This window comes from Callithrix jacchus, chromosome 12 (genome assembly GCF_049354715.1).
Source record: "Callithrix jacchus isolate 240 chromosome 12, calJac240_pri, whole genome shotgun sequence".
NCBI lineage: Eukaryota > Metazoa > Chordata > Mammalia > Primates > Cebidae > Callithrix > Callithrix jacchus.
The window spans coordinates 62,576,175-62,648,263 of record NC_133513.1 but is presented as its reverse complement, the minus strand read 5'-3'; the positions used below and the strand labels follow the sequence as shown (position 1 = coordinate 62,648,263).

General features: G+C 41.0%; 1 protein-coding gene, 1 non-coding gene and 1 pseudogene across 5 annotated transcripts; 2 read left to right on the top strand and 1 right to left on the bottom strand.

Moving 5' to 3' along the window:
- Positions 1 to 26,786: 26,786 nt before the first annotated feature.
- Positions 26,787 to 69,475, bottom strand: DNAJC12 (DnaJ heat shock protein family (Hsp40) member C12). Of its 4 annotated transcripts, XM_078345824.1 has the most exons (8): positions 69,273 to 69,475; positions 65,836 to 65,913; positions 63,687 to 63,752; positions 56,457 to 56,575; positions 55,726 to 55,804; positions 46,539 to 46,678; positions 37,489 to 37,693; positions 26,787 to 27,323 (listed from the first exon to the last, which is right to left on the bottom strand). In XM_078345824.1, the coding sequence occupies exons 4-8, from the start codon at positions 56,466 to 56,468 to the stop codon at positions 27,238 to 27,240; spliced, it is 522 nt and encodes a 173-aa protein (XP_078201950.1). In that variant the 5' UTR covers positions 56,469 to 56,575; positions 63,687 to 63,752; positions 65,836 to 65,913; positions 69,273 to 69,475; the 3' UTR covers positions 26,787 to 27,237. The 4 variants fall into 4 exon arrangements, with proteins under 4 accessions (XP_078201950.1, XP_054098977.1, XP_035124146.1 ...); XM_054243002.2 differs by lacking the exons at positions 63,687 to 63,752; positions 65,836 to 65,913; XM_035268255.3 differs by lacking the exons at positions 46,539 to 46,678; positions 56,457 to 56,575; positions 65,836 to 65,913 and having other exon boundaries at positions 63,687 to 63,800.
- Positions 40,407 to 40,510, top strand: LOC118146528 (U6 spliceosomal RNA). The gene has a single exon (XR_004732389.1). It is a non-coding gene; the product is annotated as a U6 spliceosomal RNA (small nuclear RNA).
- Positions 64,672 to 64,996, top strand: LOC118146323 (mitochondrial import inner membrane translocase subunit TIM14 pseudogene; annotated as a pseudogene).
- Positions 69,476 to 72,089: the final 2,614 nt, after the last annotated feature.

Below are 72,089 nucleotides of genomic sequence, written 5' to 3'. Positions count from 1 at the left end.
AGCTTTCATTAATGGAGGCATTGTTGTGCAGTGAGGCAGCAGGAAAAGGAAGTGAGAGATAGGGCTGGCCTAGGACCTGGTAATGCTTGTATTTCACGTCTCCTCTGGAGGGAATGCCCATGCCTAGAGTCTTGTTCCCCAGTGTGCCCATGTCCCCAAAAACATATGGTCTCAGCTTCTTTCTACATACCAGAATGCAAACAACTAATAATAATACCTAAGTCTTAGCTCCTGCAGGGGTGAGAGAGAGGCTCTGACACTGGAATTTTCAGGTAAAACAGATATCCCATTCTATCTGAAGTACTGATGGAGAAAACATAGAGCTTTCAGCTCTTGTTCCAACAACTAGTTTCTTTCTCAACCTGCATGAAGTTGATCAGTCAAGCTCAACCAAGCTCACAGACTAGAAGCCCCAGGAAATGAGTTATTTCTGTTTCCTTCCCACCATCCCACACACATACTCTTACAATATCTGTTCCCTTCCCTCGGGTCCTAGGTCCCTCACAGCCCAGAGAATGCTTGTGATGGATTTGGGCTTACCTCACCTGCTTTGTCTGGTGCTGGGCTGCCAAGGGAGGCATGCATGAGCAAGGTCAGGTCGCCATTGATATCTCAGACCATTTAGAAGAATCCAGTGACAGAGGGCATGACCCGTGGGCTATCTGCTAGTGATACTTTCTGCTGCTTGAGGTGGGGGAGGAGAAGAGACTAGGGCTGGTAAGCTTCTCACTCCGGGACTGATGTAGGGCACAGCTTCTGTCTGCAGGACTCATAAATCCCCTGGTCCCCACCCCAGGGATCTCAGAGCCCCCTTTGTTCTTTTAAATTTAATTCTAATAAAGCCTCCTACATCACATATGTCTACAAAGACTCTTGGGGAATATATTTCCCTACCAAACATATTCATTTCAGACAAAATTCTCAGAACATGTTCAGGCCGGGTGCTGTGTGTCCCACCTGTAATCTCAGCAGTTTGGGAGGCCGAGGCAGGCAGATCACTTGAGGTGAGGAGTTCAAGACCAGCCTGGTCAACACGGTGAAACCCGTCTCCACTGAAAACACAAAAATTATCTGGGTGTGGTGTTGCATGTCTGTAATCCCAACTACTCAGGGGCTGAAGCAAGAGACTGTCTTTAACCCGGGCCTTGGAGGTTGTAGAGCGCCGAGATTGTGCCACTGCACTCCAGCCTGGGCAACAGAGCAAGACTCGGTCTCAAAAAAAAAATTTGTTCAGCACAGGAACTTTAGACGCATTTTATCTGACACCACAAGTCATTCCAAGAGTTGAATATACAAGTGTCCTTCTGAAAGTTACTTGTCTTTCAGATGTGAAGACACATACATCATTAGAGATAGAATGCTAGCGTTTTGAAATAGCGTGTGCTTTGGATGTTGAAGCACCGAAATGCTGCACTTAACTTTTGGTACACACCTCTGGTGCAGGGGTTAGTTAGCAACTTTCTCTATAGAAGGTCAGCCAGTAAATATTTTAGGTGTTGCAGGCCATATGGTTTCTGTTGCAACTACTCAACTCCGCCCTTTGTATCACAAAAGCAGCCATAGTTAACTTCCAGTTTAATGGAAAGAAAAATGAAAAGCAAAAAGCAGCCACAGATAATCTGTAAACAAATGAGTGTGACTGTGTTCCAATAAAACTTTATTTACAAAAACAGGAGGCTGGATTTGGCCCGTGGCTATAGTTTATTTCTGCTGTAGAGGACTCTTCTCACTATAATAAAAAAGTTACTCGCAAGTTATCACTGTGAAGATACCATTAAGTGGGACACTGATAAGAGGCTGATTAATGTTTCACTACTTCTTCCTGGTTTATACACATCCAAGAAATCTCATGATTTCTATTAATGCAAAGATACCAAGGAAGGACATCAGTAATATATACATGAGGCAAGTGGGAAATAATGTTTTTTAAGATCATTTAATCTCAATACATCAAAATGGCCCAAAGCCTTCCAGAATCCTCTCCTGTACACTGTGGTTGCCTGCTCCACTTGCCAGTAGATGGGGTGCAGGTCCTGGAAATGCTTACCTATTTTCTCATTTCTCTGTAGTTAGTACTGTATCTGCTGTTGTAAACAAAGCCTGTCAGCCCTTGAGCATGTTTGCAAGTTTATTTGTGAAATAATTTGAATCCAGGTTTGCAAGTTTATTTGTGAAATAATTTGAAGGAATAGGAAGAGCAGGGGCTTTGAAGTCGGAGCAACCAGGCATCAAATTTAAACTCCTTCCCTTTCTTGCTGTGTAACTTTGGGCAGTTTGCATAACCTCTCTGAACCTTAATTTCCTTATCCACTAGGTGGTAATAACAATCACTTCCACCTCATGGTATTGTCAGCAGTAACTGCCATTTTCTAAGTTCTAACCACAGGTCAGGCACTGTGATGAGTGTTCATTCATTTAACCTCCAAAACAGACCACAGCTAGTTTACAGAGGAGGAAGTGAAGATGAGATCACATGCTGGTATTCTCTTCCCCTTTTGTCAGAATGGGTCCCCCTCATAGGGGTATCTGCAGCCAACTCAAGGGAACCACTGGACAGGGATAAAAAGGCCATTTGACTCATGTTATTGAAGGAGTGGAATGTTCTTTGCTCTTTTGTCTCTCTGAGCTTGATAAAGTTCCCTGGGAGTTGATGTACAAAGCTGCCCAGAGTTGACTCTAGCCGAGGATGTGTTTGGGACTGCATGAGGCCGTCTCTGAGAGGCTAGCAGCAGCTGCTCTGACATGCTCTCTGATCTAGGCCTTTTTTTTTTTAATGCCTATTACAGCTCATGACTGGTTTTACAAATATAATTCCCCAGCCTGTGTAACATTCATCATTCCAAGTTCAGCCCAGCACACTTTTTAAAAAATATGTATCAACTGCATGATGTGTGTCAATTACCCCTGAATGTGAGATATTCTATCCCTGAGAGGAAAGACTTGGAGGAGGCTTCTTTCCTGGCATCCCTGGACCGGGTAAGGCTGTTTAGTCACCATCACCATTGCCTCTTTCTTTTTTGAAATGAAGTTACACTCTTGTTGCCCAGGCTAGAGTGCAATGGCGCAAACTCTGCCTCCCAGGTTCAAGCAATTCTCCTACCTCAGACTCCCAAGTAGCTGGGATTACAGGCATGTACCACCATGCCTGGCTAATTTTGTATTTTTAGTAGAGATGGGTTTTCACTATGTTGACCAGACTGGTCTCAAACTCCTGACCTCAGGTGATCCGCCTGCCTTGGCCTTCCAAAGTGCTAGGATTACCGGCGTGAGCTACAGTGCCTGGCCACCATGACCTCTTTCTAGACATCCTTCTGACTACCTCTTTCTCCTGCCCACAGACCCCCAATAGATGGCTGGCAGAGTAAAGGCCAAGCTTCCCAGTTTCATTCACAAGGCCCTTCATAATTTGGCCCTAACATCTTTTCAACCTTGTCTCATACTACTGCCCAGCATGACTCCATAAGACTAGTTAGGCTGCCTTACACACTCCCACAGAACAGAATAGCAATTTCTGGTCCTTTCACACATTGACATCCTTGGCTAGAAACTTCTCCTTGTCCTTGTTTCCTGGAATATACACACCCCTCAACATACATGCATACACATACACACACACCTCTCACAGATATGCACACATACAGATTTAAGAACATACACACAAATAAATTTAAATAGGTAGAAGCAATAACTAATTTATATTCTGCCTCATTTTCAAGAAATACTCAAAGGCTGGGCACAGTAGCTCACGCGTGTAATCCCAGCACTTGGGGAGGCAGAGGCAGGTGGATCACTTGAGGTCAGGAGTTCAAGACCAGCCTGGCCCACACAGGGAAAACTCCATCTCTACTAAAAATACAAAAAGTCGCTGGGTGTGGTGGTGGGCACCTGTAGTCCTAGCTACTCACAAGCCTGAGGCAGGATAATCACTTGAACCCGGGGGGCAGTGGTTGCAGTGAGCCAAGATCATGCCACTGTACCCCAGCCTGGTTGATGGAGCAAGGCTCTGTCTCAAGAAAGAAAGAAGGAAAGGAAGAAGGAAAGAAGGAAGGAAGGAAGGGTCTCCAGAAAAGCTAAAAAGAACATTAGGTATACTAGAAAAAGTCAAGAATTAAAACACTAACAATCTTATTTCGTGGCAAGACAAAGCAGTGACTTTTGTTATTAAATAATATTAATTTCCTTATTGAATAGGTAACATACTCTTACGATTCAAAAATCACAGTGGGTTCCTCTCACCCCTGTCCTCCTGCCATCAAGGTCCCCTTCCAAAGGCCACCAGTTATCAGTTTCTCACTTTTTCTTTCAATGTATTCTTTATGCACATACAAGAACATATGTATATTGTACACCAATGTTAGCATATTATTCAAAATGTTCTGAACCCTGCTTTTGTTATTTGAAGGTATACACTGTCTTTCTATATGAAGAATTTGCTCATTAAAAATGGCCTCTGCTAACTCAAATGCCAGCTGCAGGTGGAGCTCACTGCCTCAGAATGAATACATCATTATTTACTTAACCAAATCCCTGTTGGTGACCACTAAAGTTGTTTCTAATCTTTTGATTTCCCAAAAACAAATGCTTCACAGAAAAAAACACTTGAATATGTGACATTTTCTAAAACAGGACTCTTAAAGCAAGTCATCCAGAATTAGACGGGGTCAGCCCTTCGTGCGGCTATCAGGAATTGGGCACAAGAAATCAGTGTAGTCCAACAGTTCTAGAAGGACCGCCTACGCAAATACTCTAGAAAAGAGAAGCGCACTCACTCCCACCTCTGTTTCTGCCATTTCTAGGGAAAAGGAAGAACCAGAAGGAAAACTATCCCTTTCCCTTATGACTTCTCAAACAAGTCAATTCTTAGAAATTGTCCTTTTCCTTACTACTTCTGTTTCCCCCACTTCTCGTTAGCTCCATAAGCTCCTCAGAAATGACTGGACGTCCTGGAATTTGTTATTAATAATTCAAGATGCTCCAGTCATAATTTCTGTGACCACAGCTTCTGCTAACTCAAACACCTTCCGGGTGTAGCGCTCACTGCCTCTGACTCAAGACGGACAGCTAATGACTGCAGTTACAAAGAAGGGAGGTCTGGAGCCTTCTCTGCAGAATGGCAAGGGTCATTTATAAAGCAAGAGAGAGATGGGAGGTCCATGAGACCCACTCTCAGTCACTGCTTCCGCTTGCAGAACCTTTCAGGGGTGAGATGTAGAACTCTATGAATATTTTTTCAGTACCCACATGAATATCATGACACAGTCCCAACTCCTTTGCAAGACTCACTTGAAGGTACATTCATTCTGGAAACTAATTTATTTCTAAAATGCAGGCAAAGAGGCTCAGAATGCTGTTATCTATTGCTTCTCCTATTCCTGCTTTTGTCACAAAAATTAGCCAATATATCGTTCAAATCTACTTGTGACAATTTGAGTTTGGTCTACACTCATCCCGGCGTGAAAAATGACCGGGGCTGAGGCATATTGATGCTTCCTGAGCCATTCATTTCGAGCACGTATTAATACATCAGCACTACCTTCAAGTAGTATGTCTTTCTGAATTATTCTTTGGTTTTTTTTCCCCACTGCCTTTAAAACTTCATTTAAAAAAATAACACTCAAACCATTTTTCTCAAGATTGTCTCTATAAAACATCCAGCATGTTACTGGCTAGGCTATATCTTTACATCTCGGTTTTTCACTTGTTCTTTCTTACTCTCTGTTATTATTACTACAGCATTTGAGGATTTCTCGGTAGGAGCAATGTTTGGCTACTGGGGAAATACAGAGATTTTCACCTTTCCAGCTAAAATTTACCACTAGCTGTAACATTTTCCTGTCATGATGCTTCAGGCTGCAATGACACAGGTTCCAGTGGATGCTGTCCACATTTTTAAAATGATAAAAGTATCAAACTTCTTATGTGAATCAAGATCACAGCAGGAGACAGAAAGCACATTCAATTTAGAACAATTCTATTCAGATTAAATAAAAAAGACTACAAAGGTATGGGGAGAGTATAAAGAAACCACAAGGGACACTGGGCTGCCTTCACCCCTAAGAAGAGAGAGAGCAGCCACCAGATTCCTGAAGGAGAAAGTTCTGAGGAAAGGGCTGCCCCCCAGGAAAAATAAATATTTAGGAATAAATATATACTCCTAAATCACATTGCTAAAGCGCACACAACCAGGGGAAGGTAATCCTTCTGGGAAGGAGCTGGGATAGTAATACACCACCTCACTCATCTCCCTTCTTTTTGCTCCCCCGTTAGGCCTCCCTGTTGCCAATGCAACTGCTCAGCCTCTGTGTCTGAGAACAGGACACGGAGTGGGTCTAGAAGGACAAATAGAAGGGACTCTGACTTACAAAAGACTTGGGAAATAGAGAAAATTAAATCCTATATAATCAAGCACCTTAACACATTGATCTGTCCTATATTTATATTGTCTAACATATGGCTACATTAAAAATTAAATCATCAGGAGTATTGTGGTATGTGCTTTGTCCCAGCTACTCAGAAGGTTAAGGCAGGAGGCTGACATGGGAGGATCACTAGAGCTCAGGAGTTCCAGTACAGCCTAGGCACACAGCAAGACCCTGTCTCAAAAAAAAAAAAAAAAAAAAAAATTGTCAAGGCTAGAGTGCAGTGGCACAGTAACAGCTCACTGCAGACTTGACCTCCTGGACTCAAGCCATCCTCTCACCTCAGCCTCTGGAGTAGCTGGAACTAAAGGTATGCCCTGCCATGCCCAGCTAATGTTTTTGTTTTTTATAGAGATGGGGTCTTGTTATGTTGCCTAGGCTGATCTGTAACTCCTAAACTCAAGTGACCTTCCTGCCTCTGCCTCCCAAAGGACTTGGATTACGGGCGTGAGCCACCCCCCGACCAAGTTAAAAAAAAAAAAATTCTTAACACTATGGCTAATCATTTCAAAAAAATAAAAGTTTTTAAATTACAAATTAAATGATTAAATCATTGACTATTTCAAACATACAGAGATGCACAGAAGATAACAGAATATATTTTGTATTTTACATTAAAATTACCTTATGGGCTTTTTGCTGCTTCTTTCTCTTCATAATCATGATTTTTAAATATTTTTTCTTTTTGGTTCTGTCTCTGGAGACATAATCATTGTTTTTAACAGCTCTATAGTAGACTACACAGTAGCTGCATCAAATTTTAAAAATCAACTGTTTCACACTTAAACTCTTTTGTTCTTTGCATGTAATGTTGTTAGGTGTATCTTTATGATACAAGCTTTCTTCCATAATCTGTGTCATTCCTTTAGGATCTATAGTTCCAAAAATGCAAATGTTAAGGCAGAGGATATGAACATGTTGATGGCTGTAAATATGTATTTTTAAATTGCATCGCTAAAGAATTATACCCATGTTTAGGGCCACCAAGAATGTATAATAAAATTGGAATCATGAAACCCTCATCTACATTGAGTATTATCACTTTCATCTTTTTTCCCCCTTTTTTTATGTTTTGCTAATTTACCAGGCAGACACACTCAGTTTTGTTTAATTTGCTTTTCTTTGCTTTCTAGTAGAGTTTCTATGTTTTACCATATGTTTACTCATTGCTACTAAATTGGATTTGCTATTGAATCTCTGACTTTCTACCAAATCAGTTATTAGGCCCTAAACCTGCAACTAAAATTGACTCTTGGGAGCAGCCTTACTGAAAACAATGGATAGTAATTTCAAAGGAAAAAAGCTAATAAATTTCAAATTGAGAGTATATTGTCAATATCTACTTTTAGGAAGTTTATAACACCATTAGATTTTAAGATTGATCCACCCCTTCCCAATTTTACCCATCTTGCCCCATGTTCCACCATTTAAAATAACTGGTAGAAAGCAAAATGTAGCCTGAAAGATAAGAGGAGTTAATTCACATTACTTTCTGCTCCTCATTGGCAGTGTAATGGTTAGCATCCGCTTTAGGAGATATTAGGGGTAACTTGGTTTCACTGACTGATTCTGAGATACATATGGGTCTATTGTGGTCTAAACTTTCATTTCTCTCTCTTTTCTTACCTCAAAAGCTATTTGAGGAAGTATCTTTCGTGACCCACCAAGGTCCAAGGCTGTAGGAGGTCCTTCTTATATCAGAGATTGTCAAACATTAGAAGAATTACCTAAGAGAGCTTATTAAAAACACAATCTCTGGACCTCACTGTGGAGACTCAGATTCAGCAGATGTGGAGTGAGCCTAAGAATCCACACTTTTTAAAACAATTGAGATGCAGTGCTGTCCTGATCACACTTTGGAAAACCAGTATAGATCCTTGGCATATAAAGCATGTCTATACTGAGAATATTCAAGGTGGCAGGGGAAATGAGGCTGGGAGGAGGGATAAGGAGAATATAGCCCAGCAACAGCTCCCTCTAAGCCCATTCTCCAAAAGTGTCATTGTGGAAGAAGACCATGATTTGGTGGAAAAGGTAATCAGTGTGTAGCAACACTTATTCTTCTTTTTTTTTTTGGAGACAGGGTCTCACTCTGTCACTTATGCTGGAGTGTAGGGTTCCAAGTCTGTAGTACCAGCTACTAGGGAGGCTGAAGGGGGAGGATGGCTTGAACTCAGAAGATTGAGGCTGAGGCTGCTGTGAGCCATGATCACACCACTACACTGTCTCACTCTGTTGCTCAGGCTGAGTGCAGTGGCATGATCATGCCTCACAGCAACCTCAACCTCCAGAACCCGAGTGATCCTCCCACCTCAGCCTCCCAGGTAGTTGGAACTACAGGCATGCAACCATGCCTGGCTGATATTTTAATTATTTTGTAGAGGTGGAAGGTCTCACTATGTTGCCTAGGCTGATCTTGAACTCCTGAGCTCAAGCAATCCTCCCACCTCAGCCACCTGAAGTGCTGGGATTACAGACATGAACCACCACGCCCAGACTGTGACAACATTTTTGTATGCTAAGGATAGGTTGGTCAATAAAACAGACATATCTCTACCTTGTTGAAGGCCACCATCTAGTGACAATTCATTATAACATCATTTAGTGATATTGAATATATTTTCAGTGTTGTATTACCTCCTTACACTTATTTCATAACATCTTCAAATGTTCATCCAAGCTTCCACATCAGTCTTACCTCTGCCCACAATGCTTTCAGACAGCAAAAAGTTTCAGATTCTTGGCACACACATACTCTTTGTGAACAAAAGTATTTGTCTTCCGCACTGACAGCACTGGCCTGAGCAACTGCAGAATTGCTAGATTGTCTAAGATTTCTTCAAGCCCCACTAGGTTTTATTCATGAAATGTCTGCAGTGGACAGCAGTAATAGCAGACCACACCACAGAGGTATAGAAACAACCAGATCTGGAGTCTTTTTGCACCATCACAGCCACTTGCAAATGCGTTCTAGGTGGAGTCTTCTGCTACTATTAGCCCAATGCTGCCATCTTGTGGCCTTTTAAGGAAACGTGACCAGAGTTTACAGACGTGAAGATTTTTTTTCTGGAGACCATCAATATTTTGCTGGGGTTGGGAGGAATTTTACACCTCCTTATCATGCCCTCTAACAATTTTTAATCTAGAACCTACTTGGGAATCTTTGAAAGTGGAATTTAAAAATTCTACTCAGAGAAGCAGAGAAGCTTAGATCTTATAAAACACCTTGTAAAGAGATGGTTGGGCTTTTTTTATTTTTTATTTTATTTTACTTTTCTGAGACAGAGTTTCGCCGTTACCCAGACTGGAGTGGAGTGGCACAATCATTGCTCACTGTAGCCCAGCCTGGACCTCCGAGGATCAAGGGATCCTCCCACCTCAACCTCCTGAGTATCTGGGACTACAGGCACGTGCCACCACCTGGCTAATTTTTGTATGTTTTATAGAGATGAAGTTTCATCATGCTGCCCAAGCTGGTGTTGAACTCCTGGGATCAAGTGACTTTCCTGCCTCGGCCTTTCAAAGACCTGGCCTTTTTGTAAGACAAGTTTGCCCAAATGGTAAAATCTTGATGTACACGCTGCTAAAGTCACTGTGATATCAGATTACACATTTCTTCTAGAGTAACTTTGCATCCTGAAATTCTTTTATTTTCCTGAAATGGAATCACTCCTAAGGAAAAATCTTGTTCCTTGCTCTGCAGAAACCAACATACATTTGTTTGAAGTGCTTTCCCAGGCTCATTTTTCTTCAGGGCTTCAACTGTACATGCATGTCTAGACTGCTCACATCTTCCCTTCAGCAAAGAAAAATTCTTCTTTCAAGTTCTTGTTAAACACCCATAGTACTGTGTCACTTTCTTGTCTCCTCTCTGAAACCAGTTGTAAAGTTTAACCCTCAGCACTAAAAGGCACAAAACTTTCGACACACACGAAGTCTAACCTGGACAAGTACTTTAGTTGTGCTCAGCATTGTTCTGGGCATTGCAGCAAATGTATAACCAATGCCCTGGCACGCTGAGAATGGAAGCCCTGGCGTTGGGAGTCAGGAGGGGATGTCTCTGAGACTGATCCCCAAATAGGAATGCAAAAGGGCAGTCCCTAGTAGAGCCCAGAGTAAAGAATTAAAACAGATACACACAGAGGTATGCCTTCTTCTCCAGTCCTCTGAAAGAGAAGTTTTACCAAGTGTTTGTACAGATTTATTATAAATACAATGTGGTTATGTTGGCTACTTTCATTAAGCATCTGCTACGTTGCAGGCCCAGGTGCTCAGAGAGGAGATCCAGTGGTGAACAAGACAGTTCCTGCCTCGGGGAGCTCCCAGACTTGCCACAGCCACAGATGACAACAGCGGACAAGACGGTGTGATGCACGCTAGTGCAGATGCTGGCTGAAGGAGCCCCCAAGCCAATGTGAGAGAAGTAAGGAAGCCTTCCTTGTGTAACTCAACTCCCTCACTTTCCTACGGAGAAAACAATTCTTCTGTGTGTAACAGCTTGCCCACCATCTCCGACCTAGAAAATTGCAGTGCTAGGACCAAAAACCAGGTCTCATAACCCCCAGAGGAATTAGCAATGGCTCAAAGGATCATGGCTTGTCCGGGATATGCAAGAGCCTGGTGAGGCTGTGTAGAATTGAAGGTTCTTGTTTATACCTTTGTCTAGTTTTCTAGGAATCCCTCTTTCCTTATCTCCCCGTCAACCTCTCACTTTTGGATTTTCAGTTCTGTGTCATCTTCTGGATTCAAAGTAACAGAGCAGGCTGGGTGTGGTGGCTCCTGCCTATAATACCAGCACTTTGGGAGCCCACGTCAGGAGGATTATTGAGCCTAGGAGTTCGAGACCAGCCTGGGTAACATAATGAGACCCTATCTCTACAAAAAAAATACAAAAATTAGCTGGACGTGATGGTGCATGCCTGTGGCCCCTACTACTTGGGAGGCTGAGGCAGGAGGATTAAGTGAGTCTAGGAGGTTAAGGCTGCAGAGAACCATGATTGCACCACTGTACTCCAGCCTGAGCAACGGAGCTATGACCCTGTCAAGAAAAAAAAAAAGTAACAGAATTAGCTGGGCACAGTGGCGCGTGCCTGTAATCCCAGCTACTCAGGAGGCTGAGGCAGGAGAATTGCCTGAACCCAGGGGGCGGAGGTTGCGGTGAGCCAAGATCACGCCATTACACTCCAGCCTGGGTAACAAGAGCGAAACTCCGTCTCAAAAAAAAAAAAAAAAGTAACAGAAAATCATACCCAAAGTGAACACATAATGAAGGTATTTAGATTAAGATGTACCTATGCGTGATAAAGGTATCTAGATTAAGATGTACCTACGCGTGACAAAGGTATCTACATTAAGATGTACCTACGCGTGACAAAGGTATCTACATTAAGATGTACCTACGCGTGACAAAGGTATCTAGATTAAGATGTACCTGTGCATGATAAAGGTATCTAGATTATTTAGAGGAAGCAGAGGGAAAAAAAAGAAGAAAAATTTAAGGGAGGAAAGCAGTTTATCTTTATTCTTTTAATTTTTTATGATAGAGTATATTAGTTTCCTAGAGCTACCGTAACAAAGAACCACAAACTAAGTAACTAAAATCATAAGAAATTTTTTTATTTATTCATTTTTTTTGAGACAGGTTCTTACTCTGTCACCCAGGCTGGAGTGCAGTGGTGCAAACTTGGCTCTCTGCAGCCTCAACCTCCCAAGCTCAAGCAATCCTCCCACCTCAGCCTCTAGTAGCTGGGACTACAGGTGCATGCCACCACATCCAGCTAATATTTGTATTTTTTGTCGAGTTGGGGTTTCACCATGTTGCCCAGGCTTGTCTTGAACTCCTGGGCTCAGTCAATCCACCTGTCTTAGCCTCCCAAAGTTCTGGGATTACAGGCATGAGCCACTGTGCCTGGCCTAAACTAAAAGAAATTTATTGTCTCAGTTCTGGAACCTAGAATTCAAGGTGTTGGCAGGGTCATGCTCCTTCAGAGGGAGAGTCCTTCCTTGCCTCGTCACAGCTTCTGGGTCGCCATCAATCTTTCACATTCCTCGTGTCTCTGTCTTCACATGGAGTTTTCCTCTAAGAATAGCAGTTATACTGGATTCGAGCACACACTAATGACCCCATTTCCAAATCAGGTTACATTCAGAAGGTAGAGGGGACTAGAATTTCAACCTACCTTTTAGAGGAACATAATTCAACCAATAACATAGAACATTTCAAGCATAACACATATGCAAACATACTTAGAAGTAGAGTCTAGTATGATGAACCTTAAGTATCCATCTCCCAGGTTCAACAATCATCAATTTTCCACCAATCTCATTTCACCTATATCCCCATCCATTCCCCCTCCTCTCCTGTATTATTTTGAAGCAAACTTCAGACCTTATATCCTTTCATCTGTAAACATCTGATCCATCTCTAAAGATAAAGACTCTTCGTTTTAACATAAACACAATAACATTATCACACCTTAGAACGTTAGTCAATAAAATCCATTCAGTATTCAGATTTGCATTGTCTCATAAATCATCTTGGTTTTGTAACAGTTTGAATCAGGATTCAAATAAGATCCTCATATTTAAACTGATATTTAAGCCACCTTCCTAGGAGGTGGGCTAACAATCTCAGCATCTTTTTTCTCCCTCTGCTGGAGTTGAACACTAGACGACTTCACCGAAACTGACTGTGGGAGTAGGGGTTTGAGGATTTCTGAACTGGTCTGAGTGACAAGAATTTAAAGTGGATGGAGGGAGATCTTAGCAAGACGGAAGGAATGAAAAAGAGAGACAGCAGTGCAAGGCGAAGGGAGGAGCCAAGAGGAAGATTATGGATTCAGTAGCCACAAGGCCATGATGGAAGGAGCCTGAGGAAAGGCGGTAAGGTGGCTTGAACAGTAGTGTGGAGACGCTAGCTGGCAGGTTTTTAAGAACAAAATAGTCTGGACAGGCACGGTGGCTCATGCCTGTAATCCCAGCACTTTGAGAGGCTGAGGCTGAGTTTGAGACCAGTCTGGCCAACATGGTGAAATCCCATCTCTACTAAAACTGCAAAAAAAAAAAATTCTCTGGGCATGGTGGCAGGCACCTATAATCCCAGTTACTCGTGAGGCTAAGGCAGGGGAATTGCTTGAACCAAGGAAGTGGAGGTTGCAGTGAGCCAAGATTGCACAACTGCACTCCAGCCTGGGCAACAGAGCGAGACTCCGTCTCAAAAAAAAAGAACAAGGAATTCTAATAGGCAACTGTACATGTCCTACACATCAGCCACCTAGAAACCTTCTCTTTCCAAACATACTAAGTGCTGTGAAGCTTACACACTGTTCCTTCTACTAAAATACCCTCTTACCTCTCATCCCAGCTCTTCGTCCTGGAGAACTCCTATGCATTCTTCAAAAGCCAGTGCAGATATCCATACCTCTGTGAAGACCTCTCTGACTCCCCCCTCACTAAGTTGGCTTGCTCCTTTATCTACTTTCTATAAGACTTTGAATATATTTCTACTATAGCGCTTCTCAAATTCCTGTCATTATCTACATGCATGTCCGAGTCCCCGACAAAACTGTGGGCCCTTTGAGGGAAGGGGCAGTGTTGGTTCATCTTTTTATCCTGAGTCTCTACCACAGTGCCTAGCACATTCAATAAATGCTTACTGAATGCAAGAAAATTAGAAGAGGAGAAAGAAAAGAAGAAAAGGGAAGGGAAAGCAAAGACAAGATCAAAACAAGAGGAGAAAGAAGAAAAGGAGGCAGGAAAGGAAAATATACACAAGACAAACAGCTGACCTTGGCAAGTGTTAAAGCAAACATGGCCTGAGAAGGACTCTGTACTTGTATATTTGAGTCCTTGTAGACAAACCGCAACCTAGCTTAACAGGCAGACAACACTGAGAACCTAACTTAGAAGTATGCACCTGGAACAATAGCTGAGTATCGGCCAATCCCAGTGGCCATACTTCAACCACTCACGGACTGCTGAGCGTTCAAACTGCGTTCAAATAAGGCAAACGCCGAGCTGTAACCAATCCAACTGTTCTGTACCTCACTTCCAATTTCTGTACGTCATTTCCCTTTCTTTGTCTATAAATCTTCCACTACGTGGCTGCACTGGAGTCTCTGTGAATCTGCTGTGATCCTGGGGTCTGCCCGATCCATGAATCATTCATTGCTCAATTAAACTCCTTTAAATTTAATTCAGCTGAAGTGATTATCACAAGGCAGAACAGGCCAGTATGATTTCCAGGTTGCAACACGAAGGTGAAATTAGGCCTTCAGGAATGTTTCCTTGGCCAGTACAGCCTATAGCTTTTTTTTTTTTTTCTTGAGACAGAGTCTCCCTCTGTTCCCCAAGCTGGAATACAGTGTTGCAATCACAGCTCACTGCAGCCTCAACCTGGGCTCAAGTGATTCTCCCACCTCAGCTGAGATTACAGTCATGCACCACCATGCCTGGCTAATTTTTTTTTTTATGTTTTATAGAGAGAGAGTCTCGCTATATTGCCCAGGCTGGTCTTGAACTCCTGGGCTCAAGCAATCTTCCCTCCTTAGCCTCCCAAAAGGATTACAAGTGTAAGCCACCACACCTGGCCTCAGTTCAGCATTTTTTAATTTTTAATTTAGTGATCAAAATTTAAGTATCATATAAAAATCCAAATTTCTAACTTCTCAAACAAAAATGTAACTGCCTAACCCAGCCTATCCTGGGCCTAGCCTCCTCCCTGGTAACTATTGGCTGAATCAAAACATGCTTTTTCTAGGTTACCACAGCCCCCACCACTCCGTACTATAGATCCAGCATGTGGGTTGAGTATCATTGGTCACTTACTGTGTCTGTGCTCCTGGTTCTCTCATAATTGGCCTACTTCACTCATTTACTTCACCTGCCTGGGTCTTATAAACATTAGTGTGTCAACTTTGTCTAAGCTGCTCCTCCCAGATTCTCTATGCTTATAAAATATAATGGTAATAATTACTGTAAAGCTGCACTGTCCTATAGAACTTCCTGAGATGATGGGAATGTTCTATAATCTGTACTGTCCAATATGGGAACTACTAGCTCCATGTGACCACTGACTACTCGAAATGTGGCTAATGTGAATAAGGAACTCTATGTTAAATTTTATTTAATTTTAATTTTGATAGCCATGTATGCTTATTGGCTATCATATGAGAGATACATTTCTAGGGCAGTGCTTCTCAAGGTTTATTGAGCATGAAAACACCTGGGGATCTTGTTAAAACTCAGGCTATAGTTTAGCAGATCCAAAGTGGGGCCCAAGATTCTGCAAGTCTACTAAGTTCAAATGCTGATGATGCTGAGCTTTGCACCACATTTTGAGGAGCCAGAATCTACAACAGTTCTGCTCAAACTTTAGCAAGTCAAAGAATCCCCTGGAGAGACTGTTGAAGCAAATTCGTGGGCCTTGGACCTCATAGATTCTGATTCAGTAGGTCTGGGATGAGGTCCAAAAACTTGCATTTGTAACAAGCTTCTGGGTGATGCTGGAGCACCATTCTAGAAAATGGGAAAGTGATGAAAAAAGTAGTTTCAGTGACTCTCTAATTTTCTTTGCCAGTTGCTACTTGTCTTGGTCCATTTGTGCCACTCTAACAAAATACCATAGACTGGGTGGTTTACTAACAAGAGAAATTCATTTCTTACAATTCTGGGGGCTGGGAAGTCCACCACCATAGGTTTGGTGTTTGGTGAGGGCAGGATCTCTGCTTCCAAGATGGTGCCTTGTTGCTGCATCCTTAGGAGGGGAGAAACAGGTGTTCTTGCATGGCCGATGGAAGGGAGGGGCGAGAAGGCAAACTCTGTCTGAAGTCCCTTTTATAGGGGCATTCGTACATACATGAGGGTAGAGCCCTAAGGACTCTTAACTACATAACCAGCCCAATCTGATTCTACCCTATGTGATAAAATGGTGAGTTGTTTTTCAATTGCCATGGACCCCGACCCCCAGGTTGCAAGTTATGTAACCTGATCATGCTCAGATGAACCAAGCATGCAACCACAGGTGGAACCTAAGTGCTCCAATCAAGGATCAAGGAATGAATTAAGAAGCAAGCACATCATGGCATGATCCATAATCCAATCAGATCAAGCCCTGGCATCACCCCATGGCATGATCCAGTCAGATCACACCTCCCAGCATCATCTCATGGCAAGATCTAATCAGATCATGCCTCATTACCCTCTGCCTATAAAATCTACCCCAGCTCCCAGGTTGGGAGACAGATTTTAGCATTGCCTCCTATCTCCCTACTAGTTGACTTAATAAGGCCTTTCTTTTTTAAAAAGCCAGTGCCACGTGTTAGATTCTAGGCCTGTCGGGCAGCAAGCCCATTGCTTGCTCTGTGACAACTCAATCACTTTCCAAAAGGCCCCACCTCTTCATATCACCACAATGAAAATTAAATTTCAACATGAATTTTGGAGGGGACATCACATTCAAACTATGGTACTATTAACTGGGCATGGTGGCTCACACCTGTAATCCTAGCACTTTGGGAGTGGCAGGGTGGATCAGGAGTTCAAGACCAGCCTGGCTAACATGGTGAAACCCGTCTCTACTAAAACTACAAAATTAGCCAGGCATGGTGGTGCATGCCTATAATCCCAGCTACACAGGATGCTGAGGCAGGAGACTCCCTGGAACCTAGGAGATAGAGGTTGCAGTGAGCCAAGATGGTGCCATTGTGCTCCAGCCTGGGCAAAAAGAGCAAAACTCTATCTTAAAAAAAAAAAAAATTAGCTGGGCATGGTGTTGCATACTTGTAATCCCAGTTACTCCAGAGGCTGAGGCCGAAGAATTGCTCAAACCTGGGAGGCAGAGGTTGCAGTGAGCCAAGATGGTGCCACTACACTCCAGCCTGGGTAACAGAGCAAGACTCCGTCTCAGAAAAATAAAAAACTATAGCACTACTATTAACAGTTAATATTTTGTGTCCTACACAAAGGTAGTTGCCATCTCCATTACTGATTTACAGATAAGGAAACTGAGGCACAGGGAGGTTAATGAACTTGCCTGACTGATGTTACTGCCGGTAAGTGCCATCCCCAGAGCTACCCTCTTCACCAACACAGTTTACGCCATGAACAATATGTATTCTGCCAGTAGCGGCCTTGAATTTAGACCTGAAAATAACTTTTTAAATCAGTCAGTCTGATTTTGATTCACAATTTTCCTAGTTTAATTTTATATTTCCTCATTTTACAAGGAGGAAACAGACTCAGAGAAGGGACACGCCTAATGCCACACAGCTATTTCTCTTTAAGTATTTTTTGATGAACAACCTTGACATCAAATGACTGACAGTTTCTATTTCTAAAATTTTCTGTCCCACGTTGTTTGAACACTGATGGAATCTCTAAAACAGCATTTTTAGCTAGCTGCTACTAGTGGAGACACATCACACCACTCTCTAAACTCACACACTGCGGAATCTTTTGTCCTTTATTGGCCCAGGTGTTTCTTTTTTGAAGCTTGGGGAGGAAAGACATCTGCACGGGAACAAGGTGAGAGAGGAGGGAGACGGTCAGAGTAAAGAACAAGGTGAGAGAGGCCGGGCTGGCAGTCAGAATCTGTGGCCGCATGGTTCAAGGATGAGAACCAGACACTGAGAAACTTCAAGAGAAGTCTGGTGAGAAGGAAGCTGCCGGGAGAGGAGACCGTCTTTCTTCACCGGCAGGTATCCAGCAGCAGGGGGGGTGCTGATGGAGGTGAGGATCAGAGAGTTAGTAAGAGACAGTGGCCGCCAGGAATAATAGGCCTGTTTGGGAGCCCAAGGGGAGTGCCCCTCGGGTCATAGCGACTCTTAGAAATAGCGGGTCACATGGAAGAGGGAGAGCCACCAAGACATTAACCATTTCACCTACAGCTTGTATTGTTTAAGCCACCATGATCCTCAACCTCAGCGGCATGTTAGAATTACCTGAGTGTTGTAAAATTCCTGCCCAGAAATATGAAATCAGAATCTCTGGGGTGGGTGGAGAGGGGTGGCATTGAGATATTAGGAAAACCAAAGCGTTTTGTCTACCCTCCTCTACTATGCAGAATGTTTCACTTCTGGTCACTAAAATGTATGGGGATTTCTCCCCACCACCACCAAGTCAATTATCTAATGGTTTCTCCAGCAAGGTGTCCTTGAATTCAGTTTAATTGTGACACTGTCTACCTGGAGATAGCCTGAGATCCCATAGAGCAAGGACTCAGTCCCACAGAATTCTCCCCAACTTTGCATGCCAATTGCAAGCCCCAGCTTGTGTCCTATGATTCTGACTGGCTGCAAATCAGGGATCTCACCATCCACTACTTGGGTTTCATTAATTTGCTAGAGTGGCTCAGAGAAATCCTTTACTTACACTTACCCATTTATTATAAAGGATATTACAAAGGATACAGACTGTCGACCTAAACAAAGACTGAGGCAAAATTAATATAAAGAGTTTCTCTTTTCCTTCCCAAGCTGAACAGCCAGATGGAAGAGATGCATGGATCAAGGTATGTGGGAAGGGGCATGAAGCTTCTGTGTTCTCTGCAGGCACCACCCTCCAAGAACTTCCATGTGTTATCCAGAAGCTATCCAGAAGCCCTACCCCAAGCCCTGTACTTGTGTGTTTTTATGTAGGATTCATTAGGTAGGTATCATTGATTACATCATTGACCATCAGTGATCAACTCAGGCTTCAGCCCTTATCCCTTCTCCTGGAGTAGGGGTAAGACTGAAAGTCCCAACTTTTTAATCATGCCATGGTCTTTCCAGTGGCCAACCTGCATCCTGCCACCAGTCACCTCATTAGCACACAAAAGACACTTATCCTTCCAGAGATTCCAAGGATTTTATGAGCTCTATGACAGGAAACAGAAGCAAAGACCAAATATATATGTCACAGTGTTGCTGGTGAGAACCAGGGTTTTCATGTTCTCCATTGAATCCAAGGTTGAGAACCAGTGGTTTAAGAAAAAAAAAAATAGAATGCCGGGCGCGGTGGCTCACGCCTGTAATCCCAGCACTTTGGGAGGCCGAGGCGGGTGGATCACGAGGTCAAGAGATCGAGACCATCCTGGTCAACATGGTGAAACCCCGTCTCTACTAAAAATACAAAAAATTAGCTGGGCATGGTGGCGCGTGCCTGTAATCCCAGCTACTCAGGAGGCTGAGGGAGGAGAATTGCCTGAACCCAGGAGGCGAGGTTGCGGTGAGCCGAGAACACGCCATTGTACTCCAGCCTGGGTAACAAGAGTGAAACTCCATCTCAAAAGAAAAAAAGAAGAAAAAAAATTAGAATGAAACAAAAATGTTTTCCATTCTATTGTGGTTTTCAGAATGTAACAAAATCGACATTGAATTGAGATTAGTTGTGAGGTTCAAACAGGAAAGTTATATCAGGAAACACTTTGGAAATTATTAATATTCAGGGTGGTAGTGACTGTTGGTATTATTATTATTAGACCTGGTTTAGAGCCTCATTTCTAGCTCTAGTGAGCCGGAAAGCATTTACTGTAGAAATTTCACCCTGTCTTTAGAGGTGAAATGCTGTCTAGAATGGCATCAAACTCAGATGAATGCGAAAAGATAATTGAGATGTTTGGGGCTAGTGTATATAAACGTACCTAATTAAGTATAATCTTTCCCTTTCTGTCTTTGTCCTTTTACGTAAAAGACTAGTAAGAAAGGGGAGTTGATAGAAAGGAATGGCGGAAAAGACACATCCTTTCTCTGCCTTCCATGTCCCATGTCCCTCATAATACTCAACTTCCACTTTTGACCTACACATTACCTGCAAGGTCCCACAATGTCCTGGCTCCCACCCAAGTTCCTAAACTGACCAACTTTGGGCCTACCCCTTGGCCAAGATCCTATGTTCTACAAGGAGAGATCCTTTTATCCAGCCACAGGTAGAAGAAACAGAATCAGGGAGCACAGGTAATTTGCCCTAAGTCCCACAGCAGTTTAGAACCAGCGAAAGATCCACTTCTTCACAAACCTCACTTAAATTCCACAAAAAATATAAGAAATAATCAAGGCAAAAATATTGGAAGAAACAAAAGACGCCAGGTGGGAGGAAAAAGGGTAAAAATGAGCTGCCTGATGCAAAATATTCTCCCACAATGAGGGTGAGTTGCCACAGAGAGCTGAGAAGTAATAACACTGAGGACAAGGCCACACTGATGGATATCACAGAACCTGAAATTGAAGGGAATTGAAGCCTTTCATTGTGAGACATTTCATCATTTTCTCAGTAATTGCCTCAGTTTTATAATTTCTTCCATCACTGACTCCCCAGTAGTCCTGGCAACTCCCGTCTGTGATGTAGAGGTGGTAAGTAATGGTGTTTGCCTCCAGGAAATTAAAGACTCCTCTCAATAACTATATTAGTCATCAACACTTGCTGCTGTGATTGATCTTGTAACCACCATCAGATCTGGGCAGGGAAAGGATATGAAAATTCATAAGCAGGAAAACAACCTTATCTTCTCCTTATTCAGCTCTGTGATACAGAAGGAATATCTGCAAAGTCTTCTGTGCATTTCTAATTTGTTCATCAAGGGGCATATTTTTGTCAGGTTGGAAATATGTCCAGGTACTGAAAACTATTTGGATTCATTGGAAATTATGAATTCTGCCTGGATTTTCCAGTGTTGCTCTGTTGCTTGCCCTTTACTTAAAATGTTTTAGAATTGTATTTCACTTTCAGGATACCCAGAAGGCAAGTAGCCACAGCATTGAAAAAAAAAAAAAAAAAGCCCTGTTCTCCTATCTCTCTGTAGAAGGTGCCAGAAGAAATGTGTGCTCTGCATTTATTATTGCTTTATTTCTTGGGCAGTCCCTGGTATTAGGGGATAGAGAAGGTGCTGGGTAAATTATCCCATAAGCACAGTGCTTCAGACTGAGCCACTCAACAAAGTCCGGTCTAGAATGAAAAAAAAGGCAAAATCTCAGTGAATAAGCATTGTTTCCTGGGTTTTTAATCCAGTGGCCCTAAGATCTCTGAAGCCCGTCAAATTGCATCTATTCATTTCTTGAGAATATGGTAATCAAATTATAAATGCACATACATACTCTTTAATCCAGAAATTCCAGCACTAGGCATTTATCCTACAGGTATACTTTACATATAAAAAAATACTTTATACAAAGCTGTTCATTACAGTGCTATTTGTGATTGCAAAAAAAAAAAAAATTGTAAATAGCTTGAAAAGGCGTTGATAAAGGATAAGTTAAAAAAAAAAAAAGAGTATGGTTCCAAAACTTAGCTGGGTATGGTGGTGTGCACCTGTAATCCCAGCTACTTGGGAGGCTGAGGCAGGAGAATGACTTGAACCCAGGAGGCAGAGGTTACAGTGAGCTGAAATAGCACCATTGCACTTCAGACTGGAAAACAAGAGCAAAACTGTCTCAAACCAAAAAAAAAAAAAAAGAGAGAGAGAGAGAAAAGTATGGTTCATCCACACAATAGAATGCTATGTAGCAGGTAAAAAAAATACAATAGCACTCAAACACTAAAATGAAAACACTTCCAAGTTATATTAACTGAGTAAACGGAAATTATTCAGGAGTGAACATACTATGCTATCATTTGTGTAAGGAACAGAAACACATAAATGTGTGTAAATCCCAGGATACTAAGGAAAGATATGCTAGAAATAGTGCCTCAACACATATAAATGCGTTAAGAACAGTAACTAATACACATAGCACTTACTCTTCATGTCCTAAGCACATTACATATTTAAACTAATTCAATATACTACTTTTAAACTGACAGTTATTCACATGCCTGTCTTACTTCACTAGAATATCAGCTCCTTGAGACATGATATAAGCCTTCTGATATCCTACACAGGCCAGGTGTTGTGGCTCACACCTAAAATCCCAGCACTTTGGGAAGCCAAAGCAGGAGGATCACTTGAGGTCAGGAGTTTGAGACCAGCCTGGGCAATATAGCAAGACTCCATCTCTACAAAATATGTATATTGTGTGTGTATGGTGTGTGTGTGTGTGTGTGTGTGTGTGCACTTAACATGCTAGGTTTTTTGCATTTATTTTCTATTTTTGAAGTAAAATTTGCAGAATGGTAATGCCAAATCATGTTTTACTAAAGTGCTAAAATATTGATATAAATAATTATCTAAACCAGGCACGATGGCTTACACCTGTAATCCTAGCACTTTGAGAGGCTGAGGCAAGCAGATCACAAGGTCAGGAGTTCAAGACCAGCCTGACACAACATGGTGAAACCCCATCTCTACTAAATCCTACACAAATGCTAATATAGTATTTATCACACAATGTTCTCAAGAAATATGTGTCTCATTCAGTCAGTATCAAATATAAGAGAAAATATCTTCACCATTTAGAGCTGCTGATTTTACAGGTTAATAACTGTTAAGTAAAAATGTCTTTTCATAATGAGTTTGCTATGGCATAAAGTTGAGCCACAATGCAAAAATAAGTGGCGTTTAAAGTGTGCTATTCTATATATGCACACCCGATTATGGTTGTGCTGGACACACCAGGAAACTGAATTATTGAAGAAATGTTGTCCTGTTTTCCTGTTACTGTCCATTCAAAAGACTGCATTATCACAGCACAGTCCCCTCCCTTTCTATACTTTGAGTTCAGGGAGTATTTAAGTCTTTAAGTGTAAATGGTCTGCTACTAAGTTAAATGGGATCAAGTATACAAAGTGCTTAGCACAAGCCTGACCCATTATAAACCTCCCTTAAAGTGAATGAATGTCTCATTTTCATGTTGGAGGCTTCAGGCATTATGGGAGAGAAAAGCAAACAAGAGCTGGTGCTCAATCTTGTCAACAATTGGGAAATGAGTCTGTAACAAAAATAGAATGGAAAGTGGGAATGAAGCGTTTTGCCTTTGACAAGTCATTAAAAGTCATCAGTGTTATAAATCAGTCTGGGGGGAAAAGAAAAAATAAATAAAACCCTGATTCTTAGATTCAAAAATTCACTTATTCCATATGGTATTTATTTGGGTGCCTACATGGGCGAGGCAGGCATTTTAACAGGCAATTGTTGCCTTTTGGCGGGAACCGCCATTTTCTAATTACTCACCAAAATGAGGAACACAGAGAAAAAGAGGAGAGGTACCCGGCAGATGTTCTCTAGACCTTTTAGAAAACAACGACTTGTTCCTTTGACCCTGTACATGCGAATCTATAAGAAAGGTGATATTGTAGACATCAAGGGAATGGGTTGTTCAAAAAGGAATGCCCGCAAGTGTTACCACACAAAACCGGAAGAGTCTACAGTGTTACCCCAGCCTGCCGTTGGCATTGTTGTAAACACACGAGTTGAGGGCAAGATTCTTGCCAAGAGAATTCGTGTGCTTATTGAGCACATTAAACACTCTAGGAGCCGAGATAGCTCCCTGAAACACGTGAAGGAAAATGATCAGAAAAAGGAAGAAGCTAAAAAGAAAGGCACCTGGGTTCAACTGAAGCTCCAGCCTGCTCCACCCAGAGAAGCGCAATCGTGGGCACCAATGGGAAGGCGCCTGAGCTGCTGGAATCTATTCCCTTTGAATTCATGGCATAATAGGTGTAAAAAATAACAAAAGACCTCTGAACTGTAAAAATGTTCCTCTTCATTCAGTATAAGCGTGGTGTCCTTCCCCCAAAGAAATATTTAAAGCAAATTTTAATTTTGTCCTGATTCACCGTGTAATGTCTTTACTATTCAAACAACGTATTTCTTGCTGAAAGATGTGAGGTGGCTTATTATGCCACAAATTACTCAATTGGTTGCAAAACAGCCATGTATTATTTATGAAATGTTTGTACTGTTTTGAAGATAGTCCCTCTAAATCACCATAGAAGAAATAAAATAATTTACAAAAATTAAAAAAAAAAAAATAGGCAATTGTTGTCCAAAAGTTCACTTTACTAAATTAACATTCTAGGTTTTTTGCATTTATTTTTTATATTTGAAGTAAAATTTGCAAAATGGTGATGCCAAACCATGTTTTACTAAAGTGCTAAAATATTGATAGATATAATTATCTAAACAGTTGGCCCTAACTTTTAGACTTCACAAAACAATAAAAATTTGAATAAAAATAAGAGAACCAACACAGAGTTGTATTAGTTAAAAAAAAGAGTTTTCATGGACGTTATGGACAGAATGGTGTCCCCTTGAAATTCATAAGTTGAAGTCCCAAACCCCAGTACCTCATAAAGTAAGCTTATTTGCAGATAAGATCTGGAAAAAGGAGATTAAGTTAAAATGAGGTCATTAGGGTGGGCCTTATTCGGATATGACTGGTGTCCTTTGAAGAAAAGGAAGAGACACCACGGATGTGTATGCACAGAGAAAAGGCCATGTGAGGACAAAGCAAGAAGGTGGCCATCTTGCAAGCCAAAAGAGGCCTCAGAGAAAGCAAACCTGCTGACACCTTGATCTTGGACTTCTAGCCTCCAGACCTGTGAGAAACACTGTTTAAGCAACTAGTCTATGGTATTTTGTTGTGGCAGCCCTGGCAAACTAATACAGGCTATTCTGACACCATTTCATTAAAGGAAACACATTTCAAACTACAATGGTTGAAGCACCAGGCACAGTGGTTCAAGCCTGTAATCCGAGCACTTTGGGAGGCCGAGGTTGGTGAATCACCTGAGGTCAGGAGTTTGAAACAAGACTGGTTAATATGGTGAAACCTCATCTCAACAGGCATGGTGGCAGATGTCTGTAATCGCAGCTACTCAGGAGACTGAGGCAGGAGAATCGCTTGAACCCAGGAGGCTGACGTTGCAGTGAGTCGAGATTGCGCCACTGTGCTCCAGCCTGGGCGATGAAGTTAGATCTGTTTCAAGAAAAAAATAAAATTAAAAATAAAAATAAAAATAAACTACAATGGTTGGGAGTACATGGCATCTAAATAACAGACAGCCCTTTATAATGAATACATTTAGTTTTTTAAAAGACACTGTCTGACATCTAAATAAGACAGCCCTTTATACTGAATAAATTTAGCTTTTTAAAAGACACTGTCTGTGGAGGAGGGGAGTGGGAAAAAATGGAAAACAAAATTGCTTAGTCCACTGGACTACTTAACAAAATATCATAAACTGGGTAGCTTATAAACAACAAAATTTTATTTCTCACATTTCTGGAGACTGGGAAGTCCAAGAATAGGGCAGATTTGTTATCTGGTGAGGTCCCACTTTCTGGCTTACAGAGGGTGACTTCCTGCTGTGTCTTCACATGGTGGAAGGAAGGCAAGGGGTCTCTCTCTTTCTCAATCCTCTTTCATAAGAGCACTAATCCCATTCATGAGGGTGAGCCCACATGACATAATTACCTCCCAAAGGCATCACCTCCTAATACCATCACCTTGGGCTCTAGGAATTTCTACTTGTGAAGTTGGGAGGAACATAAATATTCAGACCATAGTACTTTCTATACTCTTTACCTTTCTCATTGTGCTGTAGCCTAGTGAAAACTCTGTCACTAAGAAACCTCCACTCTAAAATCCTTTTTTCTCTTTATTTTTCATTCACTTGTTCACAAGCTAAGAAATAACTATAGACTACATGTTACCATCAATAATTGCAACCCAAAGAAGTTCTATTACCTAACAGGTCCATTTCCATAGTTGTAATACATTTTATAGACTTATCATTTGTGGCCGGGCACAGCGGCTCATGCCTATAATCCTAGCACTTTGGGAGGCCAAGGTGGGCAGATCACTTGAGGTCAGGAGTTTGATACCAGCCTGGCCAACATGGTGAAACCCCATTGCTACTAAACGTACAAAAAAAATCAGCTGGGCATGGTGGTATACTCCTGTAATCCCAGCTACTTGGGAGGCTGAGGCAGGAGGATCACTTGAACTTGGGAGGCGGAGGTTGCAGTGAGCTGAGGTCACAAAACTGCACTCCAGCTTGGGAGACAGAGCAAGACTCATCTCAAAAAAAAAAAAAAATTATCACTTGCTTATATAACACAAGAAATCTTGTGAAAATATAATTTCCTCAAGTAAATAATAACTTTAAATTAAATTAGAAATGTCTATTCAAATTATTTTTAAAATACAGTCAAGTCCAGGCATGGTGGGTCATAGCTGTATTCTGAGCACTCTAGGAGGCCAAGATGGGAGGATCACTTGAGGCCAGGAGTTCAAGACTAGCCTGGGCAGCTAGCAAGATCTCATCTCTACAGAAAATAAAAAATTAGCCAGGCATGGTGGTGTGTGTCTCTAGTCCTAGCTACTAGGGAGGCTGAGGTAGGAGGATCACTTGAGCACAGGAGTTTGAGGTTATGCTGAGCTATCATTATTACACTGTACTCTAGCCTGGGTGACAGAACAAAACCCTAAAAAAAATTGAATTATAAATTCATTTATGAACTTTGGGGAAATTATTTATTTCACTCCATGGGGTTTAGGCAAGTAATTTCACATTTCATTGTAAGTCAAAGACAAGAAAACATTTTTTGTACATCCATCATTAATAGCGATCATAGTATATCAATGAAATAATTAAATACACTGTACAGAGATTGATTTTTAATGGATTTCTACAAATAGCATTAACAGGAAAAAACATAATACAATCTACTCTGTATCTAAGAGCTTTAATTTATTCAAATATTGGAAGAAATTTGTCTTCTGAAATTTTTCTCATTTAAAAAGCACTATGAGATCTGGTTCAAGGATGGAGGAATCAATTAGTACTCAGCAATTCACAGACATGACATATAAACATGACAGGCTGAAAATATAAAGAAAGACTGCATGTTGGCAGCGTAAGGGACAGTCTTGCTCTTCCTCATTTTTGAAGCAGAGATATTTCATATTTCATAGTTTCTGAACTTCCTCAGGAGTTCTGAGGGAGCATCCGTGGACCAGCGGAAACGAAGGTGCCAACCATTCACATCTGAAAAATATTAAAAGGAAAGAAAAGGAATATTTAAAATCATAGTAGGAAAAGAAAAGTCAATCTTGTTATAGTAAAACAGTTTAGGGATAAGATTTCACTGCAACAGGTACAATGTAAAAATAAGACTTTAGTACGAATTATCAACATCTTACAGAAATGGATTAACTTAAGCAGACTGGAATTCTTATGAATAGGAATTATAATTTATATGAATGAGAAGATCTCACATGCTTAAACACTTAGTAAGAGGAAATACATAGATGTCTCTGGTGGTGGGGATTTTGACAATTCACATGCCAAGAAATTTGAAACCAATTTCACAGTTTTCAAAAATCTTTCAAAAGCAAAAAGTCAATGGTAAAAGGATCCCTGGAAATACAAGTACTGGAACTTAATTCCATGGTAATAACATTTTTTTAAATTATAATAAACAACATTGTTGAAAACCAGAGGAAAAAAAGGTAATCTTCCTTCTCTACTAGAAGTATAAATTGGCAAAACTCCTCTGGCTGGCAATTTGGCAATATTTATCAAACTTGTGAATATGTATAAACCTTTGACCCAGTAATTTTACTTCTTGAAATTTATCCTAAGGAAATAATAATGGATGCACCCAATGATTTAATTGTAAGAATGTTTATAATTATATCATTTATACATTTTTTTTTGCAAACCAGGAAACATTCTAAATCTTTAGCAAATGAAAGCTGGTTAAAAGGTTTTGATACAGTCATTAACAATTTTTTAATATTTACTGTCATAGAAAAATGCTCATAGCATATTGCTAAGTGACAGTTAAAAAACTGTTTATGCTGGGCACAGTGGCTCATGCCTGTAATCCTAGCACTTTGGGAGGCCGAGGTGTGTGGATCACCAGGTTAGGAATTTGAGACCAGCCTGGCCAATATGGTAAAACCCTGTCTCTACTAAAAATACAAAAATTATCGGGGCACGGTGGCATGCATTTGTAACCCCAGCCACTCAGGAGGCAGAGGCAGGAGAATCACTTGAACCTGGGATGTGGAGGTTGCAATGAGCCAAAATCACACCATTGCATTCCAGCCTGGGCAACAGAGTGAGACTCCATCTCAAAAAAAAAAAAATGTTTATATAGTACTGTCTCATTCCTAAACTCATTATTTTCATGAGTATTTATGTGAAATGTTTTTAAGTCTAAAAGAAGAAGCCCAGGCATGGTGGCTTACACCCATAATCCTTGCACTTCAGGAGGCTGAGGCAGGTGCATCTCTTGAGCTCAGGAGTTTGAGACCAGCCTGGGTAACATGGCAAAATCCTGTCTCTACCAAAAAAAAAAAAAAAAATACAAAATATTAGCCAGGCATGGTGGCACATGCCCGTGGTACCAGCTACTTAGGAGGCTAAGACAGGAAGATCACTTGAGCCTGGAGGCAGAGGTTGCAGTGAGCTGAGAGTGCGCCACTGCACTCAAGCCTGGGTAATAGAGTAAGACTCTCAAAAAACAAACAGATAAGAAAAAGTACACCAATCTTTAAAAAAAATAATAAAAAAAAATTTTTAAAGGCTGGGCGCTGTGGCTCATGCCTGTAACCCTAGCACTTTGGGAGGCCGAGGTGGGTGGATCACCTGAGGTCAGTTCAAGACCAGCCTGGCCATCATGGTGAAACCCCATCTTTAAAAAAAAAAAAAAGAAAAGGTACACCAAAATTAACAGTATTTATCCCTGGATTATTGCAATAGATGTAATTTTCTTTTTTATACTCTTTTTTGTTGATCTGTACTTTCTAATTTTTCTACAATAAACAAGCATGCTTTTTGTCTTTTTATGTTTATAATATTGCTAATGAAAAAGCAGGTTACAGAATAATATATAAAATATGCTTCCATTGCTATTTTAATATAGTATACAAATATGTAGTTAGAAAAAATCATATACAGAATGGTTAACAGTGGTTATCTCAGAAAAACAGATTACAGACACTTTTTAAAGAATTATTGGAAGCCAAGTGTGGTGACTCATACTTGTAATCCCAGCACTCTAGGAGGCCGAAGCAGCGAGATCACAAGGTCAGGAGTTAGACACCAGCCTGTCCAATATGGTGAAACCCTGTTTCTACTAAAAAATACAAAAATTAGCCAACTGTGGTGGCACACACCTGTAGTCCCAGCTACTAGGGAGGCTGAGGCAAGAGAATTGCTTGAACTGGTAGGCAGAGGTTGCAGTGAGCAGAGATCATGCCACTGCATTCCAGCCTGGGAGACAAAATGAGACTCTGCCTCAAAAAAAAATAATAATAGTTATTGGAGAAAACAAATCTGAAGAATTTCCATTTGGGGAAAAAGCAAAAAAGAAATTTTTTCTGATTGCTATATTTGTTCCTATAATCAAAACTTACTCACAAAATTTTTATACTGTGATCCTTTTAGATATACTAACACAAATGAAAATAAACCAAAATACCGATAATACATATTTCTCTAAATTTTAAGATTATGAGTTATAGCTTCTTCCTTTTCCTTGATCATATTTTCTCAAATTTTATATAGTAAATAAGTGTCATTTTTGTTTAAAAAGATGTAGTTTACAGTTTGGGTTCCTCTAGAAATAGACATGCAGACAAGAACTTGAAACAGATTGGGCACAGTGGCCCACACCTATAATCGCAGCACTTTGGGAGGCTGAGGCCAATGGATCACTTGACCTCAGGAGTTTGAGACCAGCCTGGGCAACATGGTGAAACCCCATCTCTATAAAAACTTAGCCAGATATTGTGGTGCACGCCTGCAGTCCCAGCTATGTGGGGGGCTGGGGTGGGAGAATCATTCGAGCCTAGGAGGTTGAGGCAGCGGTAAGTTGTGATCACACCCCAGCGCTCCAGCCTGGGTAACAGTGTAAGACCCTGTCTCAAAACAAAAAGAATTTGAAACAAAGTGGCTAATTTGGGAGGTGATCCCAAGAGGCACCCTAGCAGAATGAGAACCAAATCTATAAAAGGTACATTATCAAACAAGTTACCACCATGGGTGACTGCAAATGATCCCACTGGGGAATCCTGGGTGACACATAAAACTTCTTAGAGTTATCCCATGTGAGGAGTGAAGGAGCTGGGGAATTTAGCTTCCCACTCCCACTTATTATTGTCATCCAAAGGGCATTTACTCCCTGGCACTTACTGCCTGCTGATTTGCTGCCAAGCAGACTCCATTGCCAGAGCAAGCCCTCTGGCAGAGTCACAGTGTTTGTAGTTGGGGCCACAGGGTTGGCAATGCATAGGAAGGTAGGTGCCCAGGGACATGGCAGCACACCAAAATCACTGGGTACATTTAAATTTTTCTTTCCCTTTTTTACTCCAAGATGTTACATAAAACTATTTGATTCTTGAACTGTATTTATCAGAAGGCATATTTATTGCATATTTAAGCAGAAAGAAAGTAAAAATGAGATTGTCTTTCACAGTGGTTTTCAGTTGTGGTGCTCCATATTTTACTGTTACAATAACGAATTAGAACGTGGTGGGGACTATTTGATGGCTACTCATTACAGAAGAGACATCAAAAAGCAAACTCCAAAGTGAATATCTAGCACTGCTTGAGGAAATCAGCAAACATGCTGAAAAGTAATACATAAGAAGTCACTCAGGGCTTGGTAAAGTTGACGTGAATAATATTTCTTAAATGCTGACATTATGAAAATTTACACTGCAGTAAAATGAAATCATAAATAATCATGCAAAGGCACTTTGATATATCAAACTCCAGCTTTAAGGCACTAGTCAGAAAAGCCAATAATCTTTTAAACAGCATAAAGAAAATACTGGTAAATGCAACCTTTGGCAGAACTTCATAATTCTCCGACAACAGCTTCTTAGAACAATAATTCCCAGCTGGATGCAATGGTTCACACCTGTAATCCCAGCACTTTGGGAGGCCTAGGTAGGCAGATCACCTGAGGTCAGGAGTTCTAGACCAGCCTGGCCAACATGGCGAAACGATGTCTCTACTAAAAATACAAAAATTAGCCAGGCGTGGTGGTAGGCACCTGTAATCCCACATACTTGGGAGGTGGACGCAGGAGAATTGCTTAAACTGGGGAGGTAGAGGTTGCAGTGAGCCGAGACCACACCATTGCACTCCAGCCTGGACAAGAGTGAAACTCTGTTTCAAAAAAAAAAAGAACAATGATTCCCAACCCCTCCACTTCATTCTTTTTTTTTTAGACACAGCGAGACACAGGGTCTTGTTCTTTAACCCAGGCTGGGGTGCAGTGGCAGGATCACAGCTCACTGCAGCTCAAGCAATTCTCCTGCCTCAGCCTCCCAAGTCTCTGGGATTACAGGTACATGCCACCATATCTAGCTAATGTTTTTTTAAATTTCGTAGAGACTGGGCTCTTGCTATGTTGCCCAAGCTAGTCTTGAAGTTCTGGCCTCAAGCAATCCTCCTACCTCAGCATCCCAAAGTTCTAGGATTACAGGCCCAAGCCACCACGGCCGGCTCCACTTCATTCTTAAACAATAGCACACACATCACAATATGAAGACATCAAAACTGACATTCACAATTTGTTCTGAATACATTATATGTGAAAATTATATGAATTGTCATTATCTTTTAGTATGCAAGTAAATAGAGTCGAGAACCAGGAAGAGGAAAAGAAAAGCATTCGGGACACAAATGCCTGCCCAAAGATTCTATCACAAGCCAGCTGCCAAAATGACCTGCCTTGCCTCTAAGGCTAGTTTTACCTATTGCCATCACTCACCACTTAGAGCTTGCTAGTTCCCAAAAACTTTGCTAGTGTCAATGAGTTTTCTTTCAAAACGATATGTAACATTTCTCTTTCCAATAAAACCTCCAACTTTTGTTTGTTCTTCAGGCATACCAAAGACCACCCCATATGTGTGTGCCCTGAATTGCAATGTAGTTTTTATATATTTTCCAAAGTAAAACGTTTTACATAGAGATGAGAATCTATATTTTTGTTTGACTTTGACATAATATATATCTACACTGTGGAATGCTCTCAGCTGTTAAAAAGAAGGAATTCATTCTGAATGTAAGGATTTAAAGAGAAGTCCCTTAATAATAAAAGTTAACACTAGCCAGGTGTGGTGGCTCATGCCTGTAATTCCAGCACTTTGGGAGGCCGAAGCGGGTGGATCATGAGGTCAGCAGATAGAGACCATCCTGGCCAACATCATGATACCCCATCTCTACTAAAAATGCAAAAAAATTAGCTGGGCACGGTGGCACATGCTTGTAGTCTCAGCTACCCAGGAGGCTGAGGCAGTAGAATTGCTTGAATCCAGGAGGCAGAGATTCCAGTGAGCCAAGATTGAGCCACTGCACTACAGCCTGGGCAACAGTCAAAAAAAAAGTTAACACTAAAATAGTGTTTATGATGTGCCTGGTACTGGTCTAAATATTTTATGTATATTAAGTTACTGTGTGTGTGTGCGCTCACGCACTTGTGACAGGCTCTCATTCTGTCACCCAGGCTGGAGTACAGTGGTGCAGTTGTAGCTCACTGCAGACTCAACACCCCCACATACACACACCTGGGCTCAAGTAACTGGAATTACAGGCATGCACGACCACTCCTGGCTAATTTTCATATTCTTTTTTTAGAGATGGGGTTTTGCCATGTTGCCCAGGCTGGTCTCCAATTTCTAGCCTCAAGCAATCCACCCACCTCAGCCTCCCTAATTGCTGGGATTACAGGTGAGCCACTGCACCTTGACAGTTATTTGCTTCTTAAAAAAAAAAATCTTATGAGGTAGACAGTAATATTTTGACCATTGCATAACCAAGAAGACAGAGATGGAGAGGGGTTAACTAGCTTGTCCAAGGTCATACAACTCATCAGTGAAAAGCTGAGCCCACACTCTTACCCACTGTGTAACACAGAGAAATGGTACAGTGTAACCCCATTCTTTACTTGTAAAGCTCTCCTAAGTGCACATATATACACTTGTGTTAGCATAGAGAACAGTGGAAGGGAACGTACCTGAGTGTCTGCCTTGGTTACTTCAAGAAGTAGAAGCAGAAAAGATTGGCAGCCTGGGATAGACACTAAGTTACTGCCTATACATGATTCTTTGAATTTTGTTCCTTTTTTTTTTTTTTTTTTTTTAATTTTTTGAGACGGAGTTTCGCTCTTGTTACCCAGGCTAGCGTGCAATGGCACGATCTCGGCTCACAGCAACCTCCACCTCCTGGGTTCAAGCAATTCTCCTGCCTCAGCCTCCTGAGTAGCTGAATTACAGGCACACACCACCTTGCCCAGCTAATTTTTGTGTTTTTCGTAGAGAGGGGGTTTCACCATGTTAACCAGGATGGTCTCGATCTCTTGACCTCGTGATCCACCCGCCTCAGCCTCCCAAAGTGCTGGGATTACAGGTTTGAGCCACCGCGCCCGGCCCCTGAATTTTGTTCCATTTTTTGAGACGTAGTCTAGCTCTGTTGCCTAGGCTGGAGTGCACTGGCACAATCTGGGCTCACTGCAACCTCTGCCTCCTGAGTTCAAGCGATTCCCTGCTTTAGCCTCCCAAGTAGCTAGGATGACAGGCACATGCCACCACACCCAGTTAATTTTTGTATTTTTAGTAGAAATGGGGTTTTATCCTGTTGGCCAGGATAGTCTTGATCTCCTGACCTCAGGATCTGTCCTCCTCAGCCTCTCAAAGTGCTAGGATTACAGGCATAAGCCACCACACTCAGCCAATTCTTTAACGTTTTTAACAGCAAGTCTATACTACTTTTGCTCTTATTTAGTCTTTAAATGGCTATTTTTTAAAAAGAAGGAAAATTTCATAGAATTCTATGAGAAGGGCTCAAGAGGCCTCAGCGTCATGCCCGAGTCTCTGCAGTATCTCCCACTCCACCCACACTACACCTAATTCTGGTGTGTGCAGACTTGGCCTGAATCTGACAGAAAGACTCGGGGAACCCCCAGGGGTTTAAGACTCACAGAACTGAACATTCATCATGTTTGCATGCAGGGCAGTGATAGTACTCCTGTGTTTGCTTAAAATATTGTTTTTCTACATTTCAGGCTTCTCCTTTGATAAGTTAGTTATATTATAACCATTTCCAGTTACTAGGTGATGCAATCAATGTGCCGATTCCACAGTGATCTCTTGGGTAACCCACAGAGACATCTGAATCAAACTTTATGAATCTTCATTCCCAGCAAGAAGAGAGCATGTAAAAGTTCTCCCCAAAGAGATTTGAAGTGACTATTTCTCAAAAACTATAATCCACCACAAGCCATCTAATTATCTTCTTTTTAATACAGATGTTCGAGGGTATTCAAGAATGTTCTGCTTAAAGGCTAAATTCTAATAGGGTGCTACATCACAAGCCTGAGAATCAACACATAATAATTTGAAGGATAGTTACAATGTGTGTATATACAACAACCTAAACTAGTTGGATGGCTAGATAGATGGCCAGGTAGACAAATAATACAAACAGCTAACGTTTACCTAGGGCTTCCTAGAGGTGAATAGCTGTGCTAAGCATTTTGTAAGTTTCTCCTCATTTAATCCTCATAGTAGCCCTATAAGAAAGTACTATTTTTTTTTTTTTTTTTTTGAGACGGAGTTTCACTCTTGTTACCCAGGCTGGAGTGCAATGGCGTGATCTCGGCTCACCACAACCTCCGCCTCCTGGGATCAGGCAATTCTCCTGCCTCAGCCTCCGGAGTAGGTGGGACTACAGGCACGCGCCACTCTGCCCAGCTAAATTTTTGTATTTTTAGTAAAGACGGGGTTTCACCATGTTGACCAGGATGGTCTTGATCTCTTGACCTCGTGATCCATCCGCCTCAGCCTCCCAAAGTGCTGGGATTACAGGCTTGAGCCACCGCGCCCAGCCTAGAAAGTACTATTTTTGATTTAAGAGACAGTCTCACTACATCACCCAGGACTGAATGCAGCACCTATTCACAAGTGTGATCATTGCACACAGCAGCCTTGAACTCCTGACCTCAAGCCAGCTTCCTGCCTCAGCCTCCTGAGTAGTTAGGACCACAAGTGCATGCCATGGATGAGCAAGTACTATTTTAATCCCTATTTTATAGATGCAGAAACTGAGTCTAGAGAAGTTGAGTAACTTTGCCAAGTAATACAGATAATTAGTCGAACTAAGATGTGAACTCAGGTAGTGTAGCTTGGTAGCCAGGAGATAAACTTCTATAATACTCGGCTTCAGTGGATTTATAAATTATTCAGAATGTCTACAGAGCTACTTACAGATAACATAATATCAGGCCAGGTGTGGTGGCTCATGCCTATAATCTCAGAACTTGGGAGGCCCAGGCAGGCAGATTATTTGAGGTCAGGAGTTCAAGACCAGCCTGGCCAACATGGTGAAACCCCATCTCTACTAAAATGCAAAACTTAGCCAGACATGGTGGCAGGCACCTGTAGTCCCAGCTACTGGGGAGTCTGAGGCACAAGAATCGCTTGAACCCGGGAGTCAAAGGTTGCAGTGAGCTGAGATCATGCCCTACACTCCAGCCTACAAGATAGAAGGAGACTCCATCTCGATAAATGAATGAATGAATGAAGGCCAGGCGTGGTGGCTCACACCTGTAATCCAAGCACTTTGGGAGGCTGAGGCAGGTGGATCGCCTGAGATCAGGAGTTCCAGACCAGCCTGGCCAACATGGTGAAACCCCGTCTCTACTAAAAAATGCAAAAAATTAGCTGAGTGTGGTGGCACATGCCTGTAAACCCAGCTACTCGGGAGGCAGAGGCAAGAGAATCACTTAAATCTGGGAGGTGGAGGTTGCAGTGAGCCAAGATCATACCATTGTACTCCAGCCTGGGCAACAAGAGCGAGACTCCATTTCAAAAAAAAAGTTTTTTTAATTAATGAAATAAAGCATTATCACAGGATAGGGCAATACCTTGGAACACTGACTCTGAAGCCAAACTGCCTTGGTTCCTCAACCTCCTTGGACTTTGGTTTTCTTAACTATAAAATGAGAATAATATTGATAGCCCCCCAACCTTGTAGTGAGGATTAAATAAGTTAATTCATGTAAAATTAACATTTAATGAGATAATAAATGTAAACTAATATATGTAAAGAGTGTTTCTGTACACAGTAAACCTTCAATAAATGTTAGCTAGTGTTATTTCAGGAGACAAAAGACACTGAGAATTGTCTCAAGGTTTCCCTTGAGGAATGTCTTCTAGTTTCAGCATCAATGCTAAGTGTCTTTTAAGGTGCTAAACCAATCTTTAAGCTTGGCACTGCTGTGCAAATTGAAAAAGTTAAGAATAAATGCAATAACAAACATATGAAAAAATGCTCACCATCACTGGTCATTAGAGAAATGCAAATCAAAACCACACTGAGATACCATCTCACCCCAGTTAGAATGGAGATTGTTAAAAAGTCAGGAACAAACAGATGCTGGAGAGGATGTGGAGAAATAGGAACACTTTTACACTGTTGGTGGGAGTGTAAATTAGTTCAACCACTGTGGAAGATAGTGTGATGATTCGTCAAGGATCTAGAACCAGAAATACCATTTGACCCAGCAATCCCATCATTGGGTATATATCCAAAGGATTATAAATCGTTCTACTATAAGGACACATGCACACAAATGTTCACTGCAGCACAGTTTACAATAGCAAAGACCTGGAGCCAACCCAAATGCCCATCGATGATAGACTGGGTAGGGAAAATGTGGCACATATACATCATGGAATATTATGCAGCCATCAAAAACGATGAGTTCATGTCCTTTGTAGGGACATGGATGAACCTGGAAACCATCATTCTCAGCAAACTGACACAAGAGCAGAAAATCAAACACTGCATGTTCTCACTCATAGGCGGGTGTTGAACAATGAGAACACACGGACACAGGGAGGGGAGCACTACACACTGGGGTCTGTTGGGGGGAAATAGGGGAGGGAAAGCAGGGAGTGGGGAGTTGGGGAAAGATAGCATGGGGAGAAATGCCAGATATAGGTGATGGGGAGGAAGGCAGCAAATCACACTACCACGTGTGTACCTATGCAACTATCTTGCATGTTCTTCACATGTCCCCAAAATTTAAAATGCAATTTAAAAAAAAAGAAAAAAAAAGAATAAATGCAATATAAACAAAGCTCTTTAATTTCAGACCTTCTCCATTCTGCAGTTATACAACATGACTCACTTGAAGAATCTGGATTTTGCGGAGAGACTGGCTTCTCCAGGGGCTTAGATTCGTTTTCCTCCACTTTCTCTGTGGTTGAAGCCAGCTCCTCTTTCTTTCTTTCTCTTTGCTCATTCCATTCCTCATATTCAATCTTGTTGGTAAGAGTCTTGTCAGATTCTTCCAGCATCAGGTCCTTTTTACCTCTGACAGCCCAGTGCATTGACTAAATTAATGTAAAGCAGAGACATAAAAATTAAATTGATATTATATGGTTTTCTATATTTAAAGTTTGATATGTAGTAACACCTGACCTACTCCTGTAGTGCTAATTAACAGCATGTTAGACGTGACTATTAATCAGATACTGGTAAATTAATTAAAATATTAATCCAACTATTGATAGTTACTTTTTACCACACACCCTTTTGTACCTTTATCATCTTCTGTTCTGTATATGTATTTTCTATTAGATTTAAAAATTGAACAGATGGATGAATGGAGGGATAGATGGAAGAACTAACAGATGAATACAGCAAAAAAGAGAGCTTTTTGAGTTTGCTATCAAGAATGTTTCAAGTGGAATCATTAGTCCTAGCATCAACCAAAATAATGCATAACTGTTTCTTAAAACCTCATCTGGATACTGTGGGAAGCTATTCCTGAAGTGCTAACGAACAGTGACATACTACCTCTATTAACAAAACTCAAGACTAGAGGGAAACATAGCCTTTTAACACCCTAAAATCATAAATATTCTAGCTCTCTGCCCTACTCAAATCAAAGCAGTCATATATTTCCTCCTCCAACCTATGTCTTCCCAACTACAAAGCATCATCATACTGAACCCACTTCCCCAAATATAACCAGTCCAGAGGATAATCAACTAGGATCTATGAACCACCCCATCAAGCAGCCACTCCCACCAATAAATGTAATCAGCTCTCACCCGAGCAAGAAAAAGAAACGGGCTGGGTGCAGTGGCTCATGCCTGCAATCCTAGCACTTTGGGAAGCCACGGTGGGTGGATCACTTGAGGCCAGGAGTTTGAGATCAGCCTGGCCAACGTGATGAAACCCTGTCTCTACTAAAAATACAAAAATTAGCTGGGCATGGTGGCACACACCTGTAATCCCAGCTACTCAGGAGGCTGAGGTGGGAGAATTGCTTGATTGAACCCAGGAGGTGGAGGTTGCAGTGAACTGAGATCGTACCACTGCACTCCAGCCTGGGCAACAAAGCAAGACTCTGTCTCAAAAAAGAAAAAGAAATAGGAAGGAAAGGCACCAAAATGTAACTGTAGTTATGCCTGTGTAATAGAATTATATATTTAGTTTTTGTATTTCCCAAATTTTCTATGAGAAGAATATATATATGTACAATTAGAAAACATTCTATTTTAGGCCAGGCTCAGGCACTCACACCTGTAATCCCAGCACTTTGGGAGGCCAAGGAGGGTGGATCACAAGGTCAGGAATTCCAAACCAGCCTGGCCAACATGGTGAAACCCCATTTCTACTAAAAAAACAAAAATTAGTTGGGTAAGATAGTGAGCGCCTATAATCCCAGCTACCCGGAAGTCTGAGGCACGAGACTCACTTGAACCCAGAGGTTGTAGTGAGCTGGTATTGCACCACTGCACTCCAGCCTGGGTGACAGAGTGAGACTCTGTCTCACAAAAAAAAAAAAAAGAAAGAAAAGAAAACATTCTATTTTAAAAATTAAATGTAGTTTTGTAGTTATGAAGCAAAAACATACAAGGAGGAAGATTCCTGGTGCCAACAATATGTGTGGGAAGGGAATAGTTACAGAGTAAACACTTCAAAACCATTTCCTAAATTGTAAATGCAAGTATTACCCATTTCTCTGTAGATTTTATTTCAAAATAAAAATGTTAATTTTTAAAAGAGGAAATACCTCAGCTGGTATTTAAAAAAATTGGCTTTTGTTTGGCTGATTTAGGTTTGTTGTTTTGGTTTGGTTTTTGCATATGCACAGAATAAAAGAGGCTGCCAGTGACTTCCTTACAGAGGGAAAAGGATATTAGGAAGGTTAGTGAAAAACCAGGAATAAGACATTCAAGAATTCAGGGCCCAGAGAGCTGAAAATGTAGACTGAGAGCTTCACAAACCAGCAAGGTGGCCTGTATCTGATGTACTCATCTCTGCGCCTCAGTTCTTCTCTCCTGAAACCAAATACCTATGGTCTGCCTTAGATAAGTGGTTAGGATTAATGCCTAATCCACAGTAAATGCTTTAAAGGCCCTCAGTGAAAAGATATTCTGAAATAGTAGTCTTATTCATCTCCTTTGTGAGCAAATTAGAATAAAATATGTTATTATCAGACTCCCACATCTGCTGATCCTAATTAAAGAAATATACAGAAGAAATAGCCAAACTGTATCTAACCTTAGATACAAGTGCTTCTCAGGCTTTGTAGTTCAATCAAAGGACTGATATCAGAGTGATGCAAAGCAGCCTGGTTTGCTGGGACACAGTTAGATAGTCTGCAAATCACTTATTTCTGTGTTCACAGAGCATATTTCTCAACTCCCCAGTGGTATTAGTTGTACAGAATAACATTTAACATCAAGTGAACTAGTCTATTTTGGAGCAATTCGTTTCAATAGAATCAGCATCAGTAAAAGATATCAAAAGACAACAATTTATACAGACTAAGAGAGAGATTAGAAAGGGGAGAATCTGTACAGCAAGATAATAAAAGGCACAAGACAGAAAATCAGTATATGCATGGAAGGAACTAACACTAAACAGAGAGCAAGCCTAGGTGCAAAGGCCACTAATCTTAACAGTTTGTGAAATCACTATGTTCTTCCACCTTCACAATTAACTCTTTAACCAGCTTTCTTCAATGAGTTGGGTTTTTTTTCTAGGAAGCCATTTTCTTAAATTCTAGACCTTAGTCAATACTAGGAAATAGTGCTTGCCTCAGCAGCACATGTACCAAAATTGGAATGATACAAAGATTAGCATGGTCCCTGTGCAAAGATAACAGGCACATTCATGAAGCATTCCATTCATACACACACACACACACACACACACACACACATACACACACGGAAATAAAAAATTTTGATTACATGCCAGTAAACACTGGCACAAATTTTTTAAAAATCCATTGACTCAGGTGAGCTGAATAGCTATAGAAAATGGATCAGTTATTATTATCCTGGATCACTGATCACCATGAGTGAATTTTTTTACTTATCATGGTGATTTCTGACCTGCTTTTGGATAGTATCCACTTAAGACAGATCGCCTTTTGAACCAGCAGAAGGTGTTAAATTGCACACTGTTTCCCGTCTGGCTGGTGAAACTCTGGCCATGTGGGCATAGTAGGACACTTTCCTGACACCCCAAAGACACCTTGCCCAGCTGGGAACCCAGAAACAATGAGCAGACAAATAGGTCCACATGCAGCTGACCCAATAAGCCCTCCCAGAGGCAATCAACTTGCCAAATGATTGATTCCCCAAAAATGTGTTGCTATTACTCTTTATAAAATTTATAGCAATTGGGCCGGGCGCGGTGGCTCACGCCTATAATCCCAGCACTTTGGGAGGCCAAGGCAGGTGGATCACGAGGTCAAGAGATTGAGACCATCCTGGTCAACAAGGTGAAACCCCGTCTCTACTAAAAATACAAAAATTAGCTGGGCATGGTGGTGCGCGCCTGTAATCCCAGCTACTTGGGAGGCTGAGGCAGGAAAATTGCTTGAACCCAGGAGGCGGAGGTTGCAGTGAGCCAAGATGGTGCCATTGCATTCCAGTCTGGGTAACAACAGCAAAACTCCGTCTCAACAACAACAAAAAAATTTATAGCAATTGAAGTGGCATGAGATAGTTTTAATAGCTTATGAGAATTTTCCTCAGCTATTCATTTTGACTGTGCCTTTGCTGTGGCTTCTTTTTTTCCACAGCCATCCTAAATCCATGCTGCCATATATTTTGGTGCTAGAGGGAGAGCCACCCACCCCTGGGTCCCTTTGGGTAAAACTGTTTAGCATGAGAACTCTTCAGATTATCCCAGGATCCCAAAAGCCTGGATTACTGAACCCTCACTCTATATCCTCTTTTTCAAACCAATATTACATATCTAAATTTAAGTTGCCAACATATTCATCGACCTGGGTGAGATCTTAAAATAATTTTACAAATTAAACTATCAGGAGGAACTTCTAGAAAACAAAAAGAGAAATAAATAAGTAGGGAGTAAAGTGACAGACTTAGTGTGAGGAAAAAATACCAGTTCAGTTGCATTACTCCTGGGTGATAGAAATGTGGTATATATACACCATGGAATACTACTCAGCCATAAAAAAGGGCAAAATAATATCTTTTGCGGCAACTTAGATGGAGCTGGAGGCCATTGTTCTAAATAAAATAACTTAGGTATGGAAAACCAAATATTGTATGTTCTCCATTATAAAAGGAAGCTAAGCCATGGGTACACAAAAGCTTGCAGAGTGGTATTAATATAATAGACTTTGGAGACTCGGGGGAAGCTGGGAAGGAGAGGGAAGGATAAAAAAACTACATATTGAGAGGCCAGCATGGTGGCTAACACCCATAATCCCAGCACTTTGGGAGGCCAAGGCAGGCAGATCACAAGGTCAGGAGATTGAGACCATCCTAGCCAACATGGTGAAACCCCATCTCTACTAAAAATACAAATATTAGCCAGGAGTGGTGGCATATGCCTGTAGTCCCAGCTACTCAGGAGGCTAAGGCAGGAGAATCACTTGCATCTAGGAGGCAGAGGTGCCAGTGAGCCAAGATTGCACCACTGCACTCCTGCCTGGGCGACAGTGAGACTCTGTCTCAAAATAAATAAATTAAAATAAAAAATTACATATTGGGTACAATGTATATTACTCAGGTGATGGGTGCACTAAAATTCCAGACTTCACCACTATACAATTCATCCATGTGGCTAAAAACCACTTGTATTAGTCCGTTTCACACTGCTATAAAGAACTACCTGAGACTGAGTAATTTATGAGGAAAAAAGGTTAATTGGCACAGTTCCTCAGGCTTAACAGGAAGCATGACTGGAAGGCCTTAGGAAACTTACAATCATGGCGGAAGGTGAAGGGAAAGAAAGGTCTTTCTTCACATGGTGGCAGGAAAGAGGGAGAGAAGCGGAAAGTGCCAACACACTTTTAAACCATCAGATCTCCTGAGAACTCACTATCACTGAGAAAAGCAAGAGGCAAACCCGCCCCATGATCCAATCACCTCCCATCAGGACCCTCATCCAATTCAACATGAGATTTGGGCAGGGACACAAATCCAAACCATATCACCACTTGTACCCCAAAAGCCAATGAAATTTAAGTTTTTATTTTATTTTATTTTTGAGACGGAGTTTCGCTCGTTACCCAGGCTGGAGTGCAATGGCGTGATCTTGGCTCACCGCAACCTCTGCCTCCTGGGTTCAGGCAATTCTCCTGCCTCAACCTCCTGAGTAGCTGGGATTACAGGTACATGCGACCATGCCCAGCTAATTTTTTATATTTTTAGTAGAGACGGGGTTTCACCATGTTGACCAGGATGGTTTCAATCTCTTGACCTCGTGATCCACCCGCCTCGGCCTCCCAAAGTGCTGGGATTACAGGCTTGAGCCACCGCGCCTGGCCCAATTTAAGTTTTTAATATAAGAAAAATATGGCACCCCTGACGCTGTGACATTTGAGGAATTCTGCCGAAGGAGATTCCCAAAATATGATCTTGTGTGTGATGCCACATAAGTACACTGTGATTTGTCCTGCCTTGTGGGTATAGGAACTAAAAATGCTCCCAACCAGAGTGATTATACTGCTTAAATAAAAAGCAGAAACACAGGGTTGATGGTGTAAAGGAAAGGGAATTTATGAGATTTAACAATCTGTAAATGTGCTGGGCATGCGTTTTAGATACATGTCACCTGAAATTGAAATCTTAAAGTTATAATCATTTCGTTGTCAGAATGGCATATATAATATAGTAGTCTGACCTTACCCTCAAGGGGTATTCCAAGACCCCTGTTGATGCCTGAACCTTGGGTAGTACCAAACCTTACATATACTATGCTTTTTCTGATATATACACACCTATGATAAAGTTCATAGTTCAACCCCAGTCCAAAAATAGGTGAGTACAGTACAATAAAATATTTTGAAAGAGAGAGTGTGACAGCACATTCACATTACTTTCATTACATATGTTGTTATAATTTCCTAGTTTATTAGTTATTGTTATTAATCTCTTACTATGCCTAATTTATAACTGTGGCCATGAGGGCACAGTTCTCATAAGCTGTTAAAATTATCTCATGCCACTTCAATTGCAACAAATTTTATAAAGAGTTAATAAAAACACATTTTTGGTGAATTGATCATTTGACAAATTGATTGCCTCTGGGAGGGCTTTTGGGTCAGCCCCATGTGGGCCTATTTGTTTGCTGATTGTTTCTGGGTTCCCAGCTAGGTAAGGTATCTTTGGGGTGGGTCCAATCAGCCATAGACTACCTATCAGGAAAGCTTTCTACTATGCCTGCATGGCTACAGCTATAAATTAGGTACAGTAAGAGATTAATAACAATAACTAATAATAAACAAGGATAATTATAACAATGTATGTAATAAAAGGTACGTAAATCTGCTCTCATACTCTCTCTCAAAATATTTTATTGTACGGTACTCATCTATTTTTGCACTGGGATTGATTGCAGGGAACTAAAACCAAAGAAAGCAAAACTGGGGATAAGGAAAAACACTACTGAATACCTGACTCAAACACCCTAATGATGACATTTACCTACAAAACAATAGACAATGATCTCTTAAGTGATAACAATACTAGGTATGATAATTGTTATTAATTTCTCTTGAGTAGCGGAATGATAAACATGAAAAAAGACACAAAAAGACAAGGTGACAATTAAAATGTTATAGAGAGAAGTGAGGCTCTCACATGCAGAAGTTACTGTAAGGCATAGAACAGAAAGGAATGAGAGGAAAGTTACAGAGCATCTATCAAATGAAGTCTAGAACAGGTAATACTTGATATACAGGTCTCAAAGTCCACTGCAACAGAGAAATAGAAGGATATCAAAAACAATAAGGTTTGGCCCAAACAAAGAAGACCGTATGAGGAAAAAAGATCACTGCTGATTTGAAGGAGAGAGATATACATCTCATCATTTGAAGCCACATATAGCCCAGCACACTATTTCAACTTTGCCCACAAGACAAATGATGCAGCCAGTAAGATCTAAAACATAATTATTGTAAAACCTTGAACAGTTCACAGTTAAGCTACATTCAAAGCAGAAATAATGTGTTTGGAGACAGGAAATTAGTATTTAATGGAAAGACGTTGATGATATAAACTCAAGTGGGGATGTGGAGAAGAGTTTTTGAAAACTTCACAACTAACTGAATATGAGCTACTAAAAGTTAAGTGATACAGTTGAGTGGACCATCCACGAAAAGTGAGCTATAAATCAGAAAGTGTTAGAAAAGCAGGACTCAGTAATTCAGTTGCAGTTACAGTGTGCCACACTTAGGAGACTGGGAAATACGGTTAGGCAGAGTTGGTAGAACAATGTTTATTTAGCTAGTGTCAAAAAGGAATTTTGAATTTACACAATGAAAATGACCAAAATCTTATATTCAATACATAAAGCCACTATTTTTTTAAAGATTCCCTCTAGTAATTGTATGCATTTCTACAGTAATCATATGGTTAGTCTCTCATAAATAATTAGCCCACCTTAAACAAATCCACATGAATGCACACTTCTTTCCAACAATGCGATGAAGAAAACAGCTTACGCTTTATGTAGAGTCGCTTTAATCACACACTTTGGAAGTTTTGCATTGCTCTTCCCCATTATTTCAAAAAACACTCTTCAATGTTATGGGCCTTTTGTCAACAATTTGCTCAAGTCTTCTAAAATAAAAACTATGAAGAAGGAAATCTAAATGTAACCCTGAAGGGCTATAATTTAAGAGATGTGAATCATTTTATACACTAATTCTAACTGTCCCTGAAAACTTATCTATGAGGTAATTTCTGTATTATAAATCCCATGTCATAGAAAAGTGTTCCAATGGAGAGAATCTAGGTAATAAATCATGACTAAATCTTTAAAATTACATTTTGTCTATAATATATAAAGGTCAATGTTGAACAAAATAAATATATAACAGTAATTACAGTGAATATTTTCAGATTTATGTCTTTTAATGACATGAAAAAAAGATAACACATGTTTTTGGTTTTAGTTTTGGTTTTTTGAGACAGAGTTTCTCTCTTCTTGCCCAGGCCAGAGTGCAGTGGCACAATCTCGGCTCACTGCAACTTCTGCCTTCTGGATTCAAGCGATTCTCCTGCCTCAGCCTCCCAAGTAGCTGGGATTATGGGCATGTGCCACCTCACCAGGCTAATTTTTATATTTTTAGTAGAGACGGGGTTTCTCCATTTTGGTCAAGCTGGTCTCAAACACCTGACCTCATGATCCGCCCACCTCGGCCTCCCAAAGTGCTGGGATTTCAGTCGTGAGCCACTGTGCCTGGCCTGCTTTTAAAGTCTAACAATTTTTTCACCAGCATGACTAATAGGAATAATTCATGGCTTTCTTTCACTAATCAGATCCTGCCTTTTTAATAAAAATTGTAAGCCTTCAAAAGAGAGCAAGTGGACATAAACTAAAAAGATGGAGATATGAATTCACAATGGTTAAAACTCAGCAATTCATGAGCAACCTGAGAAGCACATTTATTAGAACTCATAAAACAGTAAGTGATAACAGGGAGTGTGTATACTGAAACAGCCAAAGAGACTGAAAAAATGTAGTCACAGGCTCTCCTGGCACAAATTCATTGCCTCTATTCTGGTGAATTTCTCTTCATGGAATTTATGGACACTGAATTATACCCAGACTCTGCTAACTTCTTGGATTTCTCTCTGCTATTGCCTAATGACTCTTTAAGCTACTACATGAGTCTAATCCATGGGCAGCCTGAGCTTCACAAATTCACGTCATCCGCAGAGGGAAACCCACCATCTTCACTGAGTCATTCAAAGCTTCCCACTGCTGGAATGGCATCGAGATCTGGCTCCTTCGCCAGTGGTCATAGTGGGCTCGACTCTCTTCATTGGTCAGAATCTCCTTTGCCTTCTGCAGTTTCTGAAAGGTCTCCACTGGAAAACAAATCAAGAAATGAGCACTTCTCTCTTGAAGAGGATATTTTAAACTCCAAAACCATCCCACTGATCTCACTAGAACCGTAATTCTGCCACTTAGTAGCGATGTGATCTTGGGCCAATTTACCTCGTTAAGCTTTTGTAAAGGGTATCATAGGGACAAGCAAGATCATGGATATAAAGTACTTGGCACACAGTTTATCCACTCCCTTTATTGTGCCTCCGTCATGTGCCAGATGCTACTCCCAGTGTTGACGACAGATGTGAATAATAGACATTATTAGCAGGGGTGAGAGGCATTTGTAAACATTGAAAACATACTATTCTATCTCCTAGGAAGAAAACTAACTTTTTTAGTGCCGGTTATGAGAGATGGCAGTAATTAGGCAAGATGGACAGTAAAACTGAAGACTATAAAGCAGGAATAAGCACGGTGATTTAGAGGAAGTAGAAATTGCCAGTGGAGCTGCAGGACACAAGGCTAGGGGAAGAATGATGAGGGATGCGGCTGTAGAGTAGACAAGAACTCAATCAACCATGGCCTGAGATGTCACGTTAAGGATGCTGGTCTGCTTTTTGTCATAAGACCAATGGGAGGCTTTAAGTATAATAAATAACATGGTTGATGCTGGGACAAATGGTAGCTTGTCACTAATCTACTTGACCAGATGGCATATAATAGAAACCTTTTATAGCTCTTTTAAAAACACCTCCAAAGTCTCCTCTGCCCTCAGTGAAGTAAAAACTTTCTGCAGTCACATAATATGATTCTTTGCTTAAAACTTCCAATAAGGCCAGGCGCGGTGGCTCATGCCTGTAATTCCAGCACTCTGGACCACGAAGCCAAGAGTTCGAGACCAGCCTGGCCAACATAGTGAAACCCTGTCTCTACTAAAATACAAAAAAATTAGCCAGGCCTGGTGGAGGGTGCCTGTAATCCCAGCTACTCGGGAGGCTAAAGCAGGAGAATCACTTGAACCCAGGAAGCAGAGGCTGCAGTGAGCCGAGAGCTCCCCATTGCACTCCAGCCTGGGCAACAAGAGTGAAACTGCATCTCAAAAAAAAAACAACAAACTTCCAGTGACTTCCCACTTCTCTTAGAATAAAATCCAAAATTCATAGCATGGCTACTAGGCCTGTCCTGTCCCTCTCCCTTCCTCCTCTGATCTCACTGCCTGTGACTTAGCCCCATCTCCCCTTGCTGCAGCCACAGTGACTGTTCCCTGGGCACACCAAGTACACTCCAGCCTCAGGGCCTTAGCACTTGCTGCCCCTACCAAAACCACTTTTACCCCAGGAACCCATACGACTCTCTTCCCTCAGATGTCAGCTCAGGTGCCACCTTATCAGTGGGGCCTTCTCTGAGCCTGCTATGTAGAAAGACTGCCCACCCATCAGCCCCACTCTGTCATCTCCCATATCCTACTTTACTTTTCTTTGTAGTACTCCCTGACATTATATAGCTAATTGTTTACGATCTCTCATCTCAACCAAACTAACAACTCCATAAGAGCAGAGATGTATCTGTTTTGTTCTCTGCTTACATCCCTTCCACTAAAGCAGTGTAGTATGTGCTCAAAAAAGCATTATTTGAATGAATAAATTAATGAATGAATGCTTCCTATTTTGAGTATGAATACAAAGATTTTTCCTTTTTTTTGAGACAGTCTCACTTTGTTGCCCAGGCTGGAGTGTGTGGTGTGACTGCAGCTCACTGCACCTCTACCTTCCAGGCTCAGGGAATCCTCCCACCTCAGCCTCCTCCTGAGTGGCTGGGATCACAGACATGTGCCACTAGGCCTGGCTAATTTTTGTACCTTTTGTAGTGATGGGCTTTTCCCAAGTTGCCCACGCTAGTCTCGAACTCCTGAGCTCAAACAATCTGCCCACCTTTGTCTTCCAAAGTGCTGGGATTACAGGCTTGCTCCACTGCTCCCAGCCCTAAAGATAGTCTTCTAGTGCTATTCTCTGAGCTCCAAGGACTAAAGAAATGGCACATATCCACAAAAGATTTGGTGAATTAAGAATATTTTAATAGTATAATTGGAAAATACAATTTAAAATACACTGATAATGCTTAAAAATTCCTCACAGGAAGTGACCAAGATGCTCAGAAACAAAAAGTGTTAGGGCATATTCATATTCAGTACTTAACAGTACCTCCATACCAATTGTGAAAATCCTGAAATACTTCCGCACTCTAGTTGGTAAAGAACTACATATGCTGTTCACAGTGGCTCACACCTGTAATCCTAGTACTTTGGGAGGCCAAGGTGGGTGGACCACCTGAGGTCAGGAGTTCAAGACCAGCCTGACCAACATGATGAAACCTCGTCTCTACTAAAAATACAAAAATTAGCTGGGTGTGGTGGCACACATCTGTAATCCCAGCTACTTGCTTGAACCTGGGAGGTGGAGGTTGCAATGAGCCGGGATCACACCAGCCTGAGCAACAGTGAGACTCTGCCTCAAAAAACAAAAAGAAGTACAGTTACTGAGCCGCCATCCCCCACACACCACCATTTCACGTGTTCCCCAGAGATACTACTTGACACAGTAGAGCACGTCCAGGCCCCTGGTCAGAAGCTGGACAATACAGGTACCTTATGAGCCATTAATTAGTTCAAGGCCTGGCACAGTGGTTCATGACTGTAATCCCAGCACTTTGGGAAGCTGAGGCAGGAGGAATGTTTGAGTCATGATTTCTAGACCAGAGTGGATAACACAATAAGACCTTGTCTCTACCAAAAATTTTAAAAATAGAAAGAAAAAATTAGCCATGTGTGGTGGCACATGCTTGTCATCCCAGCTACTAGAGAGGCTAAGGGAGGACGATCACTTGAGCCCCAGACACTGAGGCTGCAGTGAACCATGATTGCCACTGCACTCCATCCTGGCTGAAAGAGGCTGTCTCAAAAAATAAAGAAACAAAATGTTTAAGAAATAATAAGTAAAAATATAAATTTAAAAATATAAATTTAAAAATATTAGTGAGGCTAGGCATGGTGGCTCACACCTGTAATCCCAGCACTTTGAGAGACTGAGGCAGGTGGATCGCCTGAGGTCAGGAGTTCACAACCAGCCTGGCCAACATGGTGAAACCCTGTCTCTACTAAAAATACAAAAAGTTAGCTGGGTGTGGTGGTGGGTGCCTGTAATCTCAGCTACTCAGGAGACTGAGGCAGGAGAGTTGCTTGAAGCCAAGAGGTGGATGTTGCAGTGAGCCGAGATTGCGTCATTGCATTCCAGCCTGGGCAACAAAAGTAAAACACTGTCTTAAAAAAAAAAAATTAAATGGCCGGGCGCGGTGGCTCAAGCCTGTAATCCCAGCACTTTGGGAGGCCAAGGCGGGTGGATCACGAGGTCAAGAAATCGAGACCATCCTGGTCAACAGGGTGAAACCCCGTCTCTACTAAAAATACAAAAAATTAGCTGGGCACAGTGGCGCATGCCTGTAATCCCAGCTACTCAGGAGGCTGAGGCAGGAGAATTGCCTGAACCCAGGAGGCAGAGGTTGCGGTGAGCCGAGATCGCGCCATTGCACTCCAGCCTGGGTAACAAGAGCAAAACTCCGTCTCAAAAAAAAAATTAAATAATAATATTAATTAATTAATAAAATAGTTCAATATTACTCCTGTTGGTAGTAGCAGTTCATGGATGAACGGGAAGACTTTAAAGATGGGGCTATTGAAAGCTACAGGAAAACAAACGAACAAATAAAAGTATCTTGCCATAGCAGCTTGCTCCAGTGAAAGCAATCCTTCCTGTTGCTAACAACAGTGTAAATGTCCCACCTGTATAAATGAGACGTCATTTTTTCCAACAGTAATAAAAAGCTTACTAAATTACCGCCGAGGCTGTCCGTGCCAGTTGCTGCTCGTGCGGTGCTTGTAAAGATTTGCGTTTTTATGTGTGACTCACCTTCTCTGTGCACAACATTGTTGGCTTCCCTTCTAGGACTCCCAGAATGAAAGAAGCTGCTTAGAATTATTCTGCTGTAAGTCCCTCAACAACAGTTGATAACCAGAAAAATAAAAAAAAGAAACCTTATCTTTCCTATAATGTGACTTTTTTCTTGTTCCATCCACTTCACCACATTTAATAAAAGTGAACTTGGGTTTATATTTGTCCATTAATGTAGCAACTAATCAAATGAGTCATTCAAGATAAACATCGGCCAGTTCTGGGAAGAGAGACCTCATTTTGTAAGCTTATATGAGCAAATGATGCTGGAAGTCTTGCGAGACATTCTGATTTAACTCCATAGAATACAAAGGTTCTTTTAAGTTCATATTTCACAATAGAATTTGTATTATTACAGTCACATTTTAAATGTATGCCATTTACTATTACCTGAGAAATAATAATACCATGTCACAATGTGCTTTGAAAAAATCTGGAAGAAAATATGCCATTGTTAATAGTGCTTCTCTGTCAGGAAAAGATAAAAGCAGACTTTCTCTTCCAATGTTATTTATTACTTATATTATTTTTAATCTATGGGGAAAAACTGTAAAGATTGTAAAGTAAAAAAAAAATGGAGACATTAAAAGATGTTAAGTTAACAAAGGACAAATTGCTCCCTTCTAACATCCAAATGTCTTTGAAGTTTGCATATTAGTAACAAAAATATCATTCCACAGGTTCTTAACTTCTTTTTTTTTTTGATGGAGTCCTTCTCTGTCCACCCAGGCTGGAGTGTAGTGGTGCGATCTTGGCTCACTGCAACCACCACCTCCCGGGTTCAAGCGATTCTCCTGCCTCAGCCTCCAGAGTAGCTTCAATTACAGGCACCCACCACCACACTTGGCTAATTTTTGTACTTTCAATAGAGACAAGGTTTCACCATGTTGGTCAGGCCGGTCTGAAACTCCTGACCTCAGGTGATCCAACCACCTCAGTCTCCCACAGTGCTGGGATTACAGGCACGTGCCACCGCACCCAGCTCCAAGTGAATTTTTAAAGATATTTTGAGGCTGAGTGCAAATATATATATATTAATAAATATACTGATAAAAATGTTTCAAACATATATATATATCAAAGTATGTAAAGATCCACATAACCGGGCATGGTGGCTCATGCACATAATCCTAGCACTTTGAGATTCTGAGGCAGGTGGATCATCTGAGTTCAGGAGTTTGAGACCAGCCTGGCCAACGTGGTGAAACCCTATCTTTACTAAAAATACAAAAATTAGTCGGGCACCATAGTGGGTGCCTGTAATCCCAGCTACTCGGGAGGCTGAGGCAGGAGAATCGCTTGAACCCAGGAGGCAGAGGTTGCAGTGAGCCAAGATTGTGCCACTGCACTCCAGCCTGTGCAACAAGAACGAAACTCAGTCTCAAAAAAAAAAAAAAAATCCACTTAAATATTCAGAAAGTTGTATTAATGAAAATCGAGTAAATAGATGCTTAGATTAAAAAACAATCTCTACCCAAAGGTTGAATCATATATCAAATGCATGCCTGACTAGAGAAAATATTGATGTCTGTGTATCTTTTCATTTTAAACAATATTTACACAGTCCAGTGTTTCTCTGAACAAGCCTTGAGGCAGCCCATACAGAAAAACCCCCATCACTATGGCAACTAGAAATGGCAATGATTACACAGTGATTCATCATGTATCCTGAATAAAAATTGTTTGTCAGGGACAGAGAAACCACTCACAGTCATGCTTCACTGAAAAGAACCCAGTTAAAGAATAACCTGGAGTGGTTGGTGGTGGTTTTTATTGTTTATCAAATTTTTATAATTTTTTTTTCTTGAGACAGAGTTTCACTCTTGTTGCCCAGGCTGGAGTGCAGTGATGCAATCTCGGCTCACTGCAACATCTGCCTCCCAGGTTCAAGTGATACTTCTGCCTATGTCTCCCAAGTAGCTGGGATTACAGGTGCCCACCACCACGCCCGGCTAATTTTTGTATTTTTAGTAAAGATGGTGTTTCACCATGTTTCAAGCTGGTCTCAAATTCCTGATCTTAGGTGATCTACCAGCATTGGCCTCCCAAGTGCTGGGATTACAGGGTGAGCCACTGGGCCCGACTTAAATTTTTATAATTTTATGCTAGGACACCTATCTTAATATTAACTCCAGTTCAGACAGGTAGTTAATATGTCCCCTAAAGAAATGTTCAGGCCAGCACTTTGAGAGGCCAAGGCAGGCAGATCACCTGAGGTCAGGAGATGGAGCCTGGCCAACACGGTGAAACCTTGTCTGCACCAAAAATACAAAAATTAGCCAGGTGTGGTAACACACGCCTGTAATCCCAGCTACTTGGGAGGCTGAGGCACAAGAATTGTTTCAACCTGGGAGGCGGAGGTTACAGAGAGCGTCGAGATCGTACCGCAGCAGCCCAGCCTGGGTGACAGAGCAAGACTGTCCCCTCACACAAAAAAGAAAGAAAGAAAGAAATGCCAGGCGCAGTGGCTCACACCTGTAATCCCAGCACTGTGAGAGGCCGAGGCGGGTGGATCATGAGGTCAAGAGATCAAGACCATCTTGGCCAACATGGTGAAACCCCGCCTCTACTAAAAAATACAAAAATTAGCTGGCCATGGTGGCGCGTGCCTGTAGTCCCAGCTACTCGGGAGGCTGAGGCAGGAGAATTGCTTGAACTCAGGAGGTGGAGACTGCAGTGAGCTGAGATTGCACCACTGCACTCCAGCCTGGCGCCTGGCAACAAAGCAAGACTGTCTCAAAAAAAAAAAAAAAAGGCAGGGAGTGAGGTGGGGAAATCAAATGAGCAAAAGCAATAGTTAAATACCTAACAAAAGATGATCTCACATATAGAAAAATGATCTGTTTTTGCAAATCAAAGGAATCAATGATTTCTAGAGAAAATTAATAAAGAACTTTAAGATAAGGAAAACATTTTCTAAATAAGAGTTTGGATTTGTGCAATATAGAATTATAGATAGGTCTTAGTATGATATTGTCCTTATAGAAAAATCACATATACACACATGCTATACAAATATAGTAAACATAACCCTCAAATTTAAGATATAATATTACCTACTCTGAGGATAACATCAGAGTAGGAAAATACAAGAGACTTCAACTGCACTGGTAAAGTTTTAAGCTGGATGAAACATATGTGGGCATCTGTTAAATTTTTTTTTTTTGAGATGGAGTCTCTTGCTGTTGCCCAGGCTGGAGTCAGTGGCAGGATCTTGGCTCACTGCAACCTCCACCTCCCGGGTTCAAGTGATTCTTCTGCGTTAGCCTCCTAAGTAGCTGGGACTACAAGCATGTGCCACCACACCCGGCTACTTTTTGTATTTTTAGTAGAAATGGGGTTTCACCATGTTGGCCAGGCTGGTCTTGAACTCCTGACATCATGATCCTCCCAACTAAGCCTCCCAAAGTTAAGAGTATGTTTTGTACATACATTTTTTCCATAATTAAAAAGAAAAATCACTATCTGCAATGAGAAACACTTAAAGAATGCTGTAGTCATCCAGGCATGAAATGATGGGGGCTTACCTACAGCAATGGATGAAGGGAAGAGGACACAGTGGAGAGAGATGGGGAAGGTAAATCAACAGTGTTTGTCAATTGCCCAGATATGGACATGAGGGAGAGGAAGGAGACGAGGCTTCCATGACACCAACTGAATGGATGGTGGTGTCATTCATTGAGATGGGAGAACACAGAAAAATAAGCAAGATTTCAGAAGGGGTGATAGGAAAATAATAAGTCTAGTTTTTGACAGGGTGACCTTGAAATATTTCCAAATGGAAATTTCCCAGAAGCAGTCAAAACTACAATCTGCAGATGGGGAGTGAGAACTGAGTTAAAGATAGATTTGGGAGTCATCAAAAGAGCTGATGATTAAAGCTACAGACCTGGACAAGGCTTCAGAGAGAAAACGGGGAGTGGGCTCAGAAGAGAGCTTAGGAGGGAATGTTGGGACAATAGAGGAGTCACAAAGGAGACTGATAGAGAGCAGCCCAAAGAGGCTGGAGGAACCATGAGTGCCTATTATCCTGACAGCTAAAAGAAAAAGAGTGTTTGAAGGAGGAAGGTATGGTTAACAGGGCCACATTTTGATGCAGGTTCAGGAGAGATAAGTACTAGAAGGGAACCACTAGATTGGATACCCAGGCAGTCCTTGGTTCATTTCTGAGAAACTAGGGAAGTCAGAGGGGGACAAATGGAAAAGTAGGGAGAAGGGAAATAGTGACATCAACTGTGGACTTCTTTTTCAGGAAGCCTGGCTCTAAGGAGAAGAAGAGAGGCAGGGAAGGAGAGAAGGAAGACAGGTTGTGGAAGGATTATTGGTTTGTTCATATTTTTCCAAGCTTGGATAGGCATAAGAATATTTAAGTGATAGTGACAGAAAGAAACAAAGGTCCCCAGTTCTTCATTCAGGTCTTCATTCAGGTCCCCAGTAATGAAGAAATCACAACAAGCTTCTCATCAAGACAACTGTCTGGCCAGGCACAGTGGCTCACTCCTATAATCCCAGCACTCTAGGAGGCCGAGGCAGGCAGATCACTTGAGGTCAGGAGTTTGAGACAAGGCTGGCAAATATAGTGAAACCCAGTCTACTAAAAAAAAAAAAAAATTTAGCCAGGTGTGGTGGTGCACACCTGTAGTCCCAGCTACTTGAGAGGCTGAGCAGGAGAATCACTTGAGCTCAGGAGGCAGAGGTTGCAGTGAGCCATGATTGCACCACTACACTCTAGCCTGGGTAACAGAGTAAGACTGTCTCAAAAAAAAAAAAAAAAAAACAAAGACAACCAACCGGTTACAAATAATTGAGTTATATTAACACTCAACAGCTGGTGAAATAAAGCATTAACTAGAAGAATTTTAAACCACAAAGCAACACATCATAGCAGAAAGAAAAATGGACCTTAAATGACTACTATTAGAAAAGACCCTGCACAGTCTTCTCCCTTTCTATCATCCAACAGTGCAAAGAAAGAATACATTTGAGCATAATAGACAAAAGAAAATGAAGTTACTATTTACTGGTTTTCAGTTCTATATACTACTCATTTTCTTGAGAAACAGCCTTTATGAAATTCTTACCAGCTTTGGAGTTTTCAGGATGCTTGTCTGGGTGACATTCCAGAGCTCTGACTTTAAATTCTGCCAGGATTTGTTCAACCTAAAACAAAAATCAGTGTTTAAAATAAGGAGTCATGCCGGGCGCAATGTCTCTAGCCTATAATCTCAACATTTTGGGTGTATGAGGCAAGGGGATCGCCAGGAACAAGACCAGCCTGGACAACAAAGGGAGACCCAGTATCTACAAAAAATAAAATAATTAGCTGGGCATGGTGACACATGCCAATAGTCCCAGTTACTTAGAAGGCTGAGGCAGGAGGATCCCTTGAACCCAGGAGTTCAAGGCTGCAGTGAGCTATGATTGCACCACTCACCCCTGCCTGGGTAACAGAGCAAAACACTACCTCAGGAAAAAAAAAAAAAAAAGGTCAAACTTAAATGCATGCAAGAAAAAGCTGGGGTATCAATCCTCCCCAAAACAGCCATGATCAACCCAACTTTGTTTTATCCTTATATTTCTACTCTTTTTCCTCGAAGAAATAATTTCCTCAATAACAGTACTCAGAAAGCATCCAATAAATTGAAATAGTAGTTATGGCCAGGTGCAGTGGCTCACACCTATACTCCCAGCACTTTGGGAGGCTGAGGCAGGCGCATCACCTGAGGTTAGGAGTTCGAGACCACCTGGCCCAACATGAAGAAACTCTGTCTCTACTAAAAATACAAAATTAACCAGGCATGCTAGTACATGCCTGTAATCCCATCTATTCAGGAGGCTGAGGCAATAGAATCACTTGAACCTGGGAGGTGAAGGTTGTGGTGAGCCGAGATTACACCATTGCACTCCAGCCTGGACAACAAGGCTGAAACTCTGCCTCAAGAGAAAAAAAAAAGAAAGAAATAGTCGTTGTGATGACAATTTAGCTACTTAATTTAAATAATGGCCCAAGATACCTATGAGCTCAAAATACTTAAATATCCAAAATGGTCAGGTAAGTTTCTCCTAAGAATATACAAAATATTAAAATTCTTCAAAAACGCTTTGCCACCATTACTCAAGGATAACTGTCTCTGAATTAAGAATTATAAATTATAAATTAGAAAGCTCATTATTACTGTCCTTTTTTTTTTTTTTTTTTTTGAGACGGGGTTTCGCTGTTGTTACTCAGGCTGGAGTGCAATGGCACGATCTCAGCTCACTGCAACCTCCGCCTCCTGGGTTCAGGCAATTCTCCTGCCTCAGCCTCCAGAGTAGCTGGAACTACAGGCGCGCGCCACCATGCCCAGCTAATTTTTGTATTTTTAGTAGAGACGGGGTTTCACCTTGTTGACTAGGATGGTCTCGATCTCTTGACCTCGTGATCCACCCGCCTCGGCCTCCCAAAGTGCTGGGATTACAGGCGTGAGCCACCGCGCCCAGCCCCATTATTCCTGTCTTTTGGTCTTTTTATTTTTTTATTAAGAATTTCCAAGGGGCCGGGTGTGGTGGCTCACGCCTGTAATCCCACACTTTGGGAGGCCGAGGCGGGTGGATCACGAGGTCAAGAGATCGAGACCTTCCTGGTCAACATGGTGAAACCCCGTCTCTACTAAAAATACAAAAAAATTAGCTAGGCATGGTGGCGTGTGCCTGTGATCCCAGCTACTCGGGAGGCTGAGGCAGGAGAATTGCCTGAACCCAGGAGGCGGAGGTTGCGGTGAGCTGAGATTGCGCCATTGCACTCCAGCCTGGGTAACAAGAGCGAAACTCCGTCTCAAAAAAAAAAAGAATTTCCAAATTAAGCCAGGCGAGGTGGCTCACGCCTGTAATCCCAGCACTTTGGGAGACCGAGGTGGGTGGATCACGAGGTCAGGAGTTCAAGACCAGCCTAGCCAAGATGGTGAAACCCTGTCTCTACTAAAACTACAAAATTAGCCAGGCACAGTGGCACTTAACACAAAACCTGATTATCATAAGAACTCAATAATAGTGGCTATTACTAAATACAGGTGGTTAGCTGGGCTTGGTGGCTACATCTGTAATCCCAGCACTTTGGGTGGCCAAGGCAGGCAGATCACAAGTTCAGGAGTTCAAGACCAGCCTAGCAAACATGGTGAAACCTCAGAAGCTGAGTCAGGAGAATTGCTTGAACCAGGAGGCGGAGGTTGTAGTGAGCCGAAATCATGCCACTGCACTCCAGCCTGGGCAGTAGAGCAAGGCTGTACCTCAAAAAAAAAAAAAAACAAAAACAAAAAACAAATTAATACGGGTGATTAAGTAACCTGTCCGAAGACATTCAGCTAGCTACTTAAAAAAGCTGAGATTTTTGTTAACTAAGCAGTCAGACTTATTTCTTTCTGTCTTTCTTTCTTTCTTTCTTTTTCCTTCCTTCCTTCCTTTCTTCCTTCTTTCTTTCTTTCTTTCTTTGTTTCTTTCTTTTTCTTTCTTTCCTCTCCCTCCCTCCTTCCCCCATCTCTTTCCCCACTCTTTGTATTAATAGGTATTTGGGCTTCCTTCCTTCCTTCCCTTCTTCCTTCCTTCCCTCTCTCCCTCCTTCCTTCCTTCCCTCCCTCCTCCTTTTCCCCCTTCTCCCTCCCTCCTTTTCTCTTTCTTTTCTTTCTTTCTTTCTCTTTCTTTCTTCCTTTTTTCCTTCCTTCCTCTCTCTCTCTCTTTCTTTCTTTCACCAACCTGGGCAGGTTCACCACTTCTTAGGCAACCTGGTGGTTCCCCACTCCCAAGAGATCACCATATTCATGTTGAGCTTACCGTGGACACCCCATTGGCACAGCACTACAGCCCAAAACTCCTGGGCTCAATCAATCCTCCTGCTTCAGTCTCCCAAGGAGCTGGGATTACAGGTATGTGTCACCATGCCCTATGGCCCAATTCGTCAGGCTTAGGAAATTCTCATGGGGTTCCATATTTACTGACCGCTAATTAATGAAAACAAATTAGCTCTTGTTTGAGAAATTAAATCTCAAACAACTCAGCGGAATATTGTCATAAGATTCACGGTAGAACATGAATCTTATGTTCTTTTCTCAGTTCCATATTATCCTTAGTCAATTCTCATAAGAAATGTCTTCACTTTTACAATCCAAGTCAGACTGTGTTAGATAGGCATATGTATAAAACCCAGAGTAATGACTGTATTCTTTTCTTTGTTAAACTTCTGAGAACACCTTCAAATAATAGAAAAAGATAGACTTCCTGTTAAGAGCCGTAATTAACTATGTGTTTCCTCTTCCTGGGTGCTGTCTTTAATCATTAGTCACCATAACCTGCTTATATAACAAATAAAACTGAGAATTAGACTTGTTTTTAAATTTTAAATTGTCAAATATTCTATAGAGTGTAGTAGTAAGCATTTTTTAATTCATAAGTAATCTATAAATACTCACAAACTCTCTGAAAAACGCTCTACATTTACAGAAAAAAAGTAAAAAAAAAAAGTCCCTTTATTCTTTGTCCAGGGATTATACTCAAGAGGATAAATTATATCCTTAAAGACACACTTTGACATTGGTGCCATCATGGTTCACTGCAACATCCACCTCCTGGGCTCAAGCAATCCTCCTACCTCAGCCTCCCAAAAAGCTGAGACTACGACATGGGCAACCACACCCACCACATTTTTGTATTTTTTGTACAGATGGAATTTTGCCATGTTGTCCAGGCTGGTCTCAAGCTCCTAGGCCCAAGCAATTCACCTGCTTCAGCCTCCCAAAGTTCTGGGATTACAGGCATGAGCCACTATACCTGGCCTAAAGGCGCACTTTTAATGCATATTTGTGTGTGTGTGTGTGTGTGTGTGTGTGTGTGTGTGTGTGTGTGTGTGTATCTTGGGGTTTTTCAATCATGTAAACAGATAAAATTATATCTATCAAAGATAGAAAGTTTTGGGGTTTTATCGTTGCTATTGTTTTATTTTTCAATTCCTATCCCACTAGAAAACATTCTGGGCTGAGCACAATGGCTCACGCCTGTAATCCCAGAACTTTGGGAGGTTGAGGTGGGCGGATCTTTAGAGTTCAGTAGTTCAAGACCAGCCTGGCCAAGATAGTGAAACCCCATCTCTACTAAAAATACAAAAATTAGCTGGGCATGGTGGCGTGAGTTTGTAATCCCAACTACTCGAGAGGCTGAGGCAGGAGGATCCCTTGAGGCCAGGAGGTGGAGTTTGCAGTGAGCCAAGATTGCACCACTGCACTCCAGCCTGGGTGACAGAGTGAACTCTCTTTTTTTTTTCTTTTTCTTTTTCTCTATTTATTCCAGGCTTCAGGCTGAGGCCCTAGAATAACTCTCTCTTAAAAAAAAGAAAAAAAATTCTAGGCCAGGCATGGTGGCTCATGCCTGTAATCCCAGCACTTTGAGAGGCCAAGGTGGGTGGATCACCTGAGGTCAGGAGTTCGAGACCAGCCTGACCAATATAGTGAAACCCCCATCTCTACTAACATACAAAAATTAGCCAGGCATGGGGACAGGCACCTGTAATCTCAGCTACTCGGGAGGCGAGGCAGGAGAATCACTTGAACCCAGGAGGTGGAGGTTGCAGTGAGCAGAGATTGTTCCATTGCACTCCAGCCTGGGCTACAAGAGTGAAACTCCATCTCTTAAAAAAAAAAATTCTGATATTTAATATATGGAAACAAATGTGTCAAAATGGTTGATTCTCAGTTTGTTTACATTTGTGATTATTATTTTCTTCTTTCTATTTTCTGGGTTTTACCAATTTCATATTTTAAAAAATTAAGAAAGTTCATAGCCTTCTTTCATTATTATTGCTAGTTTTACTATCATAAAGTTTATTTCAAAGCTCCTATAGAGCTGGCTGTATGTAAACTGGTAAAGTGGGTTAGTTTATCTTGAACACATTGTATTTATCTTCTGGCCTCCCCGCTCCATGGGCCCACTGCCAAGTACAGTCTATTGGCGGCTGAGGCCCTCCATGTCAAGGTCCACCAAATCCTGCCTTCCTGACCCAAAGTCCAGGAAAACTGCCTACCTTGTTGTCCTGTAAACATACAAAAAATGTTCAACTCTACGCGTAATCAAATAAATCAAAATATCCAAAGGATGGTAATGAACAGTGTTACTGAGAGTGCAAAGAAATGGACATTCATGTTTTCCTGGTAAGGATGTACATAGGTATAGATTTTCTTCAAAAAAATTGAAAGATACATGTTTGTGTGTGTATATATGTGTGTATCTATTTATAGACAGATAGACACATATATATGAAGAGCTTTTAACTTATTTCCTAGTCTTTGATTCAACAATTCCAATTCTAGGAATTTGTCTAAGGAGATAATCGAGGTAAGAAAAGAATTGCTTTAAGAAGGTCCAAGAATAAAATATAAATTTTAAACAAAACCTATGATAGAGCAGGAGCAGTGTCATCTCGGACAAACACCGACACTTTAAATTCCAGCTCCCTGTCTAGCCTCATGCATTTCAAGGAAATCACTTCTCTTCTAACTACAAGCAGCCAGAAAGAGCAGAATGTAAAATGGGTAAGACAGAGGGAGGTTGCCGGGCGGGGGTCGGGGGAGTCTCTTTAGCAACTGCCAAACTTCACCCTCATACAACGAGCCCTAGTAAAAGAGTGGACCTTAATAAGCACATTCCTTTCCCTTCAGGTGCACTAAGATAGGGAAGCTAAAAGTAGACTTGGGGTTGGGGGAAGCCTGCAGCTGCGGTAAGATGTATAGGAACAGATACACAACTCTCCCTCCCAGATAAGCACAACAAAGAGACACAGAAGCAGTCCAAGCCTCTGATAAACTCTCCCACCCTGAATCCTTAAAAACAGTCGGTACCAGAGTGTGGCTCTGACCTAACTTGGCCAGCTGCCTCTCTCAGATTTATTCAAAATAAACCTGACCCTGTTGACTGTCGAGCCGCCCTTCATATTTCTCTCCTCTTTCTTTAATTCTGACAACCTATGTGTCCAAAAATAGGGTATTTGTTACAGTCAATTGTAATACAACTATAGATTAGAATACTCTACAGTCATTTAAAAATTATTGTCATAAAAGATTTTTAACGACCTGAGAAAATTTAAGTATTTCTATGAGAAGAGGTAAGATATTATGAGCAATATGTTATACTGCATATAATAATATATAAGTATTATGTGCAATATAAATCCATAATATCTTATCTCAAAAGGGATTATGTAACATATATATGTATATAATAATGATAATTATTATTACTTTAAATTTATTGAGCCAGGCATGGTGGCTCCTGCCTGTAATCTCAGCACTTTGGGAGGCCAAGGTGGGTGGATCATCTGAGGACAGGGGTTTGAGATCAGCCTGACCAACATGGATAAACCCCATCTCTACTAAATACAAAAAATTAGCCAGGTGTGGTGGTGCATGCTTGTAATCCCAGCTACTCAGGAGACTGCTGAGGCAGGAGAATCACTTGAACCCAGGAGGTGAAGGTTGCAGTGAGCCCAGATTGTGCCATTGCACTCCAGCCTGGACAGTAAGAGTGAAATTCCATCTCCAAAAAAAAAAAAAAAGGTCAGATGCGGTGGCTCATGCCTGTAATCCTAACACTTTGGGTGGCCCAGGCAGGCGGATCACTAGTTCAAAAGATCGAGACCATCCTGGCCAACATAGCGAAACCCCATCTCTACTAAAAATACAAAAAAAAAAAATAGCTGGGTGTGGTGGTGCACACCTGTAATCCCAGCTACTCAGAAGGCTGAGGCAGGAGAATCGCTTGAACCTAGGAGGCAGTGGTTGCAGTGAACTGAGATTGCACCACTGCACTCCAGCCTGGCAACAGAGCGAGACTCCATCTCTAAAAAAAAAAAAAAAAAAAGATTCATTTTAATACTGATTTAATTGATATCTACTATTTTATTTTATTTTTTTTGAGATGGAGTTTAGCTCTTGTCACCTAGGCTGGAGTGCAATGGCGCGATCTCGGCTCACCGCAACCTCCGCCTCCTGGGTTCAGGCAATTCTCCTGCCTCAGCCTCCCGAGTAGCTGGGATCACAGGCACACGCCACCATGCCCAGCTAATTTTTTGTATTTTTAGTAGAGACAGGGTTTCACCATGTTGACCAGGATGGTCTCGATCTCTTGACCTCGTGATCCACACGCCTCGGCCACCCAAAGTGCTGGGATTACAGGCTTGAGCCACCACGCCCAGCCGGATATCTACTATTTTAAGTCACTCAGTTTGAAACTAGATTTTTCCCATAAAATTCCAGATATTAGCAATATCCCTGAAATAAGAGATCCTCCTAAATTATTTTTGTCAAATAATAATTAAGACATGAGGTGGCTGGGCATAGTGGCTCACGCCTGTAATCCAAGCATTTTGGAGGCCAAGGCGGGTGGATCACCTGAGGTCAGGAGTTCAAGACCAGCCTGACCAACATGGTGAAACCCCTTCTTAAAAAAAGAGACATGAGGCATAGAAACAATTTGAGACATAAAATAAATAATGGTAGTATTTGGGTTATAACCTTTAAAATACAGTAACTTTTCTATTAATTGATATGTGATAAAAATAAGCTGAATAAACAAATAATGTGGGAGAAAGGATAGTTTTTCCTTACTGAAGAATTCCAGCAAATAAATGTAAAATTAATGAGAAAAAGAAAGTCACCATTAGGCAAACACCACACTAATAACTGTTACAGGCAAGATCCACCTAAAAGATGCTAAACTCAGTGAGTAAAATTTGAGGAGAAACAGTACAGTCTCAAAGTATCTTCCCCAAGATATTTGTTAATTACAAAAGGAAAAATAATAACCCTACCCTGGAAAAACCAGCAGAAGCAACCTGACAGACATCCCCTTAACAAAGTGATCGAGGTCAACAAAGCACATCTACATCATGTACCCCTACATGATATACTGAGGAAGACACAACATCACATCTGAGGAGTTCTTTCCAAAAATGCAAAACCTCAATCTAATCATGAGAAAATATCAAACAAAGCCAAATTGAGGGATATTCTACAAAATAACTGACCAGTACTCTTCAAAGTGTCCAGGTTGTGAAAGACAGAGGTAGAAGAAAGCATCAAATTGGAGGCCACTAAGGGAACAAGACAACAAAGTGTAATAAGGGATCCAGTCTTTGATCCTGGAACAAAAAAAGGCATTAGTAGGAGAACTGACGAAATTAGATAAGACTTATAATTTAGTTGAGGGATTGACTGACTCTGGCTTACTGCTCCCTGTTTCTTTATTGTTGCTGTTCATTTGTTTGTTTTGAGATGAGGAGTCTCATTCCGCCACCCAGGCTAGAGTGCAGTGGTGCAATCTCGGCTTACTGCAACCTGTTTCTGGGGTTCAAGCAATTCTCCTGCCTCAGCCTCCCAAGTAACTGGGATTACAGGCGTGTGCCATCACGCCCGGCTAATTTTTTGTATTTTTCATAGAGACAAGGTTTCACTGTGTTGGCCAAGCTGGTCTAGAACTCCTCACCTCAGGTGATCCACTCGCCTCAGCCTCCCAAAGTGCTAGGATTACAGGTGTGAGCCACTGCCCCAGCTGCTGCCTGTTTTTTAATTAAAGTTTTATTGGAAGACAGCCAAGATCATTCACTTATATATTGATTTGGCTGTTTTCTCCAATGGCAGAGCTGAGTAGTTGGGACAGAGACTATAAGACCTGCAAAGCCTAAAATATTTGCTATCTCAGGATCAGCACCAGGTGTAATGAAATCTCTCTCTCTCTCTCTCTCTCTCTCTCCCTCTCTCTCTCTTTCTCTCTCTCTGTTTCTGTATGTACACAATCCTGAATCCTGACTCTATCTGGCCCTTTACAAAAAAATGTTTGCTAGACTGTGGTAGAGTTAATTGTAGCAATGTTAATTTTCTGATTCTTGTAGTGGTTTGTGCTTGAGATCAGTGGCTGCATCACTCTCTGGTAAAGGCATGTGGTTGTTGGCTGTGACCTCTGGGCTCAGATGATCTGTGCTTCCTGTAGAGGCAGGGGGCCAGGCCAGAGCCATGGCCAGTACAATGGTAGCAGCTGGACTGACCATTGCTGTTGCAGGATTTGCAGGCCACTATGTTTTGCAAGCCATGGAGCACATGGAGCCTCAAGTAAAACAAGTTTTTCAAAGTCTACCAAAATCTGCCTTCAGTGGTGGATATTACTGAGGTGGGTTTGAACTCAAAATGACAAAACAAGAAGCAGCATTAATACTAAGGGTAAGCCCTGCTGCCAGTAAGGGAAAAATAAGAGATGCTCATTGATGAATTATACTCTTAAATCATAGCAACCAAAATCAGTGAAGCTAGAGATTTACTAGAAGGTCAAGCTAAAAAATGAAGTAAATGTATGAAGAATTTTAAGTTCATTTTAGTTTATGTATATGAGAACCAAGTTTTTATAATAAAATGCCTCAGAGCTACAATTCCTTTTCAATTTCTGATTCTGATCATTGTACTTTCATTAAGTAGGATGTTTACATAAAGGGAAGCTGGGTTAAGGGTATATAGAACTCTGTGTACTATTTTTACAACTTTTCTGTAAGTCAAAAATTATTGCCGGGTATGGTGGCTCATGCCTATAATCCCAGCACTTTGGGAAGCTGAGGCAGGTGGATTACCTGAGGTCAGGAGTTTGAAACCAGCCTGTCCAACAGGGCAAAACCTCATCTCTACTAAAAATACAAAAATTAGCCAGGCACCATGATAGGCACCTGTAATCCCAGTTACTAGGGAGGCTGAGGCAGGAAAATCACTCGAACCTGGGAGGAGGAGGTTGCAGTGAGCTAAGACCCCGCAACTACACTCCAGCCTGGGCAATACAGGGAGATTCCATCTCAAAAAACAAAACAAAGCATTATTGCAAAATAAAACATCTTAAAAATAATGCAAGCTCAAGGATAGGATAAGTGTACTAAGTTCCAAGTGCACAGTAACACTATGGGGCCAAAACAACAGCCACAACCACAACCACAACAACTTAGCACTCTGCGCCAGGCACTTTACATATCATTGTTTAATCCCCACAACACTATGAGGTGGATACTATTTACTCCCATTTGCAGGTTAGAAAAATGAGTCATATTTTATCAATGTTATACAACTAGTAAGTGGCAGAGTCAAGATCTGAACCCAGGTAGTGTGAAGTCAACAAGAGGACTAGAAAAAAAATATATAGACCTTTCCATTTATCAGGTCCATGCTCAGTTTTCAAGTCCATGAAGTCTTGAAGTCATAAATGTCTTCTAATCATTAGTACTGAAATACCAAATATTTTAAAACCAATTAAGAGCCACACCAGAGAGGATGCTTTACAACTCAAGTATGTAGTGTATGCAACAGTAAGGACTTTACAGGGTTTTGTAGCATGTGTCTTTTGTGTAGAATCCAATATAAGGGGCTAGGCGCAGTGGCTCATGCCTGTAATCCCAGCACTTTGGGAGGCCAAGGCAGGCAGATCACTTGAAATCAGGAGGAGTAGGTTGGAGTGAGCTGAGGTCCCACCACTGCACTGCAACCTGGGCAACACATTGAGACCTCATCTCAAAGAAATAAAAATTTTTAAAAACGAAATCCAATATAGGGAGAAAGGCTGACTGTCTTGGGATCAATCTTTGTCAAATTATTTTGAAATGGGGAGTATATTGTTTTCTATACAACATGGAAATCCTCCCATAATCTATATGATAAATCATGATGTAAACTAGATGTAAACTAGAAAGTTAGTCTCATTGCTTATTGTCATGGTTGTATTTTCAATTTCTGAAAAATTATTTTTAAAACTCTCTGAGAAGGAAAAGCTACAGAATTACTACTCTAAAACCATTAGAAAACATATCATTTTACTTTAATCAATTTCCAGCACAAACTTTAAATTGTAAAAACTGTATACCAAAGCAAAAGTGTTATGTGGGTGTCTCAATTCAATTGTGACAAATAAATTCAAATACCAATTTTCTTTGAAATTCTAACTGCTAAAATGCTTTCAGGCATAACCAATTCTGGTTAATTGTAGAGCATCAAATGAAGGACTATCTGAAGTAAGGCAATCTATCCAATACAAATCAAGTAAAGGAAACGTCATATTATTCAAAAATGTCATAAACGTATTTTTAAATGGGAAGCAAACCTATAAAAAGAAGAGAAAAAATTATATATATATATATAAAGTGACAAAATTGTGACAAACATTTTATTAAAAATAAATGATGGTTATCTAAATATGCTATGCCATTGACAGACTAGTAAAATACCTCCAGTAAAAGGAGTTTTAAGACAAAGAAGTATGACTATACCTGGTAACCATACTTTGAATATTATACATAAACAATTGGGATTATTTTTTGTGAGGCTGTCCAAAACGAACCCTCCTTCTATGTAGACTGAAAAGACAAGAACATCACTTCAAAAGACTGACTATGCAATCATAGAAAAGAACTAGTTCATGTCCTTTGCAGGGACATGGATGAAGCTGGAAACCATCATTCTCAGCAAACTAACACAGGAACAGACAACCAAACACCGCATGTTCTGTCTCTCTTTTTTTTTTAGAGATGGCATGTCACCATGTTGGCCAGGCTGGTCTCGAACTCCTGACCTTAGATGATCCACCTATCTTGGCCTCCCAAAGTGCTGGGATTACAGGCATGAGCCACCGCGCTCGGCCCCAACATGTTCTCTCTCACAAGTGGAATCTGAACAATGAGAACACATAGACACAGGGAGGGGAACATCACTCACCGGGGCCTGTTGGGGGGTAGAGGGCAAGGGGAAGGAGAGCACTAGGACAAATACCTAATGCATGCAGGGCTTAAAACCTAGATGACAGGTTGATAGGTGCAGCAAACCACCATGGTACATGTATACCTATGTAACACACCTGCACATTCTGCACATGTATCCCAAAATTTAAAGTAAAAAAAAAACTGACTAAATGAGTCACAAGATTATGGAAATATAATGATCTTTACTTTATAGCTTAGCACATATATATTTTTTAAATCCAAATTGTGAACCTTATCAAGTGAAATTATGTTCCTTTGATTTTAAATTATTTCTTCAAAAATTATTTGATAATAGTATAATTTCAAGTGTGACTAGAACATGATAAAAATGGTAATAAACTTTCTCAATCGCTATAAGCAAATCACCACCAACATAAACAAGGGTATCACATTCTTGAGAAGAAATATGCAACTCAAAGACCATTATAAGCTATTTTGGGGTGGGGCAGTTTTTAAAATTTTAACATGTCTAAGATAATTTCCTCAGCATAGCAAAAATAGAGATTTTAATCCTTTGTATCCAATAACACATTCTGTCCTTAAAACAAAACTAAGTACATTTTATTAATGAACTACTGCCTTTATGAAACAACAATAAATATAGAAACATTTTGCTTTAAAATGTTAATATTACTATTTAGATTTTAATAAAAATAAAATAAAATGTATTAATTATATAATATACATATATTCCAATAACATGATTTAATCATATATTATTTAATAATAAATATATTTTATATTAATCAACATTATTTTAAATCTTTAAAAATTGGAAATAAATGAAATATTTAACAATAAGAGAATAATTCAACTGTGGTAGCACAGTAAAATGGAATATTTTGCAACCATTAAAAAGTGTATAAAGAAAGTTTAACAGCATGGAAAAATCCTTGTTATGAGTGGGTAAAAAGCAGGAATCAACAAGTATATACAATATCCTCCCAAACATGTCTTTAAAGAATATACATAGAAAGAACACAGGAGATTAATATGCCAAAATATTACTAGTGTTACCCTTGAGAGAGAGAATTATAAATTATTTTTCCATAATTTAAAAAACCTCTACAACCTTTATAATTGTTTACTGGGAATGTTAAAAACCTTATTTCCTTACAGATCCAGTGAACAGCTATAGAGTTTTCATACATTTTGTTTCAGAAGCCACCCTTTCAAGAAGTAATTTCTGTTACACAATTTGAAATATTAACATAAAAGGATGCTTCTTGGTTTATACGCTTTTTTTTTAATAGAGATAGGATTTCTCCATGTTGTTCAGGCTGGTCTCAAACTCCTGACCTCAGGTGATCCATCCACCTCAGCCTCCAAAAGTGCTGGGATCACAGGCGTGAGCCATCGTGCCCAGCCAGTTTATACTTTAACTGCTCACATAGGAGTACACATTTTAATAAAATCTATTAAAATCCCTAATTTAATAAGAAATTTCATTTCACCTCAATTGTGAATCACCATAATAAAGGTATAGCTTATGTATACTGTGAAACACTGCAATCAGAAAGTACAATACTAAATCAAATATTTAGTATATTGTATTGTGAAACAGAATATATGTCCATATGCCAGAATACACATATTTAATCAGAAGTGTACATAAAATTGCCATAGGACACTATTCGAGTAAAAACCCAATATACATTTAAATTCTTAACGTTCTCTGAGCCAAAAGTGCTTTAAAACAATACAAAATTTTTTTAAAAATACAAGATTAGGTTTGTAGGCAATGTAACTAAAAATTCAAAGTTAAAACCTTAAATAAAAACTTAAAATACTATTGTGAAAAAAATGCTGTTGTGATTTTAAAAACTGACTTACCGAAGACAGTTCATCACATCCCAGCAAAGTATAGTAATCTTCAGTATCTTCTGACCTGTAATTCAGTATTGCATCCATTAAGATGACTTAATTAGCTCTTCTTCCCTCAGAAACAAGAGGCACAGTGAGCTTCGAATTAACAGGAAAAAAACTCTTTTACAGCAGCACGTTCCAAACAGCAAAAACTAGCTTTAAGACTGGCCACAGTCAGTACACCAGATGTCATCCTAGACCTTTGTAAACTCGCCTCTCATTGGCTGTTTACAGAGAAGAAAAGAACAGTCCACGTGTCTATTATTGCAGTGCTGCCTGGGATCTGTAGTTTGAGTTTATAGAAGACCTGCACATGAACCATTTGCTTTATAAGTTAATAAAGACTGTCCATTTTCAGAAACTTGCCACATTAGCCACCTCTCCATAGCTTATACATTTTTGTTTTTATCATTTAAAGGAAAAAAAAAAGAAAATTTGAAGCAATGTTGTAAAATCTCAGGATGTGTTAATTAGGGTAGTGGGAGCTTTTCTGAGCATTTAAAATATTTCGTTTTATTTATTTATTTATTTTCAGGCAGGGTCATGCTCTGTCACCCACGCTGGAGTGCAGTGGTGCAATCTCAGCTCACTGCAACCTCTGGCTCCCAGGCTCAAGCAATCCTCCCACCTCAGCCTCCAGAGTAGCTGGGACCACAGGCACACACCACCATGCCCAGCTCAATTTTTGGTTTTTGTTTTGTGTTGGTTTTTGTTTTGTTTTGTTTTCAGATAAGAAAATTTTGCCATGTTGCCCAGCCTGGTCTTGAACTTGTAAGCTCAGGGAGATCTGCCTGCTTCGGTCTCACACCATGCCGGAATTACAGGTGTGAGGCAGGGTGCCCAGCCAATAACACAATTTTGATTTTTGTGGAGCTTACGTTCTGATGGAAGAAGACAACTGAAAAACATGGAAAAAAAACAGGATCATTTAAAATGGTGATTTGTAGGCAGGGCATGGTGGCCCACACCTGTAATCCCAGCTACTTGGGAGCCGAGGCAAAAGAATCGCTTGAACCTCAGAGGCAGAGGTTGCAATTAGCTGACGTGGTGCCACTACTCTCCAGCCTGGGCAACAGAGCAAGACTCCATCTCAAAAAATAAAATAGTGATTTGTGCTGTAGAGGAAATAAAATAAGACAATGAGAAGAAGAACTGTATGATAACTCAGGTCAGATGACTGTGCTATTTCTCCTGGGTTGGTTCTCCAGATTCAGGTGTGTCTCTGGTCTAAGGTAGGTCCAGACAATTTATGTTTCAGTTCATTTTGTCCCTAAGAAAACACAGCTCAGGTCTGGGATTTAGAGAACAAGGTGAGTGGTCAGGAACACAACACTTTAAATGCCTTAACACTTTTTTTTTCTTTTTTCTTTTTTAGAGAGACAGGGTCTCCCCATATTGCTCAGATTGGTCTTAAACTCCTTGAGTCAAGCAGTCCTCCCACTCTGGCCTCGCAAAGTGCTGCAATTACAGATGTGAGCCACCATGCCTGGCCCTTAACACTTTAAATTCCCCCACCTTAGGGGAAAAATCGTTTTTATTTTAGCCTACCTATATACAGCCTTTTAAAGGTTTATTTCTGAAGAGAAGCAAGAAAAAGCACTGAAGCAGGCCGGGCATGGTGGCTCATGCCTGTAACCGCAGCACTTTGGGAGGCCGAGGTGGGTGAATCACAAGTTCAAGAGTTCAAGACCAGCCTGGGCAACATGGTGAAACCTCGTCTCTACTAAGAATACAAAAATTAGCCTGGCATGGTGGTACGTGCCTGTAAGTCCAGCCACTCAGGAGGCTGAGGCAGGAGAATTGCTTGAACCCAGGAGCTGAAGGTTGCAGTGAGCTGAGATCGCGCCATTGCACTCCAGCCTAGGTGACAGAGCAAGACTCCGTCACAGAAAAAAAAGAAAAAGCACTGAAGCACCATTTTTACTAATCCTTCATTGTTCATGCTGTCTTGCTAAAAGTTTTACTAATCCTTCATTGTACATGTTGTCTTAGCAAGCTGTCTTGTTAAGAATTTTAAAATAGAATTAATTTTGTCTTGGAAGTTTCACTAAATCCTTTAAGGTATTTGGAGGTCTATTTGCATATCACAAAATCTTGATCAAAATCACTGATGAATGGCCTTTTAATGACGTGAAGTTGCCATGGTGGAAAGCAGTATGGTGGTTCCTCAAAAAATTAAATATAGAACTACCATGTGACCCCACAATTCTATTTCTGGGTAAATACACAAAAGAAGTCAAAGCCGGAATTTGAAAAGATATGTATATACTCATGTTCATCAAGGCATTAGTCACAATAACCAAAAAGTGGAGGCAATGCAAGTGTCCATCAATGGAGAATGTTAGAGCTGGGCACAGTGGCTCACGCCTGTAATCCCAGCACTTTGGGAGGCCGAGGCAGGCAGATCACTTGGGCCCAGAAGTTCAAGACCAGCCTGGCCAACATGGCAAAACTTCATCTCTACTGAAAATATAAAAAAGTTAGCTGGGTGTCATGGCACATGCCTGTAATTCCAGCTACTTGTGAGGCTGAGGCACGAGAATTGCTTGAACCCAGGAAGTGGAGGTTGCAATGAGCTGAGATCATGCCGCTGAACTCCAGCCTAGGTGACAGAGCAAGACCCTGTCTAAAAAAAAAGTGTGGTATTGGTCAGGTGCAGTGGCTCATGCCTGTAATCTCAGCACTTTGAGAGACCAAGGCAGGAGGATTTTTTAAGCCCAGGAGTTCAAAACCAGCCTGGGCAACATAGCAAGACACTGTCTCTATTTTTATATTAATAACATA

Bases quoted from the DNA above. Each gene is read 5' to 3' on its own strand.
- DNAJC12 (XM_002756313.6), bottom strand. From the start codon at position 69,350: ATGGATGCAATACTGAATTACAGGTCAGAAGATACTGAAGATTACTAT. The intron at 46,679-55,725 runs GTAAGAATTTCA...TTTGTTTTCCAG, and splicing joins TCCTGAAAACTCCAAAGCTG to TGGAGACCTTTCAGAAACTG. The intron at 37,694-46,538 runs GTGGGTTTCCCT...ACATTAATTTAG, and splicing joins TGAATGACTCAGTGAAGATG to TCAATGCACTGGGCTGTCAG.